The sequence below is a fragment of the Uloborus diversus genome, chromosome 3 (assembly GCF_026930045.1).
Source record: "Uloborus diversus isolate 005 chromosome 3, Udiv.v.3.1, whole genome shotgun sequence".
Classification (NCBI taxonomy): domain Eukaryota; kingdom Metazoa; phylum Arthropoda; class Arachnida; order Araneae; family Uloboridae; genus Uloborus; species Uloborus diversus.
In genome coordinates this window covers 37,471,894-37,533,387 of record NC_072733.1, presented here as the reverse complement: position 1 = coordinate 37,533,387, position 61,494 = coordinate 37,471,894, and the positions used below count along the sequence as shown (strand labels likewise).

Sequence of the window (61,494 nt, the reverse complement as noted above, 5' to 3'; positions counted from 1 at the left end):
TTGGATTTTTTTTCTTCTGAGACGATGCAGGTTATTATGAAAGTAAAGTACAGTTTAATTTCATAATTTCGCATGCTATTGAGATTTTTTTTTCACTTTTGATATTATTAAAAAGAAAAAATAAGAAAATTTGAGTTTATTTGACACTATTAATTGTGTTCAAGAAAAGTAGCAATTGTATTAACTTTCTCTGAGCATTAATTACATTCACAAGTTTCATTTACATAACTATAAGTTGTCATTTCTTCCTACGTGTAGTCATTATGCAAATAGAAATATTACCTCCTACCTCCTACACAATGTTTTTACCTTTTAAGTAGTGTTTTTTCTGTAATAATGTCTGTGCAAGATACTGTACAGTAAGATTTTTTTCTGATCCATGTAGATTTTATGCAAAATGTAATTTTTGAATCATTTTCCAAATATATAGGGGTCACTCTCAGATAAACAGCAGTTTTTGTTTAAAAATTAAATAAAAATTTATTCTGCCAACGCTGTTATATATGCTTACTTTTACGGATAAAACCCAGCAGAGATATTACACCTTAGTTACAGCCTTAAAAATATAGTAAGCTTTCACACATTTACCTCCAAAAAAATCCGCCTACTTTTCCCAGCTAACCATTTTGAAATCAAGTTTCATTAGTTTGGAATTGGCTCAATAAGAAAGCGGAATAAAATTTTAATTGTTGCTACAAAACATGAACAACGCAATATTAATAAGTTTTGGGAATTCACTCCCCTTTTACAGGTCATAGAAGAAAATAACGATGGATATAAAAGTTTAGTCAGACTGAAAAAACAATTTTTTTCCCTCCCAACCCATATGACACTGGAGGCCTCACTAAAACACTCACAGTAGCACAGCACCTACGCGGTCATGTGACAAATCAGAAAAAAGAAAATTATTCTATATTCACATAACTACCCCCTCGTTTGCAAGCCCCAGTCACCCCAACGTAGTACGAAGAAAAAATGATCGTCTTCATGGTTGCCCAAGTTTAACTTTATTTCATTTACTACAGATTTCCAAAGTTATAGGGAAGGGTGGTCCAAAGCGGGTAGGCCTTCGTAGCCCCCCCCCCCTCATGGTGTGTAAGCGGCGATGCATACGTATGTCGTGTTTATATGAACACCCTCCGAGTTTTACTAAGTACCAGCGAAGCAGCAATGAAGCGACATGGCTCAACCTGGCTTAAAATTTTAAAAAATGATACATTTCTAAAACAAAATGAAGTTTTGTAACTTGTGACTAGTCAGAGACCAGCTTATTTATTTTTTTCTATTTTTATTGTCAATAATATTACGTTATTCTGACAGCATCCAACAAACGACGATAGTCATTTAATTTGTTTCTTTCTTAAATTTAAGGTTATAATTATTCAAATAAAAAACGTGCCTTTGGGCGAAGCGGGTATAGGGTTTTGTCATATATTTATTTATAATTTCTTGACTCGTGTGCTGACTTAGATTTTCTATTTCAATAGGATAAGCATAACTTTAAAAGTTATTTTTTAGGATGGCAGTTAATTAGTCTATTAATTTAATCAGTTATTTCTTTATGTTTTATAAACAAATGTGTTGACTTTAAATTGGATAAGTACAACTTTTTTATATATTTTTATAATGGTAGGTAGCTAGTCAATTATTTTAGTCATTTATAGCTTCATATTTGATTGGCAAATGTACCAAATCACAATTAGTTAAGCTTACCCGCTTTGGGCTCCCTGGCAGGGCAAAGCGAGATTTTCAAATGTTTGTAAAGTTTGATAATAAATAAATATTTGGTTTGAAATAATACAAAAATCACTTTTTATTTTGAAGTTCAAGAACCCTGCTAGGAAAAAAACCGAGTTTGTTGCGATAAAAATCCAAAAAACTACAATTTTCGAGCGTTCTTCGAAAACCTACTCGCTTTGGGCCACCCTCCCCCATTATTGATTGAACTGATTTTAGTTCATTTTGTCACTTTCAAATGCTTAAAATTATTTGAATGTTTTATTGCTCAAACATGCTTTGCTTAGTGGGGAACATTTCAGCGGCGTATCTAAAGAGAGGATAGAGAGCATAATGGAGGATTTGGGGATATATAACCCACTCCGAAAATCGGGAATGTCTCAATTTTGAAAAAAAGAAAAAAAAAAAAAAAACTAAGCCATATCCCCCTCTTACATATAAACATATCGCAGCTCGTTTCCCCCGAAATTATTTTCTGGCTACACCACTGCAAACATGTTAATAAAATTGAATGACTTTCAATTGAAATATACAGGCATATTCATCTAAATATCTGCTAGCATTTCTTAAATACAAATGAATGAAAAGAATCGCAATAAATGATCCGAAAAATTGCATTGAAAAAATCAGATTTTTCTGTCGTATCTTCTTTAATGTGGATAGGTTTTTGAAAAATAAAGAAAACTATTCAGGTAAGAACGGAAGAATATCATAATCAATGTTTAGAAATGTTTTAAAAGGCTGAAGGGGTTCTAAAGGTTCATAATTGTTTTCAAATTTAGTATTTAGAATATTGGAAATTGGGTGTGTCCGTGAGAGAGAAAGAGACAGAAGACTAGAGAAAGGAATGTGCGCATTTTTGGGGAATGAATCTCAGTTTTGACGAATTTCAATATTGAACGAAAGACCATTTAATTATAAATTCCTTTCAAGCGAATTTGGAAACTAATTGTGAAACAGTCTTGTTGATTTTGATCTCAAATATTAGATTTTGAAAATCTAGCTCAAATATTAGCACAGATTTAGAATTTTTTCTTACTTCACGTGATCTTGAAAAGAGGAATAATGTTTTTAATGAGAATTTTGCACAAATTGATACTTAGGTTTCTGAGGCGATATTTAAAAGTGACAAAATAACGTAATAACTTATGATAAACCAACGTGTCGTCGAATTTCTCGTATGTCCTGACCTCAGATGCTCTTGTTACTTTTATCATTATTAAGTTAATTTGTACAATACTAAACATATTTATTGGCGAGAGGAGGAACCATTTTGAGGAATGCAAACATTACTGCTACAGTATGCAGATTGCATTGTTGTTGTTTAGATCGTATGATAATATGTAAATTTGCAAGATTGCTACCTTGGTCGTATCTATTTATTGTATTTGGTCGTATTTTTTAATATTGTTACTTTCGTCACATTTATTCGCCGTATATTGATCTTTATAATGTTGTATCTGCAAGTATCAGGCCAAAAAAATTCAAGCTCATGTTTTTCGGCTCTTGCTCTCTCAAAAATAAACACTTTTCACTGATATTGTCACAAAAATGTATGTTTTTAAGCAATTGTTTGGTGCATGAAACAATGTTACATCAAACAGCAAAAAATTTATTGAAGAGACCCAAATTTATTATTTTACTCATACAAACAAAAGTTAACAAGCTGAAGTTTTTTTCATTTGTCTTGTTCGTATATTTTATTCAGAATTGGCAATTTTTTATGTGTGTAAGATTCCGTGTTTAAACTTGTTCCTTTATTGGAGAAGGCATACTTCGGATATCCAATTTCTGGATCAAATCAGGCTGATCTATACTATTAAAACCTGTACGCGTCTGTTTGTATGTGTCTGAGTGTCTTTAACCCCATTTTTCCCGAACTGGCAATGTATACTAGGTCAATAATAGTACCGTTAAATACAGGACATCCAACGGAAGCGATTTCGCCCTGTCTGACCCCTCTAAACCTTAAGAATATTAAAGAATGTCCTAACACACTAAAAAGTATTAAAATCATCAATTTTCACCCACCACAGGTGGTGTTGAGCCAATGCGGGAGGCAACGGGGGTTGGCGAGCGAAGCGAGCAGAATCAGAAACCCCTAGTTAGATAAAAAGATTGATAAATTTAACTAACGTCCTGAGTTTCTCGTGAGGAACAGTTGATTATTTTCTCATTATTTTTCATTTACCTACATTACTCGCGTGAGGTGTTGTTTTGAATAGGCTATAGTAGGCACTTTCAATTTTGTTATGTAGCCACATTTTCAATTTTGTTATGTAGCCACATTTTCATTTTTAGCTGTCGCTTCACGTGAGATTTTCATTTTTTTTTTTAATGAAAGAAGAAGTTAACCTAACCAATTTTTCAGCCAAAACTTGAATGCAGATACTTTTCTCCTCACACAACTTTTTAGCGTTGTACTTTAAGATACTAAAAATGAAAATGTGGCTAGATAACTGAATTAAAATGTCTACTTACCACTTTCTACAAACTAAAACATTGAATTTTCACAAAAGTGGAAGCTTTCCTTTTCAGGAAATGTCGTATTCATTGGTATTAATTAACAGTAAATGACATAAATTTTTGAAATAGGAGTTTTTGAAAAAAAAAAAAATCAAAAAATGATTTTAAAAAAAAGCCAGTAACAAAAATATCGCTCACTCGGATCTACCGATTTTTTCCTGTCTCCAGAAAAGTTAATAGTACTAACACTTAGCTTATGTTTGAGACCACTTAAGTAGAAAAACACCGTATTTCTGAGGAAATTTATTTTCTTTTCCTTTATTGGTAATAATTAAAACTAATATTTGAACTCACTGCTGTTTACGTAATAATTGTTTGAACTTTATTTCAGTAAAAAAAATAATTAAAATACCTTTAATTTATTTTTCATACACTCTAAAAAAGGAATGGGTAGGTTAATTTACTTTTGCTGGTTTTATTTAAAAAGCCGTTCTAACACAACAACGAACTAAATTTATTGTAGATACGTACATCAGTTATTTGAGTGTTAGATGTATCGTCATTTTAAATGACCGCGTTTATATCGTGGCTTGCGGTACATAGCACTTTTTTTTTTTTTTTTGCTGTTTTTTGACAGGAGCGGTGTAACGAGGGGATACTATGAAGATTAATAACGGCTGTCATCTACTGCGTTGAGTTGAAAGTTTTTTAAATCGAAAACTTATTTTTTCAGTAATCGCTTTTCATTGATTTAGGAAAGAACATAGTCCTTGAAATGGATATTTTTCATCCAGACAAGAAAAGAAATTAAAAACGCAACAAAATCCAAAGAGGAAAGGAATTCAGTTAAATTCGGAGATTGAGACATGGTGAATAGGAAATTTAGAGAAACTCCACTCTGCGATACAATGAAAAATGGCGTGGGAGTTCAACGCACATAAAATCACGACATAATATTTATCTTTTAGATCAAAATATAAGTGTAACTATAAGTCCCAGGGTAATAGTAAAGTTATTTTACTTCATCATGTTTCTATAAACATAAAACTTAATATACTAGTAAACATCTAACTTACTATGGACTACACTCAGCTGAAAAAAAATTATATCAAACGGCCGTAGATTGTAAACTTATTTTTTCAGAGATCAATTTTCATTGATTTAGGAAAGCATCAAGTCCTTGAAATGGATATTTTTCATACAAACAAGGAACGAAATTAAGAACGTAACCAAATCCAAAGAGGAAAGGACTTCAGTTGAATTCGGAGATTGAGACATGCTGAATAGGAAATTAAGAGAAACTCCACTCTGTGATTCGACGAACAAGAGAGTGGGAGTTCGCTGAACGCACATAAAATCACGGTCTTTGAAGTATAATTAAGAGCTTCCCAATCTCATCCTTTTCATTGTGAAGTGTTCTTCATTACGTTGATGTAAAATCTTTTCCCTTTTTGTCATTTCAGCCAATGTAAAGATAAGCATTCAGAAGCATTGACTAAAATAGAGTTACGAGAAGGAAGAAAGCGTTGTTATATGGAATGGAATAGCATTGCAATCTTTTCAAATTTTTCTTTTGAAATAATCTTCGTTTGGAATGAAAGCATTCCAAAAAGCACGTTCTCTCTGTGACTTAAATGAATCGATTTAATTATATAATCTTAAATGCATTGAATGAAAAATGCCTGATAAAATACACTATAAATGAAGTAAAAATACATGACAATGCCTCTTTCAGCCATTGCCATGTATTTTTAGTTCATTTATAGTGCTATAACATGTTGTTGTGCAATTATTGTTTTTAAAACTTCATTTTCAATTTAATTTTTAGCGATAACGGACAGTTAAGAATATAGGAGCTGGGGGAAGGGTTCTACTCAAGGATCTTTGAACCTTTGAATCGACGATCTACCGTTTCCATCTCATATTCCAGCACAATTTTCACATGATGCTTTATTTTCAAAAGGCGATCTAATTTTCAAAACTAATAGTTACATATTACGCATTGAGAGTTAGATTAGGTTAAAATATTTACTCCCACTATAACAACGGTGTTATACAAAAACTTTACTGTAACGATCTTTTAAGTGTAATAGTTGTTAATAGCTTAATTGTATAGTTATTATTGAGAGAAATCTTTCCTATGTGCGCTACCCAAATATACACAATCTCTCAGACTCTATAAAGGGAAATTGCGCAAATTCATACATGGTTTTGTTAAAACGGTTGCATTCCATTAAAGCATAACAGTAAAATAGCAATGAAAATGCTTAACCAATTAATAATCTTACAATTATTCATGATCAGTTTAGCAAAACACTGACAACTAGAGTTTTTTTTGGCGACATTTGCATGAAGAAAAAATCGTTCGTTTCTGTTTTCTTAAAGTTTAAAAATATTTAAATTTCACTTTCCTTGAAGTTGAATCTGACAATTTGTCCACCAGTGGTAAATCAGCTAGCTCTATTCAGAAAGCACTTAAACCTCCCTACGCGCGTGCTTTGGATTTGAACACGAGCAAGCGCGTGTCATACTTTTTACGATAGCCACTTTAATTCTTTCTTTTTGCTCCAAGAAATTTCAGGATATTGTAAATCATAATAATAAGCTTGTTAAAAAAAGAAATGAATCTTGTTCTGACATTCAAATAAGAGAGGAATTTGCATTTACATACTAGCAAAATTGTTTTGTTTTTTTAGTTTTTGTCATACATTTTGCGCTATCACGAGCGCTGGATTAAACTAACAAGTTAACCTACCCAAGTGTGAATCACCGATTGGAATAAAACTTTGCACATCAACAAAACACTTAAAAATATTGAACCGGTGTTTTTTTATATCGGCAACAAATACCTTTAAGAGGGTGAAATTTACCCCTAAATATTGGCTAGTTGGGAATTAGAGGGTACAGTGCATATTTTTATTTTAAATTTTAATTACAAAAATTAAAATAATTAATGACAATTTCAAAAAACTAAACAAACTAAAGTTGATGTGTTTCAGGATATTTCTGAAAATACTATTTATAAGGGTAAATCATCCCACGCAATCTTTCCCTTTCGCGCGACTATGAGCAATTCCAAGTCAGAAAAATCACCTTCTTGATATCACTATTTCCGATTTCAATAAAATTTGGCTTGAAGGACACGTATGAGACGATAAGTAAACCTGCCAATTTTTTATTTTTATTTTTAAAATTGTTCGAAATATAAGCCAGTAAACAAACTCAAAATGTGCGAAAAAAATGAAAAGTGTGTTCTTACAAATGACTAACTTCTCTTCTAATTATAGTAGAACGAAAATTCAAAAAATATTGTAAAGCTAAAAAATTGAAATTTTTATTGATATATAACATGACCTTCTTACGATAGATTTTAGTTTTAGGGTCATTCACCGTGACGGGGTAATATTGCGAAGGATGGTTTACCCCTATTAATAGTATTTTCAGAAAAATCCTGAAACACGTCAACTTTAGTTTTTTCAAATTTCCACTCATTATTTCAATTTTTGTAATTAAAAATTTAAAATAAAAGAATGTATTGTACCCTCTAATTCCAACTATCCACTATTTTGGGCGAAATTTCACTCCGTTAAAGGTGTTATTGCCGATAAAAAAAAAGCATGCGTTCAATATTTTAAAATGTTCTATAGATATGCAAAGTTTTATTACAATCGGTGATTCACACTTGGATAGGGTTACTTGTACACTGTAAAAAGATTCAGAAACGTTTCTGGAAATTAATGGGCAGCTGATGTGCCCAATTTTTGCCAGTAACATACTTTGCAAAAACCAGAAATGTTTTCTGCAAAAAATCAGTAACCTTCCTGAAATTATTCTTGAATCTTTTTAAAGAATATTGAGATCACATCGGTTAAAACCATTCCATAGAGTTCATAGGAATCCAGTAGTTTAGTTACGATTGTTTAGCACCTTCCAGAGTTATTGACAAAGTTCCAGAAGCATCAATTGCCAAAGCAGAATTGCAAGTAAGAACCAGGCATCTTGCCTTGCAAAGCCTGTAGCTATCCAGAGACTTATTCGCTCTCATAAGGAGCTTAGCCAGTCTGGACGAGCCGCAATCGAACTACAGACGATACACTTATTAAATACACTCTGTAAATATTAAAACTGGCAGCTATAAATGTTTATCACTTGAGTGAGGAGTCTGCATTTGTGTTACTTGAAGCAATTCAGGAAACTTTCTTGCAAAGATACTTGATTTTACGGGGAAATAGGTGAAAACCAGTGAAATCCCGCAACGTTCCACGGAAATAATCCGTAACGTTTCGGAATTTTTTTACAGTGTAAGACTAGATTAATGTTATTGATCCGGGTGTTCACTGTTTATTTGTCCCCATGTAAAGTGATTTTTCTGTTTTCACTCTAATTTCTGTTTCTCTTTTCCAGTGTCTCAAATCGAAAGTATTAAAAAAAAAAATCTTCAGAAAAATTTCGGTCATCTTTTGTGCATCTATAACGCTCTTTGGTACCCAAAAGTATTTACAGTGGCTCCCAAAAGTGTTCGTACACCTACGACTTTCAATGAAATAGGCCATTATGCATTGATTAGAGTTAATATTTCGGAATAAGTATTTTATTATAAGATCTATGATCTATTTTTAACAAAACTACATGAAAATTTTTAATAAAGCATTAAAATATAATTTTTAAAAAATCAAAAACCAAATATTGCCGGAAATTTTATCTCACAAAAGTCTTCGTACACTTTGAAAAAATGTCAAAAAATTGGTAAATAATCTAACTTTTTACAAAGTTATTATTTAGTACAATATCCTGCAGTATCAACAACAGCTTTTAAACGTCTGGGAATAGATTTGATTGTTTTTTCTTTCTTTTTTGTGCAATTTCTGAGTAAGTGTTCAGCAGCACTTCGAGTCTTACTGTTTCTAGTTCGCTTTTCATTTCAATGAAACGCGAACTGTATTTTCATACTGTATTTTCATAATCTAGCCACCAGATATCTCTAAATATGTTCCATTAAGTTTAAATCTGGCGATTGAGGAGACATTTCTAAGCTTAAGGACAATTTTAGAGGCACCAAACGCAAACGTGTTCTTCTTATCGTTATCTCGATAAAAAGCAAAGTTGTTTCCGATTACCAAATTTTGGGCTAATAGTTTAAAATTGCTTTTTAAAATAGTTAAATAAACATCATGATTAAGTATTTCATCAAAAAATTCCAAATTTCCAAGTTTGGATGCTGTAATGCACCCTCACACTAAAACACCTTCACCTTCCTGATTAACTGAGCCAACTAAGTTCTTCAGATTAAATTCCTGATTTTTTCTTTTATTTACAATTATACAACAATTTAACCCAAAATGTTGAATTTATTTTCATCTATAAGTAAGACGTTGTTCCAAAACGTTTTGAGCTAATTTATCATTGATTTTACGACGGAAAGGGTAAGTTTACTGTTTTTCGCACGAACAAGAAAATTTCTGCGGGAAGAGGTCCTCCTTAATCCAGCTAATCAGAGAATTTGGCGAACAATTTTAGGTGAAAATTAAACGTAAAATGTTTCATTCAATTCTGCAGAAACTTTTTCAGCCCTCAAATGTGTATTTTTCATATTTTTTTTAACTGTAAACCTCCGATCACGCTTTGTTAACTTTGCCAGTTGACCTTTTCTTACCTTGTTTTCGATCCGATTCTTGTCTTTAAAGCCTTTTATCAAGCACTTCACTATAAAATGGTATAAATTAACTAATTTAGAGACATTTCAAACCAATTCATGGCTGCTGTGAGGGAAAAAAATCAAATTTCGAATCGTGTTTGTTGTTTTCTACGCATACCTGCCATTTTAAAATAATAAGCAGAATATTAGGGAATAAATAAACAAAAAAAGTAAAGGCAAATGACTTTATAGTGTCATTACAATGCAAAAATAATGAAAAAAACCACATATGATAATTTTAATCATGATTTATTCGAAAATATTTCAGTGTACGATGACTTTTGTGGCGTATTTTTTCTCTGTCTCATCGTTTTTTGACAAATTTCAAAAATACAATTTGCAATATTTTGAAAAAATCTACTGGGTTTTATTCAGAATGGTATAGGAATGGTGTGAAAAAAAATTGGACTTCATATTCGAATTCAGTTTTGCGTTATTTTGGTTTTACTACAAAATTTCAAGGTGTACGAACACTTTTGGGAGCCACTGTATTTATTTCTTAACTCTATCATATTTTATCCTTCGCAATCTTTTTATCCTTTCTATCTTGATTGTTACGACTGCAAATAACAAATTAGATTACTGACTAGATATTAAAACATCACACCTTACAGCTTGTATCTTTTAATGCCTAGAAAATAATCCTTCGTATTTGCTTACGAATTATACCACTGAAAATCCCTGTAACTGTTTATGTTTAGAGTTAACACTTAAATGAATTAGCTTTCTTATTACAATGTGAATGAAAAACTTCAGTTGATGAAGCTAATGAGTAGAACGTGTTTCGTAATTGAATTTGGAGTGACAAGGTACGGGCAAATTCCTCTGTCATTAGGCTCCTCCAAAGCGTGAAATGTTTTTATTTAATCACGAAGCAATATGATCCGAAAAGCAAATAGACGGAAGGTCAAAGTGGTTAGAGTGTTTTCCTAAAAGTTCCTGAAGGTGGTTGAAAAGCAAACAGAAAAAAATACTTTTACGGTAATTTTCACAGAAACTTCTGGAAAATGTATTCGTATAAGTTGAAGTATATTATCATCGAAATTTAAGGAGTTATTTATAGTTATAATTTTTTCAATACATTTGCAATGGTGTGGCGTTTTTACGCATATATACTTGCATTTTATTCCCGGAGTTTTAAACTTTGGCTTTTATGTTTTATTATTTACAAGGAACCATTATGTATAATAAGGAGTACCAAATTTCTAAAAAAAATATTGTTGTACTTGAAAATAGTGATTTATACGCGTTACGGGCGTGACCGTACAATGATGCCTGCAGCACGTACAAATAATTAATTTTTAAATACAAGAAAACAGTTTAGAAAGTTGATACTTCATAATAGTAAACCTCGTTAAGTCGGCACTCAAGGGACCAAAAATTCTTGACCGCATATGCGGAGTGACTACTTATGTGGAGTGGGAAATTTTGGAAGAAAAAAAAGCCTTACAAATACTTTCATGAATAGCAGTAGAATTCTGTGAGAAAACAAAAGCTTATGTAATCAATGTCTATAAATTAGTGAAAATTTAAAAGAGGGGAAAAAATACTAGTTATAGTTACTTTGTTTTATTTTCTCTTACTTATACATTACTTTATAATGACTAATTTTAAATTACTTACGGTACATTAAAACAATTCATCAATGTTGACTGATGAACAGGCCCGGCTCTCTTGAGGGAAACGACCTAGGCGGCCGCTTAGGGCGGCAGATTTCAGAGGCGGCAAATTTCGAAATGGAAACATTTGTATGAATATCTGTATCAGAACCATAAGATTAACTGCTTCAATGCCAAAAAATAATAATTATTATTATTATAATTTAGAGTGTGTACCAGTGCCTGGATATGCAAAAACATCGGAATTTAACGAGAAATTCAATTTAAGTTTAGAGGCGGCCAATTGATTGATTTAAAGGTCTTTTGAAAACATTAATATATATTTCAGTAGCCCAACTAAGCTCAATAGCAACTATCTAGGAATGATACTATTTTAATTTTAAAAAAAAATGCGAAGATTACATTTTGCATCTTCAGACATCTAACTTTCTATCTCGCATATATTTACCTTCTTTCTTATTTATTTTTTAACAATAAAATTAGCTTTCCCTAAATGACGATATTGTTCACAATATCGTCACCGGGGGGCGGGGGGGAGACCGTGGTTAGTTGTTACAATTTTTTTCAATATTTTTTTACGTTAAACTATTTCAAGTATTTACATGTGTGAAACTTTAAAATGCATCTAGATTGTTTAACATTCATAATATATTTTTTAAAAAATGATTAGAAGCCACTACTCCAAAATATTTCAAGTCTTTTGAATATATGTACAATGTAACAACTTACCTTACCACGTGGCTGGTTGTTATACTATATGGGGTTAGTTGTTACAAGATATATATATATATATACATAATATATATATATATATATATATATATATATATATATATATATATATATATATATATATATATATATATATATATATATATATATATATATATATATATATATATATATATATATATATATATATATGTAATATATATATATATATATATATATATATATATATATATATATATATATATATATATATATATATATATATATATATATATATATATACATATATATATATATATATACATATATATATATATATAAGTGGTAAAATGAATCTTATTCATTTTGTGGTTTATTCTGTAACAATTAAAAAAATTCTTACCCACGCAAAAACTTCTTTTCTTTACAGATTCACTTCATTAATGACTTATTCTGATAAACTATCATCATCATGATCATTGTCCGCGCGCGCGCGAATTAAAATTTTTACAAGCATATAATTTATCAAACTTAGCACATCGGTCATGTGCCCATTCGTCACAATTACAACATTGAAGCCATTTAGTTGTTTTCTTTTTTTGAGCAATCACGATTGCTTTTTGTTCTCATTTGACCGTTTTTGGTGTCCGTGCCTTTTTCAACTTGGACCAGAAGCCACTGCAGCACCACCGCCCACCGTCCTCTGCTGGCGGCGCAGAGGACGGTGGGCGGCGCGGCACGACTGCTCCGGTTTTGAGCTATCCGCTTCTCCTGGTCGGAGGCGTCTATGTCCTACATACACGCACATTCACACACATACACACAGGACTTCACACACATACACTCACACACGCCTACGTGCATACATACAGGTCTACGCACACACACAACTATGCACACGTAACCGTCCAGGAGGAGAGCCAGACTTGGGACAGGAGCCGTTTCTAGAAACAATAACTCCAATGAGTAGGGTCCTGTCTCAGTTCGTGATTGCGAAAAACATAATTTGAATTCAAAATTTCAGAATTCAAATTAATTGTTTTTTTTTTTTTTTGGATTCTGAGTACGGTTTAGTGCACTCTATGCGGAACCAGTCTTCATCATCTTCATCCGAAGAATCTGACGGACGCACTGTTTGGACACTTTTTGCACTTTTTTTTTTTCTTTGTGTATGTTGGTTCATGGCTACCTGCAATCAGGTAGTCATGGTTGGTTTCTTCTCTGTTAGAGACAATTTTCTTTTCACAGATTTTTGTTTCCCAGCTTCGGTTTGAAAAACATTTTTTACTGGTGTATCTGTTAAAGTGGCGCTGACCTATGGTTTCCGCTTGCGGACCGTCTTCACTTCTGCGCTGTCTACAGCATTGGAGAAAGACCTTCGTTCGAATAATACATTGTTTATTATCATTATCATTGTTGTTATTATTATTTATTCAACCATACATATTAAACAATAAATTAAATCATAGAATGAAAGATATCAAAATTATTATTATTATTATTATTATTATTATTATCTTCATCCAACTACAGTGTTTTACACGAATTAAATCATGCAATGAAACAGATAAGAAATACTACTTACCGCCATGTTCACCTTACTGCAGAACCTCTATATTGTCATGAAATTTATTTCGTGTTGATCGACTGCCTTTCGTAATGAACTACCTGCCATTACTTCTTTATCCTCCTCCAGGTATGTTTCTTTAGGTGTTTTGCCATTGCCCGTCTTGTTTTTATAGTCTCCCCCCCCCCCCCCGCCATATCATCTTTAAAAAGAAAACATAGTATTAAATTAAAACTTGCGTGGGGAAAGTTGTTTCTTGTAACAACTAACCCCAACAAAACTGTAACAACTTGTCACATATGACGCCACTCCAAATCTTGGCACATATTACTGGTATTATATCTTTGTACAAAAGTTTTAAATATGTTAGCACTTACCTGAAAATGTAGGCTTTCACGTGGTATAGAAATCAATCCGTTATCTGCAACGGCTTCGTCACAAACAGAAAAATAACAGCGGAAAGAAAAATTACTTCCAAACTCAAAACACCGTTTTCCATGAGCACTCTCCCTGCTGCTGACTTCAAGCATTGCAGTGACAGTCACGGAATGCAGATGGGTGAGTGCTATCATCTAGTGCAAGGAAAGTCAGTTTCCACTGGCGGTTAATTTCAAATTCGAATGTAACAACCTACCCTGTGTAACAACTAACCCCGGTCTCACCTACTACTTGACTGATGCACCTTTTGAAAAATTATTAATTCCTGAAAATAATATCTCTATAAATCTAGCTCTATACATCTTTATGTGTCCATTTATGTATCACTCCCCATCTTGTATATTGTCGATTGGCAGATCTTCTGGATTTTGAGGACATTTTCGCAAAGGAAGGACGGGAAGAATAAGTGTCAATTTGAGTTTAAATAGTGCGCCTGTGAGAATTCTTCGAAATTTAAGTCCTTAAAAAAAATTTTTGAAAAAAAAAATAGAACCGACTTCAAAATTGCTCTAAAAAGTGAAAAATAATTTTATTCTTTAAACACCATCGATAATGCTTTTAAACATAATTTTTGAAGTTGGCGCAAAAACAAAACGTAAAATCCAGTGTAACCACTCTTCGTTCATATTTTTTTTCAGAAAAGCATCCAAAGTTACGAACGAAACATTTATATCGCTATTCAAATATGCTGTCATCAATGCATAATGTATGTGATAGTGAAGAAACTGGTCCTGGTTAAATTTATAGTTGTATTTGAGTTATGGCTGTGAATGATTTTATCTATCGTTTTTGCGCCAACTTCAAAAATTATGTTGAAAAGCATTATCGATGGTGTTTAAAGAATAAAATTATTTTTCACTTTTTAGAGCAATTTTTAAGTCGGTTCTATTTTTTTTTCAAAATTTTTTTATTTCATTCTTTTTAGTGTAAATGTAGGTATTTCAGAAATAATAAGAAGTTACCATCACGAAACTTCACATTTTTTTCTTAAAAATGCTCCATACTAAAAAAAAAAACTATTGACACGCGTTAAACTTTAAGCGATTGGCACTAAAAACTTATCTTTGTTCCTCTCAGGAAATCATGCGTAGTTAATTTAATTATAACTATTTAAGTATTACGTTTTTCCTAACTAATTTACATTCCACAGCATCTAAGTTGCTCATGATGCAATCCTGTATTTTCTTACTTAACCCCGATCATCTGTTATCGGCATAGATGATAACGATAAAAATACTGCAGAGTAGTTGAGTCAAATCTAATGGTAGCATTGTGAAGGCGAAGCAGATCCTAATTACTGCATCACCTCCCTTCCTGGTTAGGTTTACTCCTACTATGGAGCAATAGCACTGAAGAAAGGAAGATTTTGATAATTCACATAGGGTTACTATAAATCAGAGGGTTACTAAAATAAAATTATTTACGCCAAAAATGAGACGACAGCGCCAGATTCCACATTATCGAAATATCCCCTGAAGAAATTTGATGCTTGCTGCAGAGAAGCCTTCATTCAAAATTATCATTACAATTACTATTATATGGCACCAAACTTTTATAACAATGAGTTTCATATAGTCGCGTAGATGAAGATAACGAAGACAATGTGAAAGCCAAATGAAGCGAATGCTCGTTAGTCTCAACTCGAGATCTTTATTCAGAACCACGAATGAACGAGAAAATACGGGAAACAGTAGGAACGAAATTTTAGTAAAATTCACTTTGTCCTAGTCGGGATTTGAACCCGGGTCGCTCGTGTGGGAGGCGAGAATTCTACCACTGAGCCATCGTTATCCACGGATAAAAAGTGCGAACTTCGCTACAAAATCATTTAATAGGGAAATTGCATAAAATTTACTGTTTTTTGCCCATAACTTTTTTTCTAAAGAACAAATATGGTCAAACAAAGTAATGGGACCTAAGTTGAGCCATCCCCTATCCATTAAAAAAAGAATCATCAAAATCGGTTCACTAGGTGAGACGCTATGAGTGGACAAACAAAAAAAAAAAACATACATACGGTATGAATTGATTAACCGCCTCCTTTTTGAAGTCGGTTAAAAAGTAAAGTTATCATTTGTCACCTCCTAGAGAAGGGGGAAGAGTAATGACCTCCATGATAGCTGATAATATGATGCATAATTATCCACGGATAAAAAGTGCGAACTTCGCTACAAAATCATTTAATAGGGAAATTGCATAAAATTTACTGTTTTTTGCCCATAACTTTTTTTCTAAAGAACAAATATGGTCAAACAAAGTAATGGGACCTAAGTTGAGCCATCCCCTATCCATTAAAAAAAGAATCATCAAAATCGGTTCACTAGGTGAGACGCTATGAGTGGACAAACAAAAAAAAAAACATACATACGGTATGAATTGATAACCGCCTCCTTTTTGAAGTCGGTTAAAAAGTAAAGTTATCATTTGTCACCTCCTAGAGAAGGGGGAAGAGTAATGACCTCCATGATAGCTGATAATATGATGCATAAAAATTAAGCATACTGAGGATTTTGATAAATACTTTTAGACAAGAGCTTTTTTAACTGGTGCATTTTCTGAAACTGAATCGATTATTTCAGAAAGTCCAATGGATTTCCGTAGGACTTATGACCTTTCTGAAATAATCGATTCAACTATAATTAGCGGCAAAATGTAACGGCATGCGTTTATAAATATAAAATTAGAGAGGGGAAGGACATTTATTTGTGTTCAATAACAAATACATGGACAATCAAGTTTAGTAACAAATGAAAGACATTTCAGATAAGTTTTTACATTTAAGAGTCAAATTTCCTCACTTTTTAAGAAATCTTCCATTTTACTGTAGCTACGATTTCGTAATCTTTAAGCAGTTGACTCCTCTCTCATGTTTCCTATGGAAACGGTCTGTTTAAAATATCACAACCTTCAAAATAGTCAAGATCGTAAAGATTGATCAATGTAGAGCACGCAAAGCCTGGTCGCTAAATTATCTGCTGGATTACCCAGTCTGTGCTTAGATTTCCTGCTGATGTTGTTTTTACGAAGAAATGATGTTAAGTCGTACTTTTTTGCGGCTGGAAATCTCACAAGAAGTAAAGGGTCATCGACCGCTTTAGCAAATGCAGCCAGTGAAGTACTGTAATCAGACGAAAATTTTAAACTTTTAGGTATCAGGAAAATTTTTTCGGCCGCCAGTCAAGTTATTTCTCAGATAAGCTTCAATAGATTTCCCTCCTCCCGCTGGTTTTGAAAAGATTAGTCACCAAGGCATTTTTTTTTTTTTGGTCGCCCAAGTGATCTGGTGTGTGTGTGTGTGTGTGTGTGCGTGTAGATGTGTGTATGTGTGTATGTGTGTGTGCGTGCAGATGTGTGTATGTGTGTGTGTGTGTGTGCGCGCGCGCACGCACCTGAGATAGTTTTTAAAAGTTATATACATTTAAAAAATATTTTCAAAAACATTTCTTTGGTTTTACTATCGAGCTTTATTTTAATCTGTGTTTCTTGTTCTTTTTTGTTTGATTTTCTTAGAGTAGGTCTCTACGTGTCAATTAAATTTAATTACATGAAAAAGTGGAGTTTTCAAAGGCCAAAATAATGATATAAATTATAAAAAGAAATGTATGCTCTAATTCATTTTATTTGCTTTGCTAACAACTTTGATTAGGAATCTGTGAATCAGAATGCGAAAACCTCAAACAATCAAAGTATTGTCCGATTTCTACGAAAAGGCACTTGACTCCTCCCTCGTCACGTGGTATCCGATTGTTCTATTTCGCTGTTTTCGGCAGAATGTATATTCGGATCACAGCATTTTTTTTTTGTAAAAGCAGCCGTTTTTAAAATGTAAGAATAACTAAAATGACAACTGACAAGTGATGTAAAGGATACTAAGACTTTTTTGCACATTAAAATGCATGCCCAAGTTAAGGATGTCTGGTTTTGTTTCCTTTAGAAGCGCGTGGATTGCTTACCCATCAACCCCGCGTAAAATGAAACTTTGCGATCAAGGAGGGCGTGGTGAAGGTCCTTCTCGTGAAAAACGGACAAAACTTGTCTCAGAGATGGATGTTCACCAAAACAGAATTAAAAAAAGGATCCGTTAGAAGCGATAAGTATAAAAAAGAGGGAAAATAGGATTGCGTCCTTAATTAATGCTTTTTTTTTTTTTAAAGATTTATCTTTCTTTAAACTTAAGCATCCATTTTTGTGAAATACTTATGATGTATTGTAGTTAAAATTGTCAAAATGATTAGCTCTTGAAAGTCATCTATTAGAAAACTAATATAAAAGAATATTTATTTCAATGAAGTGACTGGGAAATCACGCTAAAAGTTTCTTCTGTCACGTGGTTCGAGTAATTAACGAGGATTTGATCTCTATTCATATATACATTGCACTTCAGTACAGCAGTTTTCATAATTATTATTAAAAGCATCAAAGATTTATACAGAAAGATTAAAATAAAGAAGGGTTATAAAAATTTACAAAACACGGAGTTAAAGTTAGATTTGAAAAAAGTGTAGCATCAATTTCACTGTTTCCTTTACAAATGAAATCGTGTACAAGAGATTTTTTTCAATAGAAATATCTCGATAATAGGAATTTCTTTAAAAAGATGTAATCTAGAAGAGCAAATATTTTAATTCGGAAAAAAAATTAATCCAATAAGATCACGAAAACTAACTCAATAGTGACTTTCAATTAAGCCATTCTTAATGACGTGCTAAAATTAGTATTTCTGATCTTCAGCAAACACTGAAACTTTTCTTTGAACAAAATTGGATCATTTTTGAAATAGTCTTTTCAAATGGAAGGGGGAAAAAAAAGTTCGTTAATGAAAATTTCAAGAAAATCATAAGGCATAAAAGATTCTAATGATGTCATATAATGCTTAAATTTAAGCATAATATTCTAAATGAAAAGAAGCTTGGAGTAGATTATTAGCAGGAAAAAGAAAAAAAAAATGCTTTCATTTTCTCCAGAATTTCAAATAATATTTTTTGTTTTCCAATTTAAAGTGAGTTCTTTTCTCTTTTTGATAAAGTATTGGATTCGTGATGTTATTCGTTTTAAGTTGACGGATTTAAACATTTTTATAGGTGCTGAATACATTTTGACTATTTTCAGAAAATGTCTGGCAGCGTTTGTAGGTCTCCAAGAAAGTGAAGAACCTTTATGTAGGCACTGAATCCCGAAAAGGAGAACGAAATTGCGTTCACCAACGGACCGCGTTAGGAACTGCTGATGATTATGTTTGGGCTCCACTTTCTCCAACAGATGTGGCGCAATCGAACGTCTTTCCTGGACGTAATATCTCAAATTATGATGTACGAATTCTCCCCTCCCCTCCCCCAAATAGTATACAGCTGAATCTTGTTGGGAACTTGTGATAATTAGTTCCTAGCGCCAAACGCTATTAGGAGGTGACGAAGTTGAGCTCTTTTGCTTGCAAGTCTGACTTTTATAACTACAAAATAACGCAATGATTCAAACGAAAATTGAGATACAAACTTAGTTTGATGAAACCTCGTGCTGATAGATTTTGGCGTCAATCGTTCAAAAAGTCTGGCAAAAATCAAGCTTTTTTCTTGTTGAACGAGACTGCTATATCTAAAAAATAATGCAGGGGCTGAAGCAAAAATTTATGTACAGATAAACTCGATAGGAGATGTCAGTAATTGAGCTAATCGTTTCAAAAATCGATAGTTTTTTCGGTAAGCGTGACCATCAAATCTCAAAAAGCACTGTAATTATTTAACTGGAAGTTGGGATACAGATGTACCCTAATCGGCTCAAGGAAATGATAATTGGTATTGAGCAGATTTTGAAGCTTATCGCTCCAGCTGAGAGAGCAAGCAATCGAACATTATTCCCGGAAAGCGTGCTCATCAGAGGTGTTTAGTGTTTATTCATTTTTTTTTCTAGTAAATCATGATCCCGTTTCTGTTTAAGGGTCCAGTACAGGTGCCCAACCTACGGTCAGCGTAGCAGATGTGGCCCACGAAGTCGATCTATGTGACCCATTATTTTGTTCAATCGTACGAATGGAAATTTCATAATCATGGATCAATTTCATAAATAAAAAATATTCCGAAACCTTCCAAAACAACAGATATTCTTCATTCCATATAACGAATGATTGTCGGGAATTTGAAACGAAATCGTTAGAAATTGGTTTATCAACAACAGATAGAAACTTCGTTTTAATAAAATAAGCATGTAACAATGTTAACCATAGTTCTTGTTATTTTTTTTTCCTTTTCCCAATTTTCTCATGTTATCCATCTATCTATCTATCTATCTATCTATCTATCTATCTATATATATATATATATATATATATATATATATATATATATATAATATATATATATATATATATATATATATATATATATATATATATTTTTTTTTTTTTTTTGAAATATGTTTCAATTTATATTTATTTTAGCCCGCGAGATTAATCTTATATGAGGTGCGGCCCTCGGGTGACGGGTGAAAGAGGGGAGCACCACTGGTCTAGAAAAGAAGTCCTTCTTGATTCAGTTTAATACTAATATTAGGCCACATTTTTGCCTAATTCTCCACAAACGAAAATGAATTTTTCAACATTGTGTGTTAGAAAATACAAAATTTATGTGCTTATTATTAGCCGAAAAATCAATTTAAGAAAACAATAAATTGTACCTTCAATTCATAATACCTTGCCGTAATAAAATGTGTTCGAATTAAAGAAGAAATGACACCGGTTCATAAATAAATCACCCTTTTTAGCCACCCACATACAACAGATCAGTTAAAAAAAAAATAAGAGAAAGAAAGAAAGAAAAGGGAATAAAATGAAGTAATGTTCTTTTCTTTATTTCAAAGTATTCTCGTCTTTAAAAACCAATATCGTCTCAAAAATACAACGCAGACAAGTGTAAACATAAAATGAAATTCAAATTCAAGTAATGTCGAGGTTTTTAAAAAAATCTAATCGAATCGCTTCGAATCGTTTCATATGGCATTCCACTCTTTAAAAATTTCAAAGGAAAAACATTATGAAGAAGAATAAAAAAAAAGTACACGCTCATCTGGTTACCAGACGGACGCTCTACCAATCGGTCACAGCGCAAGTTAAAGTTATAAATTTAACCAAAACACTGTGTCCGAAGCTTTTAAACAGGGTTCTTTTTTTTTTGACAGAAGAAACAATTTTTGACCGTGAGTCTATTTTTCGTCATTAGCCTGCTCGATAAGCTTTAAAATGAGGGGTAAATCAAGGAAATTGATCAAGAATTAAGGAAGATCCCGCGTAGCGACAAAAAACAGGCTACAGGAATAATATGTAAGGATATATATATATATATATATATATATATATATATATATATATATAATATATATATATATATATATATATAATATATATATATATATATATATATATATTTCAATTACATTATTCACTTTTTAACAAATAATGAACTTCATGTTAAAAGTTACGTGTTATAACTTATTTACTTATACAAAATGAAATCTATACATTGGGTGTAAAATATTGATAATGTGAGCTAGTGTAAATACTCTAAAAAATTTCACCGTAAAAATGTACCACTTTTTTTTTTCTTTTTTTACAGAAAAAAATTGCTGGCACCGTGGCTGCCATCAACTTTGCTGTAAATGCTACAAATTACTTTTTCTGACAAGTGTAGAGAATATCACAGCATTTTGCTGCGCATGAACCGAAAACAAAAAGAAAAAAACATTCTTGAGCTTCACTACCAGTGTATATCGTCGCCTTAGAGCAGCGGTTCCCAACGGTGATTCGCGAACCCCTGGGGGTTCGCGAGAGGTTTTCAGGGGAGTTCGCGGAAAAAATATTGTAATAGCGGAGTTTTCACATGCCTGTTTCTGATGAAGCCGCATGTTCAAGCGGTTTCATGCAAATTCAGTTCATTTTTTATTACATTTTGGTTTCACACATTCGATACTCTTAGCATGAAAATATTTGCATACTTACTTTGTCATTGCAAAGCGCAGGTTTTAGTGCTTTTATTGTGAATAATAGCCCAGAAGTCAGCTGAAAATCTCTACTTGTGACTACTATTCCCTCAAATGAAAGAATTTGAAAGCGTTCGTTTCCTCAGAAGCTTTTTGATCGAAAAAGTTGATTAAACTTGATGAAAATATTACACGGAGCATATACGAGCGTTTCAAATATTTTGAAGTTTAGTTTCATTACCATTTGAGTCCGACGAACGGTTATCGCTCCTCCCGTGTGTTGAGTCAAAAATGCATAGAAGTGAGATCGTTCTGTTTGTTGCTATAATTTTCACACTACATAGACTACAATTTTTTTCGAGCTTTGTTGTCGAAAAAGAGAAATAATGGCTAGCAACCCAAAAATACCACAGAAAGAATGGAAAATTAATAACTTTAGAAAATTTTCGTGGGTGAAAGTTTGGTAGTGTGAGGTTTCGCAGTAAAAATAAAATCAACGGAACAATGCAACTTAATTTGCGCTATATTTAAGCAAGGAATTTATGAGATTTTTGTAGAAAATTTTACTTGTAGTAAATGAGTTTAAAATATTTGTTTTGTTAAAAATCACCTTTTCGTGTAAAAATTAGAATGAATGCGTATATTGAAAAATAGACGCTTCTATTATTTTTCAATGTGCGCATTTTTCTCCGCACTTATAGTATAATTACAAGAAAATTCTACAGTAATCATACGATTAATGTGCGCAGTATATCAAACAGCTAGGCTCGTAGTCCTTTTCAAGAAGACTTAAACCTAGAAGTTTTTCTCATTTTACTGGAAGAAAAGTTTCATTTAGTTAATCTGAGACAGCTCCCTCAAATATATTTTAAAGATCATTCTTTAACTGACTTCTGATTTAGTAATAGAGATAAATATAGCCTTGTGTCAGAAAAATTAAGCCAAACTTTGAGCTCTTTGTTCCACAAAAATTCCATTAAAAAAAATTTTCAAAGTAGATTGAAGCCCAACATTGAATAATCACTGTGTTTATTTTTTGGTGAATTTGTTTTGTATTCATGTTTTAGCGATCATTTTAGTGCGTAGCAACTTTTGTAATTCTATATTTTGCAATTATGTTTTCGTTCTTGTTATAAAGTATGGAACAGCATCAAACTGAAAAAGAAATCTCCCAAATTTTATTGTCTATGTGTGTGTGTGTGCAGGTTTTTTTTTTGCTTGGTTCTTATTACCAAGTACCAAGGGGTTCGCCAACTTCCTTCGGAGATAGGAAGGGGTTCGCAAGGGGGAAAAGGTTGGGATTCACTGCCTTAGAGCAACAGGAGGATATCTTAATATCTTACAGGGATTAGGTGTCTTATTGTTGCTCTGATGCGAAGATATGGTAATATCGGTTCTATTGAAATAAGTTTACGCGAAAGAAATAACAGCCCAAAGCTCTCATCGGAAGATGCGGCAAAAGTTGAAGTGAAAATTGCAGCATTATTTTTTACAATGTAGTTAATGAAGCCCTACAATGCTAAAAATGCGTATATACAAAAATGATTTCAGGGAGTGTCAGGTATGATAGTAAAACTGGTCAGCTCAATAATTTGTTAAAATTATTTCTCTGTTCGATAGAAATATTTTTCTTTTAACGCTGGTTCAGAATCCATATTTATAAATAGCCTAATTATAACCTTGTTGTTAAACGTGAAAATATTCAACTTTTATGAACTATTTACACTAGATTCTTAAAAAAGAAAAACAAAATAGTAATCGGTTAGTTTAAATATATACTTGAAAAACTTTACGTAAATTAAAATTTCTAAGGGGAGAATGTAAGTAATTTTAATTTGAAATCAAGTATTGTTGCATTGGCATATTGCTATACAACTTATTCATTTACTCATTTTGCCACGAAATTGAATTAATATTTGATCGCTCCTTTAAATTCCTAGTTCTAAAAGGATTTAACCATGACAATCCCACTCTGATCAAGTGCCTTGATGACATTATAAGTTTAAATGCATTGGCAGAATTATCTCAAATTAAAGATTATTAGACGCAATGCAAAGGTCAAAATGATTTAAGTCATAAATTTATCTTGTTTTCCTTCCACTTCTTCTACTAAAAGTTAACACTTTATTTTACTTTCAATTTTTTTTTTCACTTAATGTTTACATTTCTCTCTCTTTGCACAACGTAACCTTTTTTGTGCAGCATTCGTTGCTTTACTACCACAGAACACAAATAAGTTGAAATTTAAATAAAAAATATATCACGCACTTTTATTATTCATTGTGATTAAGTTGAAAACCGAAAGATAACGTTTTCATCAAACTAATGTTTTGCAATTTTTTTTTCTTTTTTAAGGTTCAAAAACAGCAGTGACAAAAGGCATGAGGTTTTCAACATTTCTGTGAAGATTATAAAGTGACTCGTTGCCCGAAATAAATCCAAGTATGAGTCTGAAGACCGGGAAAACCAACACCGGGGGAAACAAAAAGGTAAACAAAAACTAATTAGATCATTAAGTATAGACGTTACTCTATTAAGGTCTACAGATTGTTAGCTTTGTTTTAAAATAGAGTTATGATATTGAGTAGAACTAAAAAAATGAAGCATTTTATATAAAAATTTCAAAAGAATAAATGAATTTTGACAAACAACGTTACGAATTTTTGGTAACTCGTTCGACTCTTTACTCCCAGTCGTTCTTGAAGAGATGAGGTGACAGACAGAAAAGCAGATATATTAATAAGGCAGATTATCAAAATTTTGAAACGGTAAATTTCTTTTATACAAAGATGCTTCAAAATGGGTGAAGAGTTTTTAAATCAGACAATAATGTGTAATAACAATCACCTATTTACAAAAATACGATCCCAAGGATATTGAAATTGGTCGGGATTGCTGTCACTCTTTTATTAAAAAAATCTAATAGAGCAAATTCGTCTTCAATTCTGTCATTTTATCTGTGACTGTTGAATTGAAGGTATTTGCTATGGTTTTGGCAAATAAACTGCAACACAGCGGCAGTGAAGGCATACATTCGCAGTTTACTGAAGAGGATCTGAATGTAAGGCAGAGCCAAATCGTGGTCTCCTTCTGGAAAATATCAGACATTAATTCTTGGAGAAAGAAGTTGAACTAAATTTCCATTAGCGTCTTTTTTCGTTTCTTAACATTTTTAGTGTTGACACAATTAGCTTCCGAGCTCAAAAACTGTAATGAAAAATCAATATACCCTTCCTTTCTATGCACACAAACGTTGTAATAATCGATAAGTTCAAAACATATATAATTTTTTTTTCTTCCAAAATGGAATTTAACCTGAAATTTGTTGAGCACATTTTTCTTTTAAGATGTTCAATAACTCGCAGCATGTTTTACTTGTATTACATTACAGTTGTTTTTCTTGATACACAAATGGTACCTTATAAATTAAAGTATAAATACGACTGCTGAACAGTGATTTTATTGACTTAGACCTATGATTTGTTTTTGAATAACTTTTGGCTTCCGAGTCCAAAAAAGATCTCAGTTTTAGCCAGTCACGTTTTAAAGCTACATAGGATCTCAAAGTGACCATTTGACAAAAGATATTACATTTTTTAAAGATATAGGACAAAAGAAAAAATCTTCTGCGGTAACTAATAATTAGGGGAAAAAATGCTGCACAATACAAAAAAAAAAAAAAAAAAAAAACTTTTTGTGTTTCTGATGAGCACGGAATTATTTTACAATTCCTGAATGAAAATTATTTTTATTTTATTTTTTTGCCGCGAAAATAAAGCGAATTAAAAATTTTCGCAAACAATAATAATAATATTTTAGGAAAGAAATAGATTGTTTCCATTTAAAAAGGTTTATATCAGCCAATAGGAAGGCATCTTGTGATACCGCGCTCTCCTGTGGAAAGTGGTCACATTTTCACATTCGCATCAAGTGCTGAGGAAAAAAATCTGACGTGGTAAAAGAAAATTAACTACACTTCTGAAATCACCCAGCTAAAAAAAAAATTCTGCAGAAAATCTTTTAAAAAATCTGCAGAAAATTTAAGCATATTTGGAACATGCTTTCTAAAGAAAATCTGCAGATTTTATCTGTAGATTTTTTGCAGAAAGCTTGTTCCAAATATGCTCAAATTTTCTGCAGATTTTTTCTGCGGATTTTTTTCTGCAGATTTTGTGAAGGAAAGCATGTTTCAAATATACTTAAATATTCGGCAGAAAATCTGTAGATAAACTGCAAAAAATGTACCCAGCAAATTAAAAATAGTAGATAACAATTAATAACAAATGAAATTAATGCAATAAAAATGCGAAAACATTTTTAATTTTAAGTTTCGACATTTCTTTAATAAAAATGAGTAAATTCACTGCAGAGTGGCGTTTCATGTTCGTTTAACAAAATATATAATTAAAACTTTAACTACGCATCCAAAATGAAATTTTAAATTTTATTGAATTGAAGCTTATGCAAATTGAAATAATTAAACCAAATTTGTCACAAAAATACATCGCTATGATTGTAAAATTAGTATAAAGTTTCAAGACGAAATAATAAATAGAACAATTTGTAAAAATTAAAAATTTCGAAAAATTCCTCCAAATCGACCACGTAGTGGAAAGTAATTAAGTTAATTAGGCTGGTTATTATTGAGACATCGTAACACATTTTTTTTTATTAATAGATATTGACAACGTAAATGTTCGCTCAAAATTTTAAATCAATCGGTGAAAAAGAAAAAATTTCAAAAATTAAAAACCTCCAATTAGGCATAACATTTCAAACTAACCCTAATATACTATACACTTATTAAATAAAAGTTATTTTAATCAAATAATAATTGGTGAATTTTAAAGTGTCTTACCTTTTTGTGAACCGAGGCATGAATCCAATATGTTTTCATGGGTTTCCAATGATGGAACTTAAAATTTCCCTAATTATTTGTTTCCGTGACGGAGCAAAAAAAACAATACGCGTCACCTGGGCGAGGGGTAATCTACTCTCGTAGCCTTGTGCTTGTGGCACCCGAATATTGCGGGACGGACCGAGGCCTCCGTGGACAGTAAGAGGCTTGTCGCGGTGCGTTTGTACTCGAACGACGTGCCGTTCGAGAACATTATTTCAAGTCATATTTGTTCTTATTTAATTTCAATATCCTGATTTTTCTCCAAGTGAGACAAATTTGACTCTGTTCTAATCCGTATCCTTCTTGAAAATGACATTTTTGAAAGCCCTTTCAAACCATGTAATAATTTGCGTTATTCAATATCGTTTTGTTTTCAAAAAAAAAAAATGATGTATTGTAATTTCACTTTTATTTGATTTGAATCACGCACTCATATTAAAATTGATTTCCATGTCATATTATTTGTATAATACAATAAACAGACATTTTTTATTTGGTAAATGTTTCAAACGTGTTGAAATGCTTTTAAATTTCAATTTAAGTTATCAAAATATAAATCGAAGTTCTTGGGGGAAAAGTTTAAGTAATTTATTACTGATTTTAATAAGAGAAACAAAGAAATGTGCTTAATTTTCTAAAAACTGAAAAAAAAAAATATAAAAAAATTTAAAGTGTGAAAAACTTTTATGCTGTAATAAAACTTTAAGAAATAATTTGAATTGAAATACAGATTTCTTTTTGGTGACCATAAAATATGTACTACACTATTTAGAGAAAACTGTAAGAGAATTTTTTGTGTAGATTTTCTGTAGATCTAATTGAAGAAAATTTGCAGATTTTTTTTACCTTTAAAAAAATCTGCAGAATATTAAAAGAAGACTAAAAAGAAAACTTTTTTGTGTGGATTTTCTGCAGATTATTTTGAAGACAAAAAGCAGATTTTGCTTGTCGTCTAAAAATCTGCAGAAATCTTGAAAAATGCTTCAAAAAAAATTTTTTTCTGCAGATTTTCTGAAGATTATTTTTAGCATGCCTATTTTACTCCAAAATCTAACTCACAAGAAATTTTGTCAAAAATTGCTCCTCTGTGCAGTCAATATTTTTATCTAGGCATCAGCATCAGCTGAAGAGCTTCAGATATTGCAATAAACATCAAACTAATTTTTAAGGAATATCAGTCATCAATTAACATCACTTTCATTACACTGACATTTAATGATATGTACTGGCAAGCTATCAACTAAAATGACTGTTGTATTACCTAAATGAAAATGTGTATTTCGAACTCATTTAATTTAATTAATCCTTCAGAGTGACATTGAGCCATAGTTTCTGCAATTCAAACTGCTCCACGCACATTTTACTATTGCCATTTAGGTCTCTTTCACACGAGGCTACTTAGTTGAATCAACTTTCGAACGTCCACGCCAAGTTTTTCCACCCGAAAAAGGTTTTCTTTGCTAGTTGCCATGACAAGAAGCCATCTTGGACTGGACCAGTTTCGATCAGAAGACCCTTGATAGCTGTAAAAATAAGACAGCATTTCATTGGTTTCCGCCAAGAAGCGCGCTCTTCTCTCTGATGGGTGATTTCAGCCACGTGACTGATATGCGGCGACCGTATGTGAATGCTACTCTGTTTTCATCGGCAGTCCGTCACGTCAAAAAACGGAATAGACGGGACGGCCGGCCGATAAGTGAACTGCCCTTAAACAGGTAGAAAAGTGAAGGAATCGCCTGTCATCCTTCTCACGACAGTCAACTGTGCATGTGCCGCTATCATTCTTATCCCCATAAGTAATCAACTTTTTAGTTGATTACACTCATCGGGACACTGCCAAGCGTTCACCTCTGCATACGAGTAAGCTATAATGAATTCAGGGAGAATTGATAGTTTAAGTAAACAAAAGGGGCTGTTGTTATGCGCTAACATTTGCCAGTTTCAGGAATTGGATTGGCGATTCTTCTTAGGAACATTTCACTCATCTGATTGGAACCGTTTTCACCATTCCATCGCCAAACAGACAACGGTATCGCAAAGTGTCACATTGCTTTGTTTATTTTCACTATTTTTGTTCTCACTGAATTCACCATAGTTGAGTCAACTCGGTTCAGTTTTAACAGCGTTGCGGAACAGCTTCTCGAATAAATTCAGCTCATTAGGAAAAAAAATTGATTCAACTAAGTTGCTTCGCGTGAAGACAACGAAAAATGCCAGTCAACTAGTTGACAGGTAACTTTTTTGAAAATATGATTCCACTAACCGCCTCGTGTGCAAGAGGTCTAAAGCAAAAAAATAACATTTTCAAATATTTTCAAAGAAACCCTTTATACTTCATGACATCGTAACATTTCTATCATTTACAATATTAAATAGATATTGCAATGTAGAAAGAGTAATTTTATCAACTTCAAAAATAGCTACCAAACAGCAACTTCAGAATCATTGAATGCTACTATGAACTGTGAACAATATCCAACTTATGTTTGTAAAATAAAAAGTAGGAAATTTACTCCATAAGATTTCCAGGAGAGTGCAACACTGGCCATTCAAGTTTTTCTTAAAAGTCAAATGTGAGTAGGTAACTTTTGGGGGTTCTGCTGCACTCCGCGGATCAGCGGAGCAGATCCGCCGTCGAACTCCGCCTGGTCTCTCTCCTCCGCCTGTGACCTCTGCGTGAATTGAGTTGTTTCGTAGAAGTTTTGGGGTTAAAGTTTTCACTTTTCGAATGGCAACACTTGTTGTTAGGTTTTGGAACCTGTCGTTTTCAAATGGCAACATGTTGTCATAGCAACCAAAGTTTTTATTTTTAAGATGGCTACGCATCATATTTGTTGTCATAGCAACCAATGACAACACTTCTTAATTTTAAAGAACCCTTTTGGCACTATCTATGGAGATGTTGATTTTTTTTCTTTTGAATTTAGAATATTTCTGCGAATTTAATTATTTTTTGGATTTTTCCGATTTTTCTCCTCCGACCTTGGGAGTCGAACATCCAAACTTTGAGTTAGCAAAAACGTATGCTAACCACTATGCTATATTTCCCATTACTCTTTCAGTCTTAATGTGAATCTGTACCATGACATCAAATATTACGATTTACTTAATTTTAAAACTAACAATTAATTTACTCTTTAGTATTAATCATGGCATATCACTAACTAAATTTCAACACATATTTGAAACTATCATCATTATTATTATTTTTCTTAATAACAAAGTTTTTCACTTTTGTAAAGATTTGTTTAAATGTAATCCATTCACGATTTAGATTTAATTTCTCGATTTTATTATTTCAAAGTAATTAATTTTGATTGCTATTTTTTATTAATACTTTATATATTCATTTTTCCGAACTTAGATCATTTCCATTCATTTTTGAACTAGGATTTTTTTTTTAAATTATTGTTTTTAATGCAAGAAATGTGAAAAAATGGTAGAAAAACATAACATTAATCAAACATCGCAAAAACGAGCAACTTTCAACTTTTTTCATTACAATTAGGTTCATATTCTTAAGAAATATGTAGTTTACGAGAAAGAAACAGTGTAATAATTACACTGTTAATAAGAATTGAATAGAATAGCCATAAGAATTGTGGCTTGGGTAATGCCCACCAGTAACAAGCTCTGATGGCGACTGCCCATGGACAGCAGCTTCTAACTCCACTAATTCTTGAGGAAATTACTTCAAAAATTACAAGGTGTGCTTCAAAAAATGAATAAAATATCCTCCAGGTTTAAAGAAATTCTAATAATTTCTTTCTCGTCAAAAAAAATGTAAGAAAAATACTAAAATTTTAGCCTTTTAAACTGGTTTCACCCCGATGGACTTGTCCTCGCCCTCCTCTTGTTGAGCTGAGTGCACTATTGATCTTGTCACTGATTGACAAACGATTGTAAGCCCATTTTCTTTAGTTCACTGAATTTTCATATGATATAATTTCATTACCTTTTACATGCTGATTATAATTATAAAGTGGAGTTAAAAACACTTAGCGACATTTATTGTGAGTTCTTGACGACATTTATTGTGAGTTCTTGAACAATAAACTATTAACGTTCCAATCTTCATGTGTTTTGTTTATTATTATTATTGTTGTTATTATTATTATTATTATTATTATTATTATTATTATTATTATTATTATTAATAATAATTTCACGAATCTTCCCGTAATATTTTGTTTTCAACTAAATTTATTGCTCTTCCTTTTTGAATCTTTAGTAACTCTAAGCATCTAATCAACTAGCTACTCCGTAAAAAACTTTTAGACTTTTAAATACGAATACTGATTTCAGACAATGAATTATTCTAAGAGAAAAATCCTACGGCAAAAAACCTAACAAAGAATGCAAAATTTAACTTTACTGAATAAAATCTCTCATTCATCAAATATAAATTTCCCAATGGCTAGCGAAAGAAATGTAAATGGAACGCATGGAAATGAATCTCAACACAAAAGAAGGAAAAAAATGATAGCAAATAATTTTCTAAGCTAATAAACAAAATATTAGAGGAAGTCTAACATTTGCGGAACTTATAAATTATATTTGAATGCACTTATAATCAATAATTTATCATTATTTTCTATATCGAAATGCATGCTTTTGAAATCTTGAAGTTTACATTTTATGAGAAAAAATTTGCATGGTTTTAAATATTTTTACTTTTATTCAATTGACTTTTCTTGTATTGAACGACATAAATATCACTTCTCTTATTCTGTTAGAATAAATCAATAAAGTGAATTTATTTTCAATTTTAAGAGAAATGCCATTTCCCTCCTTTATCGGAAAAACACCATTCTTAGTAAAAATCGATGTTATTCTTGAAAACACACTACTAGTTATCTTTTTGTTTGTTTGTTTTAATTTTTAAGAGCATTCGAACTTTTAAAAGCATTCCAAAAATATAATACAAATGTTTACCTACATGTTTTCTTTTTTGATGTAAAATGTCGTTGAAATGTATGCAAAACGTTAATCTTTATATTGAGTTGCAGGCATTGTATTTGATTTGTACAAAAATATTCTAGTTGCAACTTTTTTTCTTTTTCCCTATTTAAGTGCATTTCATCATCTCACTAAGAACCTTATTATAGCTTGATCTTACAAAATAAAAATGTGACGGAAATTTATTAAGTTAGCCACAAAATACAATAGAAAAGCAATTCCCTATCATAATCACTTGGAAATGTTTTTTATATTTTTCCAGGAACGTTTTGATGCACTTATTCCATCATTTAATTAGAGCCCTAATTACAACTGCATAAAATTCTTTGGGTTGCTGTCTCATCCACAGCAGGATTTCATATTGAGCGTCTTCGTCATCTGCAAATTGTTTGCCTACGAGATGTTGGTTCAGTGGACCAAATAAATATAAATCGCTTGGAGCATTATCTGGGCTATAACGTGGAGGCTATAGTATTGGAATCATCTTGAAAAGATGACGACGATGTTCAACATGAATTCCTAATGTGGATGAGACAACAACCCAAACAATTCTATGCAGCTAGAATTGGGGCTCTGATAATACTTTGGGATAAGAGCATCAACTTGCTGGAGTTTATGTGAAAAAAAAAAAAATTGCTTCCTAGTGATTATCGTGGTAAATTATTTTCTATCCTATTTATGACTCACTTAATGTAACTTGTAAATTTATTTATGACTCAATTAACCTTCGTAAATTTTGTTTAATCCTTCTCTTCTTTTACAAGTTTTCCCCGTCTTCATTTTGTAACGTACCAAATGTAAAATCCAATATATTTTCAATATTTTTAGAGCACATTGTGAATATTTTTGGAAGTTTTTAAACCCAATTTAAATGCTTGAAGTGAAGCAATAGCGTTGCGCCGAAGCTCATACAAACTGCGTGGTTATCAGTTGTTGATAAGAAGTGTTTCAAGGAAATAGGAGTACTTAGAAAGAGAGAGATGTAGATATGAAATGATATAGTGCGTCGGAACTAGCTGCGTGCTCGTGAATTGTAAGTAAAAAGTTAGATCATATAGACGTTCGTGCAGAGTACCATTAATATTTCGTGTACATAACGTTTTTATTTTCATTCATAGTTAATTATCATTCGATTTTTAACATTCTCTTTTGTTTATCGAGAAAATAGAAAGACAACATTCACAATATTATAATTTAAAATATATATAAAGATAAGGTTTTAGCTTGGCGAATTGGTTCCTTGTTAATGCTAGTATTTTAACTTGTATTTAAATTAAACTGCTTTTATGTTTTAAATATTAAATTTCACTATTTTAGAATGTGGAGAAGAAAGAAGGGAAGAGGAAAACTGCATTGAGTCAGGGAAACAAAGGCGAGAAGAAAATCAAGAAAAAGATGAGATTTGAATTCAAATCGAATCTGAGTTCTGGAGTTCCTGACAAAAATGCTAGATGTGATGGTAAACCCGATACCAGACGTGGGGAAACAGGAGTGAAATCCGAAATGTCAGAAAAAAGCCAAATGCTCTCCAAAGATGAATCTTGCCCGGAATTTTTCGGAGTTAGATCATATCTGCACAATTTCTACGAATCGGTCTCAATCCGTAACCCTCAGCTATATGAAGATATATATGATGATGAGATGATTTATTTAAACAACACGCGGAAATATGCCAGGAAGGATGCCGTCATCTGTTGGAAATTCAACATGGGGCTGGGTGCTTTTGCCCTTGGCCTTGGAGTTATCCTAATCTTGGTAGGTTACCTTACTCCACTTCATGAGGGAATCAAAAGTCACCAGGAAGACTACGTGATTGTTGACAGAGATGCAGCAAAATTCAACTACTACATCAAAGTCTGCCGCATGATGGGTTTGATTTCTTTTTGCGGGGGTGGTTGTATTTTCAGCATCGCTTTATTAGTAAGTTTCTTTTTCAATATGAACTACACCGAAGAAGAGGAAGATGACCCTTTAGAACCACTTTGCGTTACCCTCGACACTGAAGATGTACCCCAAACACCCACTGATAAGAAGATACCGGCCACCGAAGAATTAACTAGCGTCCAACCGAAACGAGAAGTTGAGGAAGTTGTGATGACTAATTCAGGACTGTGCAAACCACCAGCCCAGAAAGGTAATTCAGGCAATTGAATCAGAAATGAAACCCAAAATTCACTTTCGAGTAATGATTTTAAATGTCATTCCGGCACATTTATTTTCATATTTTAATTTTAAGTAAATATCTTTTACCTCTTAAGTTTATTTTAATATCAAAGAAATTTTTTTACCGACATAATATCTCATGGGAATGAGTTCTTTTTATCTACTATCAAAAGTGACTATTTTCATGAGCAAACGTATTTTGAAAAATAATTTCTTTTTCTTATTTTTATAAACGTTTTTTCTACAATTTTTGTATTTTTCATGTCACAGCGTTAAAATTTTATTTCTGTAAATATAGCATTGGTGATAAAAGGAAGCATATGGTTAGATGAGGAATCCCGCTTTTCCCCCTGAGAATTTGATTGTAACAAACAAATTCCCTTCAAAAAAGAATTAAAAAAACTACTCTTTCAGGGGGTACCAGCAAATTCATCAAAAGTAGTTCAAAATTTTAGAGCGAGATTGAGAGCTTTTTCGAAGCTATTTATCCATAATTCATTTATACAGTTATTTATCCAGGATGTTTCATGCCAATTTTCAAAAAATGTATTGAAAGATGTAATTTTTGTTAATGCTTTGATAATTAATAACTTGTAAATTCATGATGCAATCTAACTCATATAACTGAGACATTTAATCAGCTCGTATAAGTTTTTTTAACAGTATATAAAGAACGAATAAGAAATTTGACGAAAACTCAATGAAAGATTACCCCTTCCCCTCCTTATTAAGTATACTTAAATCAAACTTTTCATGTCTGGAAACAAATGCAAAATCAGATAATTTGTGAAGGAAATTCTTTTTACTACTAATACAATTTTATTAGTTTAATTTTTGAGGAAACTATTTTTTTTTAAATGAGCAATAGGCTGTTTTTCTTGATCGGAAGTGTGCAACCAAACAGAACCAAGTTCTGTTAAATAGATTATGAAAGGGGGGGGGGTTATAATTTAACAGGGTTATAATTTAAAACCCTGTAAAAACAAATATTCTTTGACGCATGCTAGTACATTTGAAGTGATATTTTAGTGAAACGATATTTTGAAGTGACACTAAAAAAAAACAACCATTTTTAAGTGAGAAACGAACTCCTTTTTTCAGCAACGTACAGAGATTAAGCTATTAATTTTATGTAACCACATTTTACAAAATTATTACTTTCTTCCTTTTGCACGTTAAATATGTTATCACAATCAAACCTTCGCACCTTATATATAAGGAAGGTAAAATTTCCTAAGTGTAACAATGATAAAATTTTCAATGCAGTGAAAATCAAGTGTTACAAACGCGCTTAAAAAATGTATTTTATGAAATAAATACTTTATAAATGCGAAATAATCTTCTATAGTTGATGTTGAAAGTTTCTATTTTAAAATAAGTTTTTGAATTTTAAAAGTGATATAATACTTGAAGTTAATTAAAAGAGATGTATAAAGTTGTTTAATAAAAAGTTATTGTTTTCATTGTACATTTTTAACGGTGCGTAAAAGCAAATGTGCTTGTAAAAATTATTTAGTTACTGATGGAATCTTCATTAAGATTAGCAGTAAAATTCGGCATAAGTTTTTTTTTTTTTAATTGTTAATATATGTATATTTTTCTTTTCCGTTTTAGTATCAGCAAATTCGTACAAAAATAATAAATGGTTCAATGAAGTTGGGAAACTTTATAAATATTGTTACCAAACTTTTTGTACTTCTCATTCAGTTCAGTTATTTATAATACATCATACATTAAATAAATCGATAAATTATTAATTTAAGATAAAATCCAACAACGTATTTTTTTTCCAGCATTAGTGTTAAATGTAGATCTGTATTTGATCGTAAAATCTGTGATGTAAAATCTTATTGTACATACGAAACTGGTGTTCCAAGCATCCAAAAATTTATAAAAGAAGACTGTTTGCAGTTCTCCTAAATCCTCAATCGAGCAAATGTATTCAAATCTACGTATGTTTGTCAATGTTGCTAAAAATAAATTGTTAGCAATGTTAACTGTAGTTTAATTCGTCTGTGATTGTATTACGTGATGCGAGTGTAGTAACACGTGAATGTGCACTTAAATGTAAATTTGAAAAACATATATGTTTTTTTATGAACATTTATTTCTAAACTTTTAAACTTATTTAAACTGTTCTTATAAGTACTATGTTGGTTTTCGAACAATGAAATGCACTCCGTACTGAAAATTATATGTTTATACCGCGAACTTAGGTGTTTATAGAGTGCAGAATGTATGTTGCATTTTTCATATTTTACATCGGGATGTGCAAGTTTAAACTTTTTGTAAGATGTTTGTATGTAAATGCATTTTTTTCATGTTTGATTGAACATGAAACAATCATCACCATATTCGTATAATGTTTTCAGGAATGTTAACACAAATGATATGAATAACAAACTATACATCATTTGAGCAAAAATAACGTTTAATAGGCATTTTTTATTGGAATATAAATTCGGTTGAACTGTTAGCAATAATTTAAATAATGCGTCAATAAATTCCAGTTATGAAAAATTGCTTAATTTATGAATATGTTCATAGTTGCATATACATACAAACATAAATGCATAAACAAAGAAGTATTAATAGGCGTGGGCATTCATTGGGAAAAGGAGAGAATTTGAACTCCCTTGTTCTTCCAATAAAAAAATTTTTCACAGCTCATATTCACACTGAAAACATAGTTTAAAACACTATTTGTCTATCTTACTAGACAAATAATCTTAAAAACCATCTATCTTCTACAACTGCAATCTACTCTTAGGGATTTTTCTGAATCCTTTAATAGTTTTAAGAACGATTTCATTTATTTCGAGCTCTCTTGATTCATGAGTTGAACGAAATGGTTTTGATAAGTAGGTTCCTTACAGTACTTTATTTTAACAAAAAAAAAAAAAAAAACTGGCGTCTTTATAACTTTGAGCTTACATTAAACGACTTCGACGAATTACATACTCCCACGTCAATTTGTTTTTCATGTTCATCTTGTAGAATCGCTGAAGTACTGTGTGCAAACCGTTTAAAATACTTACATTTTAATTTTCTTATCCCCATCCCCTTCATCTTATCGCTGAAGCTTGCAGTATAATAGCGAGACTGACTGTCGAGAAAACCATGATCAAACATATCTTTGCATGCAGTCAAACACTTAAGTACTGTATAGACCATCATAATCATTTTTTTAGTTTTGGGACCGTAGTCTAACGAAACACTACTTCATTGATTTATTTATTTTTTGTGAAATTATTGAAAGAGTGTTTTTTAAGCGTTATTGTGCTAAGATAGACAATGGTTAGGATTTCAAGCTCATAAATTAGCATGCTAGGCAAAAAACGAGAAAGATAATGGGGACAGTAAAACTTTTGGCACAAAATATCATGCAACAGTCCTGTTTTAAGGAACCAATGTATTTCAAGGAAAAACATACTGAAATCATAGAAGCTGCGAAACAGAATTATCTGATTCAAAAATCATTTAGCACTTTACTGGTGATTTTCAGGACAATGTAGCAATACACAGCGATTCTGGAAGATTGAAAGACAGTGCAGGGCACATGATTGATGTTTGTCTTCTGTGGCACATTTACAAAGAGTATGAGCCGGCGTTTTTTGTTTGAGCCGGCGGCCGTTAGTTTGAGCCGGCGGCCTATGGCACAATTGAACACGATTGAAAAATGTAGGACAAGCATTGTATTTTAGCGAAAAATTCTTTAACATGAAGCAATACGTACAGTGGCTCCCAAAAGTGTTCGTACACCTACGACTTTCAATGAAATAGGACTCTATCCATTAGTTAGAATGAATATTTCGGAATAGGTATTTAATTATAAGATCTATGATCATTTTTCAACAAAACTACATGAAATTTTTTTAAAAAATATTAAAACCTAATTTTTTAAAAATCAAAAACCAAAAAGTGCCGGAAATTTTATCTCACAAAAGTCTTCGTACACTTTAAAAAATGTCTACATATTATTGAATAATCTAACTTTTTATTTAGTTATTATTTAGTAGAATATCATACAGTATCAACAACATCTTTTAAACGTCTGGGAATAGATTTCATTCTTTTTTCTTTCTTTTTTTTTGCGTAATTTCTGAGTAAGTGCTCAACTACACTTCGAGTCTTACTGTTTCTAGCTCTATTTTCGTTTCAAAGCCGTATTTTCGTAATCTAGCCTCCAGATATCTCTAAATATTTTACATTAAGTTTAAATCTGGAGATTGAAGGGATATTTTCTAAATTTTAGGACAATTTTTGAGGCACTAGACGCAAACGTTGAAAACCGTGTGCATATTATCGTTATTTTGATAAAAAAACAAAGTTGTTTCCGATAACCAAATTTTTGGCTAAGAGTTTAAAATTGGTTTTTAAAATATTCAAATAAACAGCATTATTCATTATTTCATCAAAAAATTCCAAACTATCATGTCCTGATGCTGATATGCACCCTCACACTAGAACACCTTCACAGTCCTGAATAACTGGTCAAACTCAGTTCTTAAGATTAAATTCCTAATATTTTCTTCTATTCACAATTATACAACAATTTAACCAAAAATGTTGAATTTTTCTTCATCTGTAAGTAAGACGTAATGCCAAAACATTTTGAACTTATTTATCATTGATTTTGCGACGAAAAACGTTAATCTTTCTGTTTTTCGCACGACCAAGAAAATTTCTGCGGGAAGAGGTCCCATTTAATCTAGCTAATCAAAGAAATTGGCGAACAATTTTAGGTGAAAATTAAATGTAAAAAGTTTCATTTAACTCTGCAGAAACCTTTACAGCACTCAAATATGTATTTTTCATAATTTTTTTCACTGAAAATCTCCGATCACGCTTTGTCAACTTTACCGGTTGACCTTTTCTTACCTTGTTTTCGGACCAGTTCTTATATTTGAAGCATTTTATCAAGCACTTTACTATAGAATGGAATAAATTAACTAATTTAGAGACATTTAAAACCAATTTACAGCTACTGCGAGGGAAAAATTCAAATTTCGAATGGTGTTTGTGGTTTTTTACGAATACCAGCCATTTTAAAGTAATAAGCATAATATTAGGGAGTAAATTAACAAAAAATTAAAGCCAAATGACTTTTAAGGGTCCACACAATGCAAAAATAATAAAAAAACGACATACAGTGGCTCCCAAAAGTGTTCGTACACCTACGACTTTCAATGAAATAGGCCATTATCCATTGGTTAGAATTAATATTTCGGAATAGGTATTTTATTATAAGATCTATGATCTATTCTTAACAAAACTACATGAAAATTTTTAATAAAACATTAAAACATAATTTTTAAAAAATCAAAAACCAAAAATTGGCGGAAATTTTATCTCACAAAAGTCTTCGTACACTTTGAAAAAATGTCAAACAATTAATAAATAACCTAACTTTTTACAAAGTTATTATTTAGTAGAATATCATGCAGTATCAACAACAGCTTTTAAACGTATGGGAATTGATTTCATTGTTTTTTTCTTTTTTTTTGTGTATCTCTGAGTAAGTGTTCAGACGCACTTCGAGTCTTACTGTTTCTAGTTCGCTTTTCGTTTCAATGGCGTATTTTCGTAATCCAGCTACCAGATATCTCCAAATATATTCCATTAAGTTCAAATCTGGCGATTGAGGAGATATTTCTAAGCTTAAGGACAATTTTTGAGGCACCAAACGCAAACGCGTGCTTCTTGTCGTTATCTTGATAAAAAAACAAAGTTTTTTCCGATTACCAAATTTTGGGCTAATAGTTTAAAATTGTTTTTTAAAATATTTAAATGAACAGAATGATTCATTATTTCATCAAAAAATTCCAAATTTCCAAGTCCTGATGCTGTAATGCACCCTTACACTAGAATATCTTCACCGTCCTGTTTAACTGATCCAACTAAGTTCCTAAGATTAAATTCCTCATTTTTTCTTCTATTTACAATTATACAACAATTTAACCGAAAGTGTTGAATTTGTTTTCAGCTATAAGTAAGAAGTTGTTCCAAAACGTTTTGAGCTTATTTATCATTGATATTACGACGGAAAGCGTGAGCTTACTGTTTTTCGCACGAACAAGAAAATTTCTGCGGGATGAGGTCCCATTTAATCCAGCAAATCAGAGAACTTGGCGAACAATTTTAGGTGAAAATTAAACGTAAAATGTTTCATTCAATTCTGCAGAAACTTTTTCAGCATTCAAATGTGTATTTTTCATAATTTTTTTAACTGTAAACCTCTCATCACGCATTGTTAACTTTGCCAGTTGACCTTTTCTTACCTTGTTTTCGATCCGATTCCTTTCTTTAAAGCATTTTATCAAGCACTTTACTATAGAATGGAATAAATTAACTAATTTAGAGACATTTCAAACCAATTTACCGCTACTGTAGGGAAAAAATTCAACTTTCGAATGGTGTTTGTGGTTCTTTTCGAATACCAGCCATTTTAAAGTAATAAGCAAAATATTGAGGAATAAATACACAAAATATTAAAGCCAAATGACCTTTAAGAATCAACACAATGCAAAAATAATCAAAAACCGACATGTGATAACCTTAATCATGAATTTATTCGAAAATATTTCAGTGTACGATGATTTTTGTGGCGTATCTTTTCTCTTTCTCTTCGTTTTTTGACAAATTTCAAAAATAAAATCTGGCAATATTTTGAAAAAAACTACTGGGTTTTATTCAGAATGGCATAGGAATGGTGTGAAAAAAAATTGGACTCCATATTCGAATTCAGTTTTGCGTTATTTTGGTTTTACTACAAAATTTCAAGGTGTACGAACACTTTTGGGAGCCACTGTATGATAATTTTAATTATGAATTTATTCGAAATATTTGAGTGTACGATGACTTTTGTGGCGTATTATTTCTCTATCTCTTCTTTTTTTGACCCATTTCAAAAAAAAAAAAAAAAAAAATCCGTAAATATTTCGAAAAAACTACAGGGTTTTATTTAGAATGACGTAGGAATGATGTGAAAAAATATTGGACTTTATATTCGAATTCAGTTTTGCGTTATTTTGGTTTTACTAAAAAATTTCAAAGTGTACGAAGACTTTTGGGAGCCACTGTACATAACAATTACAATGAAAGGTTTGTAACCTATATTGTGTCGGATTATTGTACGGCAAGTGCGTCATTACGAAAATATTTTTACCAAACTATACTGCCGTGCCAAGCACACATGTGGTATCTGCACATTTTATCGTAATTGAGTTATTGTCACCAGATGGTCGCTAGTAATTTAATTTACCTAAATCTCAAGTTTTTTTTGGCGATTTGTGAACGCGAAATATTAAAAAAAGCTTTAAAGAAAAAAGTCGTAACTGCAAATTTGCTTAGTTTGCTAAGGCAATTTGAACGTAAGTGACAAATACTAAGCCTTTAAAGTGGTATCTGCACTGTTACCACTTTTTTCCTTAGTGATCTCTAGATACGACTTTTATACCTTAGTAAAGCAGTATATTTAATAACGTAGCAGTTTATTGTAACAGAGTATTAAAATTAATTTATCGTTAAATAGTGGATATAGGTCGAAAATTAAAATTAATACTACTTTGGATGAATGTTCAAGTGAATGTTCAGCTTTTTCCATTCAAATTTTTATTTAAAAAGCAATACACGGCGATTTTGGAAGATTGAAAGACAGTGCAGTGCACATGGTTGATGTTTGTCTTCTGTGGCACATTTACAAAGAGTATGAGCCGGCGTTTTTTGTTTTTGTATGCAGGCTACAATAGTGTTATGTTTCACAAACTATCAAAAACAATCCTTGACAATAGAAAAGATGACCAATTTGGTAATATACTCTATAACAAAAAAAATCGACGAGCCAAGAAGCAATCATCCGATTGCTTTGAAATTTTCTATGCACGAGTGTTTTGACCAGATGTGCAAATGATTAAAATTTGGCGTCCAATGAATGACTAGTTTGACCTCCAGCGCATCGAAACTGCGTATTCAGCGGATGTATATAAAGAGCAGTTCTTCAACAGTTGTTTAAACTTTCGGTTTGATTGCGATTCAGATTACCTTTCAACAACTTAAAAATGTCTTGCCGCATGGTTCGCGCTCATTACGAGCAACTATCACAGTTTAAAAGAGGTCATATCATTGGATTGAAAGAGGTCGGTTGGTCTAATCGGAAAATGGTTTGTCATTTGAGTCGAAGCCAGGGCCGATCCTAGGGTGTCGGCCGCCCGTGTGCAAAGACCTAATGTGCCGCCCCTCTCAAGTGTAATTTGCATAATTTGACTAATCTTTAACGTCTATATAAATCTCTCTTTAAATTTCTATGATAAGTTCGAATTTAAAAAGGGGAGGGGGAAACAGAAGAATGATCTTATAAAAAAGATATTTTTTATAATAAGAAACTTCTAAGGTACAATTTATATCTTTGAAGAAAGTATTAAATACCAAAACTTACTAGTCGTAAAAACGCATTTTAGGGTCTTTCTTCGGTGACATCAGAGAAGGGACGGAGGAAGGGGAAGCGTGGGGGGAGGTGTCAGGGGTTCGGGGGAGGAGGATTGCTCCAAGAAAATTGTCGAAATTGGCGTATGAAAAATATTTTTAGTTAATCTTTAGTTGTGTTTGGTTGCAAGGACAAAAGAGTCAAGTATATTTAAGGTGCATGGAGAAATTTTCGAAATTGACGTCAAATATCGCAATTTTAGGAACTTTTTCGAGACTTTAGGTGAAAGTAATGTTGCAGTTCATTCCTAAAATTCTTTCAAAATTGAAATCAATTCGAAGCTATTTTTAAGACCGTAGCTTAAGAAGGATCGGCGTTCTTCCCTAAAAATCTCCGAAACTGAAATTTTAAACCCGCAATTTTGGGTTACCTTTGTTGACGTTGCAAGAAGGAGGGAGAATCAATCGTCTCCCATCGAAAGATTTTGAAATATAAGTTTAAAACGCAAATTTAGGCCGTCTTTGGTGACGGTAGGGGATCTGGCGGCTATCCTCCAGTAATTTTTCGGCACTATATTTTTTCAAAAACCCGTTTTTGGCTAGATTTGAAAACAATAGGAGAAACGTGAAAATATTCGGAACCAATATATTTTTCGGAGCTGAAATCCATTATAGGCTATTTTTGGGAAGGAATGGTTTTGGAGCTCTTAAGCGGATATTTCTAAAATCGCAATTTAATATTATCTTTGGTGACGTTAACAAAACTGGGAAGCTTCTACGGATCTTTCGGATATATTTCAACATTAATATCTGAAAAATATAACTATTGACTTTTGTCCACCTCACCTCGACGATTGATGGATATGCCCTAGCGCCGTAAAAAGTTACATAAGTCTGGCAGTTCTCCTCCTGAATTCTTTAGAAAAATAAGTCCCAAAATCGTATTTTAAGCATTGTTTAATAGCAATAGGACGAAGAGCGGGCGTGGGTTCAGTGTGCCCTTACGAACTGTGTTTTTGAAACTGAAGTCAATTTCAGGCTAGTTTAGGCTGAATTGTTCCGTGGAGCTGTAGCTCCACGGAACCGTCTAAAAACGAAATTTTCAGGTACAGTGATTGCGTTGGAGAAAAGGAGGATCCGGAGTCTTTCCTTAAAAGTTCTTGAAACTGCTGTTTGAAAAACGCAATTTTAGTTTGTTTTTCAATACGTTAAGTGAGAGGGGGTGGAATTAGGCGCTTTTCTAAAGACGCTAATTGAGACTGTCTTTGGTAGTAATGTTTGCGAATGGATTTCAGGGTTCTCCACCGCAAAAATTTCGAAAATTGCCAAAGCAATTTTATATGACTGATGATAGGAAGGGCTGTCGTCTGAAAACACGTTTTGGATTTTGAAGTCAACATTTTTAGGCTATGTTTGATTAAGTTAAGGTGGAAGAGGTGAATCAGAGATTTAATTGAGTTTTTAAGATCGATGATTCAACCAGCGAAATTTTCTGAAAGTAAAGTCCTAGAAACGCAATTTTAAGCCTTCTTTAGTTTCGTCGAGGTCATGGCATCCTTTTGGATCTTCGTTTTGGAGCTACATTTAAATTTGCTTCCCGGGGCAAGAGCCCTCTGTCCTCCTACCTGATCTGAAACCTGGCAGTTCATTCAAGATTTTAATCAGAAAAATTGTCGTAAAAGGGGAAACGTACAACATTTTAGTTCGTCATTCATATATGTTACTCTCAAGGGAGTCGCAATTTTCCACTTTCTCTCCACGCATCATCGATTGTTAAACACAGAGTTTGTTACCTATAGTTTGTTGTTTGAAATGCTTGCGAGAGTACCTAATCAGTATAGCTTTTTTTAAAAATAATTTAAATAAAATATGTTTTCATTGTTTAGGTCTATAAAAGCTTGGGGGTAAACATTAGTGGCCGCCCTTGGTGCTCCTTTTAGACGGCACCATTTCATGCTTCAGAAGGGGGCCTTTCCCCTCCCCTGCATCCATGCCTGATTACCGGTTCTGTCACAAACTTTGCAACCAAATGAAGCATGTTGTTAAGAGTAGATATTAATGGACAATGAAGCAACACAATGTTCTCAAACATTTTATTTTTCTTACACTATGCTATGCTGTCGGGAAATCGACACATACTTTGACAATTGAACATTTAAAAATCAGCATATTTATTCTACTTATTATAAGTTATTTTGTGAGAAATTCTTGAGGAATTTTGCTTGATTATAAGAACTATATGATGCGACCTGCGGCCGCCCCTTGCTTTGGCCACCCTTGTGCGGCGCACACTCTGCACACCTGCTAGGATCGGCCCTGGTCGAAGCGATGCGGCGATTCGAAGATGCTGGCAAGGATGGGTGGAAAATCGCTGAGTTCAGCAAGGGTCACAACAGATCGTGATGACAGAGTGATTGTCCGATCAGCTGTCATAGCGCTTTCTTCATCTCTATGAAGCATCAGACGTTCAACCTAAACCCCAATGTCCACCATGACCATTTACAGACGGTTGGGACAGCGAAATCTACGCTCGCGCCGACCGTTACTCCACCTGCCACTGACGCCTACACACTGTCGAGCCAGATTACAGTGGTGCATGGCTCGATCAGGTTGAAATGATGCCGACTGGTGACCTATAGTCTTTAGCAACAAATCCCGCTTCCAACTGTGTCCTGACGATAATCGAAGACGCGTTTGTTGACACCCAGGGCAGGGGGGATCTTGGTTTCACTTTTGCGTGCCACACTGGCCCTCAACAAAGCATTATGATCTGGGATGCCATTTCCTTTGATAGCTGGACCCCTTTGGATGTAATTAGAGGTACACTTACTGCACAGCGGTACGTCGACGACATCTTAAGACCTGTTTTGCTGCCATTCCTTTTGCAGTACCCTAGGTTGGTTTTCAGCAGGACAATGCCAGATAACATACGGCACATGTTGCTATGAACTGTCTGCAAGCTTGTCAAACTCTTCCGTGGCCTGCCAGATAGCCAGAACTCTCTCCCATCCAGCATGTCTGGGTTATGATGGGATGGCGATTGCATCTGGCAAGTAATGTTGATAACCTCGTTCGACAACTGGAGCAAATTTGGCAGGAAATACCGCAGGACACCCTCCGGGAGCTTTATCGATCTTTGGCACGCCTTGATTCAGCTTGTATCCAGGCTAGAGGCAGGTCAACACCTTATTGAACATGTTAGTGTAACTCCAACATAAAATATTCAATTGTTCTGAGAATTTAACCTTTTACTATTCTGTGAATTGTCTTCCTATCCACCAATTTTCGTCTCAATCGGACCACTCCTTCTTGGTGCGTCGATTTTTTTGTTATAGAGTGTATGTAAGACATTAATAAAAATAAATTAGAAATCAATCAAGTAATTTATAGTTGCCTTTTTTCATTGCTGGAAAGCTACAAACAGAATGTACTTAAACCGTAATGTGATCTCGTCCATGAAACATTTTATATTTGCTAAATTCTAAATAATTCACCGAAACTCGGTCTCGTTTTGCTCATGAAGCAAAACGATAAAATAAAACTGCACTGAAATATTTGACATTGAAGGAACTTACCACGTGTTCAGTCGTTTGAATGACATAGTTTATGGACGAAATAACTATATTTCTTCATTAATTAAATATGGTTTAATTTAAAATATTTTATTGCCAGTTTCTTATGCATCTTCGATATTATTTTTGATCGTGAAATTCAGCACGTGCATAGATAATTCATTCATTACGATGCTTGAAGAAAATTGCATTGTTTTCATGACCAGAAAAGGGCAGCTGTCAAGTTACAAAGAAACAAACTTTTCATTCGTTTATTTTTCAACTTCAGCTTTTTTTTTTTTTTTTTTTTGTGGCGCTTTGCTAAATCTTTTTCCCTGGATGTCCATGCTTGAAAGCAGTGAGCCTCTGTCTAAGTGTAAGAGTATAATTTTGTTACATCATTGAATTCATAGCTTGATGACTAAACGCATTTACGGTCATAAGCATGAAATAAAAGAAAATGTAAATGTAAAGAAGAATAAAAATATAGTGTAAGTTTTAACTTCCTTTGTGTCATTTTTTATTACCTCAGTACAAACACCCATGACCTGAAAGTATATCCTTTACTCGAATTTCTTGCCTACTGTTTCCTATTATTTTGTTTCTTAGATTCTTTGACACGCTTATCTTGAATTTATTTTTATTTTTATAACTTTTGTCAGTTTGCTATTTTTTCACACTGATGAATTTCCCATAACGCATCCCACCAGTTAAAGCTCAAATCTAGCTAATGGTTCTTGAGATAAGAGGGAGCAAATCAACATGAAGGGCTCAGGGGGGAAATCAATTTAGTGCATGGAAATCAATTTAGAGAAAAACGACAAATTAAAGTCCTAAACTTACTGTTCTACCATCGATTAGATGGAAAATGAGCATCCGGTTTCTAGGTGGAAGTGGATGTGATTATTTGCTGTTAGGGGAGCCAGCTTCTTCCTCGCTAGTTTGCATATATAAATGCTTATTATGATTTTGAATAGTTTATTTTCGGAAAATCTAGCTATTTTTCTTATTTCTAGAACTATCGTACTCATGAAATCAATTCACAAATTTCAGAAGGAAACGATCATATCAAATGAGCTAAAAACATCCCTTCTCCCTACTGGACTGATTCGTTCGGTTTTGCCTTTTTTTTTTTTTTTTTGCCTTTTAGCAATTTTACACGCTAAACGTTGTCGGACAGTATTGGGTTCTTTCTCGGAAAATTTTCTCATGTTTCATTTATGTTTACCCACTGTGTATGTCATATACCAAGTAGTTACACATAAAATTTCCTTTTTGAGTGACTAAATGGCACAAACAGCTCAATGGGGTTGTTTTCTTCAGTGAAAAGTAGTACTTTTAGTCACTGAAATTGATAGAATAAGCCAAAAAAAAAAAAAAAAAACATGGACTTAGAAAATTCTTTCATTTTTCCAACAGTTATTTTTTAATTAATTTTTTTTAAATGTTCGATTTTGCAAACAAGGTGTGGTCTAGGTAACGTCACAAATGATGCTTTTTGTCGCATCTTTCTACCACGGTTCCACGTTATGATAAACAAAAAGGGAATTAAAATTGCACTCTACGCTTGCTATCAACCATATCGTTGCCAATACACGTGAGTAAAGATGCGAATTAAATATTTTGCTCTTAGAATGGCAACTCAGAATGGCGTTTCATCATTTGTGATGTGATCGGCAAGAAATGTAAACAATGAAAAATCACCGATTTAAGTAATTTTTTGAAAATATAAAACTTAAACAAATTATTTAAACAATGGTTAGATCCTATGTGTTTAAGCCTGTTCTTTCAGAAAAAAATACTTTTAAAATATTGGAAACGACCCCATTTTATGAAAATGGAAATTATTTTCCTCCTTTAACGAACCCTTCCATATACAGATATATTATTATTAAAAAAGACATGTATAGGACCACTCTACAATTTTTTTCATCGGATATATAATTATGTGTATATTAAAAATATTCAAAAATATTTTATCCAAAATTTCTGCATTTCGAATTCCAAAATTTTATCAACTAAAATAAATATTAAATAATAGCTTCAAGCTAACTTGTCAAGGTATTCTTGTCAACTCTTCAGAGCATGATGAGGAAGGAATGACTCATTTCTTTTTTTTTAATACAGAATTTAGCAAAAAATAAATAATCGCTTTATCCAAACCAGATGTATCACGGGGTGACACGGGAGCAATCGCTCACTCAATTTGAAGTGAACTGCCTGTTAAGTGGCTCTTCTTCGTTCTTATGTACGAAAACAATGAAAATTTTCCAATTTTTTTCTTTATTTACAGACAAGACAACACAAGACATATTTCCTGCACAAATAAAGGAAATCACTCCCAGATCAGCGGTGGGAATCGAACCCACGACCTCCTGTACTGCACATAGCCAAGCACAAATTTTCGGTCACGAAGGCCCCAAGTTTGAAACGTCGGATAGGGCTGCCATGTTACTAATCTCAAATCACTTTATTTACATAATATATTAGAAATATTTGTAAGCGAAAACCAAATAAAACAAGACCTAAATCCCCGTTTCTATGGGTAGCAAAAATGCAGGTACGCAGCGTAAGTGGAAAGAAAGTTGTAGGGTTAAGGTGGGCACACGTAAACATTTTTTTTTTTTTTTTCATTTTTGATTTTTCTAAAAAAATTATCAATTTCTCAGAGTAAAGATGTCCCCGTGATTGAATAGTCTTTTCTGTGTGCCGTAGAATTTTTTCAGATTTTTTTAAAGAATATTTCCTTACTTTATAGATTTTTTTTAAAATATCTTCAAGTGTTCATATGTGGCCCTATAGGGGGGTACATGTGACAAGCCTATGGTACAATTGAACACGATTGAAAAATGTAGGACAAGCATTGTATTTTAGCGAAAAATTCTTTAACATGAAACAATACGTATATAACAATTACAATGAAAGGTTTGTAACCTGTATTGTGTCGGATGATTGTACGGCAAGTGCGTCATTACGAAAATATTTTTACCAAACTATACTGCCGTGCCAAGCACAGATGTGGTATCTGCACATTTTATCGTAATTGAGTTATTGTCACCAGGTGTTCGCTAGTAATTTAATTTACCTAAATCTCAAATTTTTTGGCGATTTGTGAACGCGAAATATTAATAAAAGTTTTAAAGAAAAATGTCGTAACTGCAAATTGGCTTAGTTTGCTAAGGCAATTTGAACGTAAGGGACAAATACTAAGCCTTTAAAGTGGTATCTGCGCTGTTACCACTTTTTTCCTTAGTGATCTGTAGATACGACTTTTATACCTTAGTAAAGCAGTATATTTAATAACGTAGCAGTTTATTGTAACAGAGTACTAAAATTAATTTATCGTTAAATAGTTGATATAGGTCGAAAATAAAAATTAGTACTACTTTGGATGAATGTTTAAGTGAATGTTCAGCTTTTTCCATTCAAATTTTTATTTAAAAAGCAAATTCTTAAAAATGAAATGCATTCAAAATATTCTTATCTAAATCTTTCATGAAAAAAAAATGCATTTCATTCTACGGCCAATTATATTTTTATTTAAGTATCGTCTGCTGTCAAAATCATCTTCATGCTGGGTAAAAATAAATCTAGAAAATAAAACATAAATGATAACATTAACACATTCTTTGAATATAAAAAACAGATAATTATTATGGTTTACATTTTTAAATGTCTAAAATATTGAAAAATGGTATTTTTCAGAAGGTAGATTCCGTTAGATTTGTATGAACAAAATAAAGCGGAAGTCCAAGAAGTCTACTTTAAAACTTACTTGCAAAAATAAAGAATTCTTAATTATATTAAAAAAAAAAAAAAAAAACAACGTTGTCATAAATTTACGTGAATGTTCATATGATGGAAGTAGGACGCGAGAGACTATATAGACTTTGCCAATGAAAGGAAACATGATTTTAAAATGTATTTCATAAAATACTGGGGGATATGGTCAGTAGCGGATTTTAGAAGGGAGGGAGGGGATCCGGGCCTCCCCCAAAAAGATAAAATTAATTTAACTATCCAATAAAATATTATTTAATTTATTTTTAAACAGCACAAATTAAATTATTTAAGCTACATATTATTTAAAAAAAAAAAAAAAAACGCACGGTATATTTGAATAACAAAAAACTTTTGTTTCTGATAGGAACGTGACGTTGGTGTCAGAGGTCAGTGTAGAAGAATATATAGTGCAGTAGAAATAGGCCAAAAAACACCTTGGGGTCAAACAAATTGCAACAGAAATTATTCTTGTGGTAAATGGTAGGTGCTAATTAGGTCACTGCTAATGAACATACTAGAATTATACATCCGTACTGGTGGGACAAATGCGCTTTTTGGCCGCCATTTTGAAATTTCATAAACAAATTAAAAAAAAAAAAATCATGTGTGATATCAAATGCAAGGAAATTTAACACTAAAATGGAAAAAATATGGGGTACTTAAAGTGAAGTGAAGATGCTAAAAACATACATCTATATTAAAGTGAAAAATGAGGGGTTTTTTTGGCCGCCATCTTGAAAAAAGATTTTTTTTTTTAATTGTGTGTGGTATCAAATAAAAGGAAATTTTATGTTGATAAAGAATATAAAATAGGATATTTAAAGTAAAGTGGGCAGAAAAAATTTTACATCCTCACTGAAACGAGAAATGCGTTTTTTGGTCGCCATCTTGAAAAATCCTGGAAAATTTTCAGAAATAAAAAACATCATGTGTGGTATCAAATGAAAGGAAATTTTTTGCTCAAAGAGAAAATGATTTTGCTTTAGATTGAAAAGAAAGGAACGAATGAAATAGGAGCCGAAACACTGAAGTCTCTTGTTGTGTTAAAAACATTATTTATTAATCAAAGCGGTATGAGAACTGTGGATAACTTTCCGTCCGAGGACATTTTTCAAAAGCGTTGAATAAATACATTAAAAAAAAATCAGTAGGAAGAAAAAACAAAATCATGAATTTAAAGGAGTTTTATAAAATAAAATATTTATATTATCAAAATAAAATTTTACCTTTATCCAAATTCAAAATGTTTCCTGTGTTTGTGCGGTTATTTCCACAACAGTTTTTACAAATTACCGAGTATGGAAGTCCAAATTGACGGCATATACCTTTTGTAGTGTTACATGGCTCTTCTAATGTATTTTGGCAAGTAAGAGTTGATCTAGCGCTGGGCTCAAGTCTGGATATTGACTGAAATTCTCCATCTACCAACTGCCATCCCCAAAGTTAATCCGAGTTTGTAATTCAAGGTTTTTCCAAATAAAACTCTGCAAATATACTCGATATTGATGATATTTCAATGCATTTTGTGTTGGGGGCAAACGAGCTGTGTCAAATGTACAACAGCATTTTTTGTTTTTAATTTTAATACAATCAGATTGACCTACAAACTGTTAGATTTAAGACTTTAAATCAATTTAAAACAATCAGCTTTATTTACATAATTTTTCTAAACAATGTTTTTATCTGCATTTCAGTTTGATAACACTCTTAACACATTGACTGCGTCGTCGACTGCCTATATATGGACTCCCTGCGCTAAGCTACTTATTTGAAACAATTTGAAAGAAAACAATTTTATTGGACTTTTTCATGAATAATACAGCATACAAAACAAATTCTATACATTTTTTTCTAGAAGTTTTTCACACTGTGATATTTTTCAAATCAAGGGACAACACATAAGGTAGGTTTGGACGCACATGTTTTGCATGATAACGCGATCCCTGTCAATGTCATCATCGTCAACTAGTTCATCATCCGATAAAGTAACATATTTCACTGCATCTTCGAGCGACATATATTTACGTTTGCTCATTTTACGTTTTTATTTACTCACAGACTACAGCACAAAAAACTCGCGCGCTATCTCGTTCGATCGCGCGCACGCCTGCTTGCATCAGAAAATGTTTTCACAGCAAACGCAGTAGTGGCCATCTTGTGTTCTCTTTTTGAACTTGTCTAAATGTTCGTCTATGCGCGGCAGAACAGCCAGGAAAGCCAATGTAACCCGCTGAAAAAATATAGCAACATGTTGGCTGGAGGACGAGTTATCTCGTCCCTAGCGCAAACAGCATAATTCTGAAGGACGAGTTATCTCGTCCCTAGCAGTCAATGTGTTAAGGTTTTGTACGTGCTGCATTCTTCTAGATTCAGTTTAACAGTTTATTCCATGTTTTTGATTTGTCGTGTTTCTTAGTAACGTTACATGTTTAATATGTTGGTTGTTTGCCAGTGTTTAATTTTAGTCAAAATAAAATTCTTTTATGAGAATATTGTTGAACTCTGCTGAATAATTTAACAGGTTTCGGTCCCAGGCGTAATTCTCTACAGATAAATAGTAAAATTTTGGCTATAGTGTTTGTAAAATGGTGGAAGAAAAAGTAACCTTCGTGAAATAACGGCACAATTTATGTTTGGAAGTTTAAAATCACGGGACGCGGGAGCGTCCCGCCCCGCCAAGGAAACCAAACGTCAGCAGCCAACAGAAGCAAATCCACCGCCAAAGACGAAAGAAAATAAAAGCGACCAAGAACAAGATTACACGACAGAACAGGTTAGGGTTATTTGGGTTTTTCACCCCTCTGTATCTCAGCCCCATGAAGACTCCCGGAGTTGATTTTTGGTACACTCAGTCTCTAGTGGCCTCTGACGCCGTAAACCAAAATACAATCCCCTGGACCATCAGGGGGAGGAGGTATTAAAGTTATAAAATCGCTGTTCAAAAAAGTTTTCGCTTTCTTTGTCAGGGCTACACCCCAGACGAAAAAAGGAATCAAGCTGAAATTTCGCACACACATTCCTTGTGCCCTACTGATGTGCCTTTTGTGCCATTTGACCCCCCTCCCCTTCCCCTTTCGTTCTTACCCCCCAAATTGTACCCTCCCGGGGTTCTATCACAGCCCCCTTTCGGGCTACGGTAATGATTTTTTGTATACATATTCTTGGGGGGCCATTGAGTACATATACAAAAATTCAACCCCCAGGGACATCATGGGCCGGAGTAATTGAAGCTTGAAAATCACTAATTTTTCCTAAATTCTTATGTAATACTTACTCTCAGCTCATAGGATTTGTTTATCTCGGACTGCAATTGCATGGTTAGAACATATCTAACAGTTATTCCAAAGTTGTCTTAGGAAATGAAAGTCAATCAAGACTAAAACATATCCAACAGTTGCAACTAGACGTTAAATCGCGGATATCACAAATTTGCCACAGCGACTGCGCATGCGCGCAGACTAAGCTCATTGGGCTTTCTGTTTTCAGATTCTATGTTGTTTGTTTATACTTAAGCATAGAAACAAATTAATGAATGAGATTAGAATGCTGTCCTCCCCCCCCCCCCCAGAGTTTTGCTGATACGAAATTTCCTTCCCCCTGTTTTTCAGTTTTGATATATTTAGGGAGGGAAGAAATTTTAAATGTCGGTGCGAAACTGGGGTTAAACCATTACAATATTTTACGTGACAAATTATATGAAACTGTACGCATATGAATGCGGCACATATAACTTTTTAATTGAAAGCGAAAAATAGCACTTTTTTATTGGTTTGCTAAATTAATGGATTTTTCACAAACAACACATAATGAATTGAAGTATATGAAATACGTGTGTGGATATCCGTGCTTTGCAGTAATTTGTTAGCTGAAAAAATTTTTGCAATTAATTTAAGCAAGACTTTTAATGAGCTTAGTCCGTGGGCAACATGCGCATTCGCTATGGCAAATTTGGGATATCCGCGATTTGACATCGAGTAAAGTTGTATAGATCTTCTGACACATTCAAATTTAAAATATTTAATGGCTTAGTTTTTTTTTTTTTACTTGGTGATAACATGCCTTATTTCGTTTTTTAAATGAACTTTTAAACAAAACTAGTTATTAAACAAGACAAAGACTTCTATCAAGAAAAAGATAAATCACCAAACAATTAAAATTATCCCATAAAACGTAAAATAATCCACGATTTAAGAAAAAATGTAATTAAACAAAAAGTAAAAAGCTAGATTAAAATAGCCCTCAAGCTGTAAAACATTTAAAGAAACCTTCATGAAAATGTTGAATAATCTGTCAAATAAAGAAACTGTAATAGAATTTATTGCGAAGTTGTAAAATACTCGAAAACAATACAATTTAAAATATAGTATTTTATTATGCAAGAAGTTTTCTTTTCAACAGAGAGGATACAAGGATTGCAACAAAATTTAAACCGTCTAATTCTCACAAAATGAACATAGAATCTTAATAGTCAGAAAATAACTTGACGTAAAATTAGGCTAGCCATTATTGTTCCTTAAAAACACAAAACATCGTTGTTTCAATTGAAGAGTTTCTGACTTGAAGTTCTGAATTCTAAAAATACAGACAAAGTAATAATATCAATGCAAAAAGATGTGATATCTCATCAAAAACAACCCTGTTGTAAAAATTTCCCCGTCAAGAAAACCTTTAACTTTTCCGCACAAAAAAGAAAACATGCATCCTAAACCCAAAAACCCTCAGCCATAAAAAGTTATGATATCTAGTTTGCCTGATTGATATCTAGCTAGTAAACAATTAAAAAGATCTATCCATATTTCTGGAGTTGAAGGTGGGAGGAGGTTCTAATGGAAGTAGCTGTGATGAAAAAGGAGAAGAGGAAGGATGATAGTTTGGCAGATACTTGGTGGGCAAACTAGATATCATAACTTTTTATGGCTGAAGGTTTTTGGGTTTAGGATGCAGATTTTCTTTTTTGTGCGGAAAAGTTAAAGGTTTTCTTGGCGGGGAAATTTTTACTACAGGGTTTTTTTTATGAGATAGAAATGTACTTGACTGATAAAGACTTGTGGGATGTAATAGTATATGATATGCCTTAAAAGGCTGGAGATGAACAGAATGCTTGAATTAAAGCGAATAAATCAGCTCGAGCTAAAATTGCGCTGTGTGTTGAAGATAATCAGCTGATTCATATCAAGCATGAAGAAAATGCAAAAGGTATGTGGAATTCCTTACGGAAATTTTATGAACAGAAGCAATTAAATACCAAGCTATTTTTGCAAAGAAAATTGTATACATTCAAGTACTAAGAATCTGTTAGCTTAAAAGATTATATTCAAAACATTTTAGAAGTTGTCGATCAACTTAGAGGTTTTGGAAAAGTTATTCCTGAAGATGATATAGTGGCATTACTGTTGTGTGGAATGCCTGAAAGTTATGTTTTGCTAATTACAAGTTCAGAAGCGCTACCTGCAGAAGAGTTGTCATTAGAATACGTGAAAGGAATATTAATTGCTATATATGAACGTAGGGAAGAAACTAAAATTTATTTTTGAGCAAAATGCGTTAAAAACAGCTGTAAAGAGAAACAGCTGTAGAAGATTAAAACTGAAAACTTCAAGACGATGTCTGAAAATAAATGTAGAAGAGTTCTTCATTTTTGTAAGAAGCCTAATCATATAAAGAAATTTTGCTATTTGTGGAAGGCAGAGCAACGTAAATTAGAAGACCATAAAGTCAAGAAAATTTTTGTTGACAATACAGAATGCAAGCGTATAGAAGATAAAGATTTTCAGTGTCTTAAAACTAATTCTAGAAATTCTTGTAATCATTGGTACATTGATTCGGCTTGTTCTGCACATATGATGAATGACAATTCGTTTTCGTTTGGATAGCCAAGGCACGGGCAAGGGGATAGCAGATAGCCATGGTTGACCAAATGTTGTTTGTTTACAGAATTGGAAAGAAAATTGTTTTTCGGAATATTTATAGTGTTTTTCGGAATATTTATAGGTGAATTTTCATCAAATGCTTTTATATTTGGTTTCTTACACCCATTGAATACTATGGTCTCTTTTCCAAATATTTTGCTTTCATATGCTTATTGTTGACTTTCACATCTCCAACTATTTTAGACGTGGCTTAGGGTAACTGATGAACCAAGGCGCCACTATCAAGAAAGTAGGAAGTACTCTCATGCAGATCGTTTTTTTTCATTCAAGGTATCTAACGATTTTGCCAATGAAGATTTATCTGTTTTTCTCATTTGCTGAGTACTATGGTCAAATAGTGTAGTTGGCAAAGTAGATAATGCGTAGTTTAAAAATTCACAAGCATTTTGAGCAGTATTGTCTAAGGAGATACATGCTAGCAAGCATCCTCTGTGTTAAAAGACGGGAATTTACGTAGTGACTCTCACCAGCAATGATAATCCTTTTTCAGTACTCGCGTTACTCATCGTTACTAATTATATAACTGCAATAAAGCCTTTGCCGGTGAGTTTATCTTGGATATTTCTTCTAATGACATCAGAATTTTCAGTAGTAAGTTTGTTTTTGCTATCCATCATTTCGTTAAAAATGTTCCATAAACCACTTGAAAGAATAACAAATAGATATTCTTTCAAATCTTATATTCTTTATAGTCTTTGAAGAAGTGCTTTAGCACTTGCGGTGCTAACACAAGTTCATGTAAGCATAATTGTTTTACCATTTTCTACCTATTTCCTCTTAAAAAACACTTCGCTTCAAAAATATGATTTCTCCTTTTTCGGTGTAAAATTTACTTTTATTTGACGCCATCCGTGATTTTTTTTTTTTTTTTTTTGAAATGTTTCATGATTTTTCAAGATTGCTGCCGAAAAAAATAAATAAATAAAACACTTTTTCCCGGGTGTACATTTTTACCATGTTCACTTCACTTTAAAAATCTCATGCCATATTCCTTTTCAGCTTGATATTTCCTTTCATTTGGTACCACACATGATTTTTTTTTTTTTTTAATTTTTTTCATGACTTTTCAGGATGACGGCTAAAAAATACCATTTTTGGCGATAGAACGGGAGAATAGTTTTAGTATGTTCACTTCTCTTTTAATATCTCATATTTTGTTCCTTTTTAGCTGGAAATTTCTATCATTTGATTCCACAAATGATTTTTTTTTTAATTTAAAATTTTTTCTGGGATTTTTCAAAATGGCTGCCAAAAAAACATATTTGTCCCAACAGTACGGATGTATGTTTTTAATATGTTCATTAGGAGCAAGTTACCTACCATTTCCCACAAGAATCATTTCTGTTGCAATTGGTTAGACCCCAAACGCTATTCTACTGGACTAATATTTAACTTGCTTAATTCACTGGCTTAGGATTAAAGGTACATAAATTAGTGATTCGTCCAATGATTCTTATTTGATAAAATCAGTAATTAACAGTAAGGGAGCCTAAAAAACATTTAAAGAGAACATAGTTATGAAAAATTGTATGAGGAGGCGCTTTTTATTTTTACTCTCCGGTACCCCCTCCAAAAACTATTTCTGTATCCGCTCCTGAATATTGCGGCACAGGTTGTATAACCAATTTCGTTGAATACCGGTACACGGTGCATAAAGGGTTCTACTGTATAACCCTGCAAAAATGATCGCTTGATGAAAACACGTGTCGAGAAAAAACACCTTTCGATGAAATGACGGACGACGGTTTTAAAAGTGCTGATTAAATATTGGATAGACGATGTGTACCAAACCGCTTAGAGCGGTGAAAGTAAACCTCTTTTCATGAAAATTTTGTAAATTAAATGTCAAAGTTCATTCATACCGCAGAAGTTCAAAATTAAACACCAACATGTCATTGAACATTTTTATTTTCCGACATTTATCAATTAACAGTTCTTTAATCAATAATTTGAAACATATTCACCACATCTCATTCTTTCAGTTTTTCTTTCAAAAGTTTCCTCTATTTATCTATTAATCTCTAGCGGAAATAAAAAGTATAATTGTAAAACTTTTCAGGATTTGAGGGTTTATTGCTATTTGAAGCGGCAAAACAAGAAGCACAAAAAAATCAATAGTGTGGAAGTATCCTACGAACAGAATGGGAGATTTTAAACAAAAGAAAATATAATCGCTTTCATAAATCAACATCAATGTAATTTCTCCATCTTCGGGAGAAAGAAAAATATTATATTAAGACGTAAGTCAAATAAAGCCGCTAGAAATTACGGTTGACCTTGAATGTAGAGGAATCTTGTCTTTTCGCGGCATTGGATTTTGGATGTTTAGATTTCTATATTGCTGTCATTTTTTTTTTTTCTCATCTTATTTTCTAAGCTGGTTCAAACATTTATTCCACGAAGTGCATGGGTCTTTTTTTCCCTTTAATTGCTTAAAATAGGGATTAAGATATTAAAAGACAAAACTGGGAAATTTCTTTAATGATCAGTAGCAATTTCATAATTGCCACTTTTTTGACATAGTGGTCACTTTTTTTTAACTCAAAGTGCTAAGCTATGCATATTTTTTCATTTGTGGAAGTGGTAGCAGTTGAACTAAGCTTACAACGAACTCTGATTTAACGAGAAGCTTTGATTTAGCAAGAAAATCAGAAAGATTTTGTTTGCAAGATGTTAAGTATGTGGGAAAATAATTTTCTTTTAACGAACAAACCCAGCTTAACCCGAGAAATATCTTTTGCATTTCACAAAATTTCCATTGATCTCCAGCTGAGCTTTTCCTCTCATGAAAAGTTCCTTTAATATTCCGAAGTCAATTGAAATTTTGTGACGAATCGCAAATACTTAGAACAAGTGATGACTGTAGCTTTTTTAATTGATAGAGTAGGTAAACATTTGGAAATTATATGAAAGTTGAATTCCGAGTATCACTTCCGAAGATTTTGCAGCTCAAATTCAAGCTAATGCGGTTGACAAAAGGTATTAAAAACGACAACAAAAAAGATAAATTCGTGAGACAAATTTGAAGCTGAACAGTCCTCAACATACTTTTGATTTTCGGACAAACTTTGGAAACCAGAAGAGCAACAGATGATGTTTTTTGGGCCATGAGTGTTAATCGGGCCGTGGTGGCCTGATCGGTAAGGCTTTGGACTTGGGGCCGGAGGGTCTCGGGTTCGATCCTCGCTGGTCGAAGATCCATCGTCGTCATTAATGGTGACTGGGCGACGTTAAATATGCTCATGGTCACAATGTTCTCCATGTGAAACGATACCTCTGGGGGTGCCAGACCAGAAAGTTATTCGGCTCCTGGTCGGGTTCTAAATTCTCGAACTGTCCATAGATAGTTATATATGTCCACCACCATCTATTGTGTTTTCTTCTGAAGGCGAGGCGCCTGGCACGCAGTCCTTCATAATGTGAGGGCCAGAAGTCCCTTTGATAGTTGAGTGTTAATCGAAAACATAACACAAGAAAGCGACAAAAATGCAGTTCAAAGCAAATTGAGAAACTGGTACTGTACATAAATAAAAACACACAACAAGTATAACTAGTTTTTTAACGATCCCGTTTCTTACGAGCACTTGGTTATAGCGAGCAAATATCGTGGCCCCTTCGCGCTCGTTATAAGTGAGTTTGATTGTTCTCCTAAATACATCATATTCAACAAATTGTGCCTTTTTTTCTATTTAATTGCTTGAAGTAGGGCATAAACAACTAAAGGGCAAAACTGTAGAAATTAATTAATCTCCAGTGGCCGGTAGTAGCAATTTCATTAGTAACCACTTTTTTTCTAACTCAAAGTGCTTAACTATGCTATTTTTAAATTTGTTGAAGTTGAAACTTCTAAATACATCATATTTCCCGAAGTGTATGGGCCTTTTCACCCATTTAATTGTTTGAAATAGGGCTTAAGCAATAAAAAGGCAGAACTGGGGAAATTCTTTAACCCCCCAGTGGCCGGTAGTAGCAATTTTATTAGTAGCCACTTAATTTAACTCAAAGTGCTAAATTATGCTAAAAGTTTGTTGAAGTCAAAACTCTTAAATTCATCAAATAAGAAAAATAATATTTTTCCATAAATTAGTTCATAAAGGTTGCACCTTAATTTTGATGGAAACTGGCACCAATTATTTAATGCTTTTTGTACACTTCAAGGTCATTAATTTATTTTTTGTAGTGCCGATTCGGTGGCCATTGAAGATATTTTTTACCGCTATTTTTGCTCATTCAATGGTTGGTGTTGACCACTAGTTTTGCCTTTCATATCATAAACTACTAGCTGTTTTCGCATGGCTGTGCTCTTGCTATAAGGTTTTAAAAAAAGCTCTTTAAGCGTACGTAGATTTCCGTTACCACTCTTAAACAGGAAAAAAAAATCTGTTTCGTTAATTAAAATGTGCATATATAATTTTACTTAAGCTTCAAGAATATTTAATGAAGTAATAAAAAATCCTCTTATAATAACGGCAACTAACCGTCAAAGCTCCTTCTTTCAGAGAAAAAGCATCTAGTTTAAGTACTCTTTAAATTCAGTCAAAACCACCGTAGCAAAGCGTTTAAAGTAAAATAACAGAGGCGTAAATTGGCCGCGTGAAGTTGGGGGGGGGGGGGGCAAACTTTTTTCTCAAGGGAAATTTATTTGATTCATATTCTGCCATCCAACTAAAATAATGAAAAAGATTACTTTTTCAAAAAATAAATGAATAAATTTAAGGAATCATAATGACTTTTAATGCAAAGTATGTTATTCAGTTTAAACGGAACCGAGCTTCAAAGCGTAATGCGCACATACATCCGGATAAGTTAAAAAAAAAAAAAAAAAGAAAATGGAACTTCTCTCCCAAAAAATATGCTGACCCTCTTTTCCTGTTGTGTTTATAGTTTGCACGATCAATGGCACCAAACAGTTGCGATAACGTTTTGTAATCCTAAAACACAGATTTATTTTTCTAAGTTGCGTTAGTTTTAATTCGCGAATAATTCTATGGACTATAGAAAGCTCAAGAAATTCTAAGTACTTTGGAAATGATTTTTCTTTCTTCCGAAGTTGTTTTCCAGGATCCCAGGAATCAAGAATCTGTACAGTGATGTCCGGAACCAAAGTGATTGGTTCCGGACAAGATTCTATTTCAGTGACACAACCAGAAAAAAGTAGGGGGGAGGGGGAGGGCAAATCGAGAAAGAAAAGAAAAATTGAGATCTGACAGGAAAGGCGGGTCCGGGGGCTCTCCCCCGGAAAAATTTTGAAACTTGTAGCTTTAAAAACGCAATTTTAGACTTTCTTCGTTGATGTTAGAGGAAAAATAGGTACAGGGGTCTCAGCGGAATTTCTAGAAATTGAAGCTTTAAAAACGTAATTATAGGCCATATTTATCGGCTTTAGAGTAACGGATGGAGCTCAAGGGCTGTCCCCGATCGAATTTTGTTTAATAAGTTGAATTCAGTTCCTCCTCCCCCCTGCTTTCGACATTGAAGTTTCAAAAACGCAATTTTAGACAAACGTTGAACATTTTACGGGAACTAGGTTCTGAAGCTCTTCCCTGGTAAAGTTTTGAAAATTATGGTGCTAAAAACTAAAAC

General features: G+C 32.7%; 1 protein-coding gene across 1 annotated transcript; it reads left to right on the top strand.

Moving 5' to 3' along the window:
- Nucleotides 1-24,645: 24,645 nt before the first annotated feature.
- Nucleotides 24,646-34,559, top strand: LOC129218350 (neurensin-1-like). The gene is made up of 2 exons (XM_054852594.1): nucleotides 24,646-24,690; nucleotides 33,378-34,559. The coding sequence occupies exons 1-2, from the start codon at nucleotides 24,646-24,648 to the stop codon at nucleotides 34,209-34,211; spliced, it is 879 nt and encodes a 292-aa protein (XP_054708569.1). The 3' UTR covers nucleotides 34,212-34,559.
- The last annotated feature ends 26,935 nt before the right edge of the window (nucleotides 34,560-61,494 follow it).

Bases quoted from the DNA above. Each gene is read 5' to 3' on its own strand.
- LOC129218350 (XM_054852594.1), top strand. From the start codon at position 24,646: ATGAGTCTGAAGACCGGGAAAACCAACACCGGGGGAAACAAAAAG. The intron at 24,691-33,377 runs GTAAACAAAAAC...TCACTATTTTAG, and splicing joins ACACCGGGGGAAACAAAAAG to AATGTGGAGAAGAAAGAAGG.